Raw genomic sequence first — 72,089 nt, 5'->3', positions numbered from 1 at the left:
TTTTATCTCTTACCAGGGAACCTGGTCTAAAATCAATTTTTTCTATATTATTCATGATATAGAGAAATCCATTTCTGACTCGGTTAATTCCGGGTCCTGTTGAGGTCTATTAATTCCTCTAACTATATTATCAGAATTAATTCTTAACTCATTAATTCTATTGTTATTTTCAGGATATTTTTCTCTTATTTGAGAAGTTGAAGCTCTAGAAGGACTTCTAACAGTATATCCTAAAGGAGATATATGAAAATTTGATGAAGATAAAGACCTAGTTATTCTAGGTGTAACTTTTTCAAATTGTATTTGAACATTTCCTTCAGTTGTTTATATATATATATATATATATATATATATATATATATATATATATATATATAATATTGAAGATGTTTTGTTGTATATATTATATTCATTTATTATTTCCTTTAAGGTTACACATATGAAGAAACTGAAGAAAGTGAAGTCACCCTGGAAGATGTTGATTCCGAAAAAGATGCTGTTGTCCCTCCATCATCAGAGCATTACCATTCCGATATTTATAATGGATTTTCTCAACAACCAGTTGATTTTTCTGACCGTGTTGAGGAGTTAGAAGATTATCAGCTTTCTGATTTTAATGGAGACGTGCTAGAAGAATTCATACGAGATGGACGGCCATTATGATGACGAACCTAGAGTTTGTAAATGTGGCGTATGCAGAGAAGTCGGTCATAATAAAAATAACTGTGCCAATCTTTATCAGTGACATTTGTTTGTAGTTTCCTAAACTAGCTTTATTGTATGTTTTAATTATTGTGTAATATCTCTTTTCTCATTAATGTATTTGCTTATTGTATGTTTATTTTATGGAAAGGGATATGGATGGTGTGTGGTTAGTTAAAATTATGTAATTGATATATATTGACAACGTATAGTAATGTGGATTATAAAAAACTGTTTTTGTCACCTTTTCTTTTTCAATTTAATTGGACCCCTTATGATGAGGACCCCCCGCTTTGACCGCGTACAATATGTTGCTACGATTCTCGTTTCGAACGCGGTCAGTTTGTTTGCGAAGCATATACGTGATAAATGCCAGAAAATAAAAAACCATGGTAAAAACACAGCGTATGTTAACAAATAATTACAACCAAAGTTACAAAAAAACTATTTTTTGTATAACCTTTTTGACAGATTTGAAGATCTCAAACACCCCGCTTTGACCGCGTACAATATGTTGCTACGATTCTTGTTTCGAACGCGGTCAGTTTATTTGCAAAGCATATACGTGATAAATTTCAGAAAAGAAAAAACCACGGTAAAAACACAACGTATGTCAACAAATAATTACAACCAAAGTTTCAAAAAATTATTTTTTGTATAACCTTTTTGACAGATTTTGAAGATCTCAAACACCCCGCTTTGACCGCGTACAATTTGTTGCTACGATTCTCATTTCGAACGCGGTTAGTTTGTTTGCAAAGCATATACGTGATAAGTGTCAGAAAAGAAAAAAACCATGGTAAAAACAAAGTGTATGTCAACAAATAATTACAACCAAAGTTTCAAAAAAACTGTTTTTTGTATAACATTTTTGACAGATTTGAAGATCTCAAACACCCCGCTTTGACCGCGTACAGTATGTTGCTACGATTCTCGTTTCGAACGCGGTCAGTTTGTTTGCGAAGCATATACGTGAAAAGTGTCAGAAAAGAAAAAACCATGGTAAAAAAAAAGCGTATGTCAATAAATAATTACAACCAAAGTTTCAAAAAAACGGTTTTTTTGTATAACCTTTTTGATAGATTTGAAGATCTCAGACACCCCGCCTTGACCGCGTACAATATGTTGTTGCGATCCTCGTTTCGAAGGTGGTCAGTTTGTTTGCGAAGCATATATGTGATAAACGTCAGAAAAGAAAAAACCATGGTAAAAACACAGCGTATGTCAACAAATAATTACAACCGAAGTTTCAAAGAAAACTGTTTTTTGTGTAGCTTTTTTGACAGATTTGAAGATCTCACACACCCCACTTTGACCGCGTACAATATGCTACTGCGATCCTCGTTTCGACGCGGTCAGCTTGATTGGGAAGCATATACGTGATAAATGTCATAAACGAAATAACCATGGAAAAAACACAACGTATGTCAACAAATAATTACTACCAAAGTTTCAAAAAAAACTGTTTTTTTGTACAAACTAACATTAGAAATTCGAATAAATACATAACTAAATCTCTAGGACATAATCAATGATGGTAATGGTGTTTTCCCTTATAACTCCCACAATCAGGTGGCACACCGACGTTTGAACGTTTTGTCCTTCTTGGGCCGTTTTGGTTATTAGGGGGTTGCACTTCTTGAGTTGGTCCCGGTTCTCCTCCCGTTAAGTTTTGAGATTCACGACTCCAAAAATTGCTCCAACAAGATGAATCCAAGTTTAACAACACCGGGGAAACGTTTGAATAGTTTGGTCGTTGCTCGTCTTCAGGAGTCAAAAGGTAATCAAATGGCTGAGAATTTGGGGACAAACCGGATAATTGTTGAGAATTTGGGGACAAGCTGGGAAAAAATGAAGAACTATGTTGTTGTGTCAATGATCCTTGACTATTATCTTGTACACCCAATAAAAATGGATGTGTAAGTGGGGACAAAGTTAACGGTTGATCCTGTTGCCGGCTTTCCCACGGTACCCATCCCTTGCCATTTTGGGCGGTAGAGGAACCAACTTCATTGTTTTGACCATCTCGTCACCCACGCCGCCTAGACAAATGTTGCGGGAAAGTTTCATCTAAACCTAGGTCAACCGGCTGTGTCTGATGCTGTGAAGAATAGTATAACCTATTGGGTTCATTAACCATACCCAATACTTGATCCGCAGAATTCTGAATCCAATGGAACTGTTGGGAATATGGTGGAGCAGCCATGTGCATGTAGTCACCGACATGTTGGTATATGGTAGCAACCCCGTCAACCTATACAAAGACAAATATTATGAGTTTGTTATCATGTATAAAATACAATATGGTAACTGGAATCAAGTGCACAAACCATTGTGTTAAATCTAGACCCGTCATCTTGAAATTGTGGTGGCGGGATCTCATTGGTGGTTGGAGAAATAAGATGTAGAACTGTACGATCCTTATACCACTATATGTAATCCGGTGCTACCATAGGTGTATATGTTTCTGGACCTTCTACCACGTTATCTAAACGTGTGACCCATTGGGACACATACAAAGCATGATAAGTTAACCAATCGGTGTATGGCTTTCCTAAACGTGTTATTTTGTACAACCTTTGGTGCTCTACATTATCAATATGTGTATGTTGTGGGATTTGTTGAAGCATGGAAAATTGTCTTAAAACTCGTTATGGGCAATGAAACTCAACAACTTCCCAATAAATTAATGGGCATTGGCACCTCCAACTAGTAATGCCACTAATGCATATCGCCGGTAACATGTTCATCTCCTCATCATACGGGGTCCAATTAAACTGAAAAAAAAGGTTAAATGAACGATTACGAATATATTTTTTACTCCATTTTAAAAAATAGTGTATACATTAAAAGACATTACATACACCAGCATTTCGTAGCGTAGACAGTTGAGACCATTGGGCACTCACTGAGTGTGAGGCCACGTCCGTAAACCTGTGAGTCCCAAGCCACCTTCAAACATACAACCTCATGTGAGGAGTAACCCGACTTAAACAAGGAGTAACCTAACTAAAAGGTTAAACTTTGCATATTATGAATATTGGAAACACATGTTCAATCAGTTTTTATTTTTGAGGATATTTTTATTTTTTTTTTATTTTTTTGCTGAATTTTTTATTTTTGAGGATATTTTTATTTTTTTTTTAGTTTTTTGCTGAAATAAAAATGTGCTTCAGCCAAGTTAAATGCAATTCAACTAGTATAATCTTTTATTGTACAAACCGTTTTCAACTAGTTACGGGTCAAGGGCATTTTCGGGATTAGGGAAGTTTTTAACTTTTTATTACATTTATGTACATATTTGACTTTTAATAGTCAAACTGCATTTTTCTTATCATATGAGCTTATGCACAAATCGTTTAAAGTCAAATACGGTATCAATAGTTTGTTTCGAGATATTATAGGCATACTTTGATTGTCAAGGGTATTTTGGTCACAGTTTTAGATAATTACACAAATCTGAAAGTTGCTAAAAGTTTCCAAAAGGTAATCTGAAGTACACAAACCAAATTGAACATATCACAAGTTTCAGTTTACTGGTCTAAAACAAGGTAAAAAAGGCTGCATCAAATTTATGTTAACGGGTCATTTCAGCTCAACTTTACTAAACTCCACAGGAGATTTAAGTTGTGAACGGGTCATGGTGTGGGGATCTATGACCTTTTTGTTAACCCGAAACCCGATAGGGTTGACCCGATGAACAAATCTAGTAATAAAATAGTGTATATTAACAAATGGTTCTGCCTCTTTGACCACTTACAACATGCAGATCTCTTTAAAACATATAATTAGCTAATAACAAGTATTAACAGATATTAAATAGACATACTAAGCTCCATATGCTTTTGTATAATCGTAGGTCAACTGACTCCCCATATTCGGTGCTAAACACCCGATCCTAGTCCAAGCCCACAATTGTAAAAGATACATCGGACCATATATCTCAGTAGCTGCTGGGTCTGTTGCTTTAGATAAGTTTCGGTAGAGGCATGCTAGCATAGCGCTACCCCAACTCAATGTTCCACATTCATTGAAATCAACTAGGTGATTTAAAAAATGAAGAGAAACTTTATGTCTTGTGCTATCTGCAAATAAAGTTGTGCCACATAAATAAAGAATTATACATCGTGCATGTCGTTCGCATTGTAAATCAGTTGCGTTTGGCCCTAATGGTGTCAAAATTTCTTCTAAAATAATTGATGTCTTTATACAATTACCCAAAATATCCCTGTTTATGGGTTTAATTCCTAATAACTGTTGACATTGATAGGAATGTTGTTCAACTTGTATCGATGTTTCCTTCCCCGATACAACCGCACCATCTACCGGTAACCCAAATAAGACATTAACGTCTTGTAACGTTACTGTTACCTCGCCAAATGGTAGGTGAAAAGTATTTGTCTCGGGTCTCCATCTCTCGACCAATGCGGTTATCAATCCATGGTCAAGTTGCTTATACCCACAATCCAGCACACCACTAAACCTGACACGATGTATGCAATTTTTAACGCCATCAAGTGTAAGGCCCCGTACCCGGTGGCCCTACTTTAGCGTCGGATTTACTCATAAACACAGTTCTTACAATTAGAGTTAATTAAAATTTTCGCGGAAACGTTAACTGAAAACATTATATCTTTTCTTTGATACCATAACGCAAAACATTATATTCAAAACATCATTTCTTCCATCTTCAAATGCCAGTCGTTAGATCCATGCCATGTGCCATCCTCATGCTATCTCTTCAGTCTGATCACCTGCGTGCATACTAAACGTCAGCTACGCTGAGTGAGTTCTAGTTAAACATGCAACTTGTCGTACAACACTATACACAACATATGCGTATCCGAAGACACATAATCCACTGTCTAACCTGCTACCGCTTAACCAATTAATTACCCTTACAACTTAGCCTCTTAATTACCCCTACATCTTAGCCACTTATGCCACTTCATGCCACCTTAATAACGAATAACATTATGCCACTTTGTTACTTTAATAACGGAGTCACGCATAGGCTTACCCTACCACGTACTACCATCATGCCACTAACACTCTTACTAGACCCTTGCCACTTCTATCTCACCCTTCTTCTACTTGTCTACAACACATTTTATATCATCACGTCATTCATATAATAATCAAGTTACATCACAACATTTATATACACACTAATAACCACTTGGGGATCATTCCCGAATGACGATACGCGCAATATCCGAAGATCGTTCGCACACCGACTAACCTTCCCTGTCTACGCGTGCAATATCCGAAGATCGTTCACACACCAACAAACATCCATTCATAACATACATAAATATCAAACATTATAGCATACACTTACCACTTAAGGTAAGTGTATTCACACTTCACATCGAGTATGCACACAGCCCCGAAAACAAAACAAGGAATGGGGCTAGAAACTCACCAGAACTCGTTTAACAGTTACTCCTTCTTTAGCCGTGCGCGACTAACTTGGGTCGGGAATCGATTCTTATTCTATTTCAGCTAGAGAGAGAAAGTAGGATGAAAGAGAGTTAAGTGTGTGTTTTTGTGGTGTATGGAATATGTGAAATGAAGGATTAAATGGTAATTTAAGGTTTATATAATTATGGATCATGGGCTTAGGCCCATGGTCCTTCCCTCTTTCATTCATAACCCAAGTCCATAACCCATATCCATTACCCAACACTAGCCCGACCCATACCAACTCCTACTCTATTTTATTAATATTATTTTGGAAATTTCGGGATGTTACAAGTCTTCCCCCCTTAAAGAGGTTTCTCGTAAAAGGAACACTTCTTATATTCGCACACTTTATTAGATCGCATTTGCTTTCTGGGTTATCCTTCTTACTCCTGACCGGTAGTCATCGAGCAGTGATCATGTGTTTTAGCTATTAAGGTAGCTTGTCCATGAGGCCCTCGATGTACCAAGTCTCGTCTCGTCTTCCCGAAGAACCTTGTTTTATATAATAACGCTAACTCCTAAGGCGACGCTTTACCACTACACAACAATTTATCATAACCAACACGTGTCACACCCCAACCTACGGCGGAAATGCCGGGGCGCGAACTGATTGTCACAGCTCTCAAGGTTACTATCATGCACAATATTTAAATGACAATATCTTTTAATTGAAGTCAATTATCAAATAAATCAAATACAAACAAGTACATAATTCATACTACAATACAAATTTTATATTTCTTGATTAAAATATTCTTCTAGCTAAATTCTTCACTAAGTCTTCACCAACCTGCATATGCGTATAAAATAAAGTTTTGTCAACAACACATGTTGAGTGAGCAACACACCAGTTTAGTTGTACATATAGTATATATAACAAAAATATGTAGCTGCAACAAGTCATATGAGAATAAAAAAATAACCAAATGAGCAAGTATAACTGAGATGTCGAGAAGCACAAAGGCTAACGACTGGCGTATGATCATACTAGACTGAGATTATGTTGGACCTCTCCGAATGCGAAAGCATACAAAGCAAATAAGAACATAAGCAAGTAAAGTATAAGTTGTTAACAAATAAGACAAAGTTGCAATTTTGAGTATATGTATATATGAAAAGTAAATTTACGCATATGTCCCCAAAACGTGAGAAAACAAGTAAAATAGGGGAATGTGGTACTCACCTTAGCATTAAGCAAGAGTTAAGCGAGTGCGATAAGAACGATAGTAAACACGAGTTACACTCTTCGAAAGTTGTCAACGAGAAATCCTAAGTAACAATAGTTGAGAAAATAAATATGGATAGAACAACGAAGCTATACTAGATATAAATTCGAGATTCGATGATCGGGTACACTCTAACGAAAGTTAAATATTACTTAGATTTATTATAAATTTTATTATCAAAGTTTTATCATAATAAATATGATTTTGATTATATATAAAATACAAAAAAAACATTTAAATAAATAATTATATAGATTTTATAGTTTGTATAAAGAGATTCGTTTTAATCATTTATTTTGAACTAATAATACGTTTAATGTATCTTATTATTAACAGAGCTTTCTTATAAATACATAATGTAAATACTCAATAATAAGTAATAAATACTTTATATAACTAAAATTCTTTTATAAAATACTTAATAATCATATAACTTAATAAGGTTTAATATATATATTCGAATTTATTTTAAATAAACAAAACCTTTTATAATCTTTATTACTCAAAAAAAACTTTATAAATCTCAACACTCGTTATATTTATATATGTATATAGATATAGACATATGTGTGTATACGAAAATACTTGCACAATATTTATGAAACGTAATCTTAGAGTTGTCGGTTTAATACAATTATTGATTTATAGCATTAGTTTATCCTTACAAAATCAATTGTATAACATATGTTAGTATTTAAAAATAAAGAGGCAAAAACGGGGTGACTGGGGTTTGAATCCGAGACCAGCCACTCCAGAATCTTAACATTGGCTAGGGTGCTAACCGGTTACAATACAACATCGATCATTTAAAACTAAACAGACGCATGTGACAGGTTCAACTAAGAACCCTAGAAATCATATCGGCTTAATTCATTAATATTAATCCAATTAACGTTAGGGCTATCATTCCACATGTTGTCGCGATTACAAAGATGTATTTAGTTACCTCTAACGAAGATCAGACGTGGGTGAACAGAAGAAAAACAGGGCCGCGATGAGTAGGTGATGTACGGAAACTTGCAGGCTGATACAACATAATCAAACTTAGGGGTTCAGATGGCGCTAGGTGAGGGATGATTCATACGAAAATAATTAGAATATAAAGATCGTTATAGGTATATTCCCAAAATTGATTAAGGTCGGTTTGTTTATAATAGTAAATACGAATCATGCAGATTGTTGTTTCCTAATTGCAGATGTCGGTAGCCCGAATTTAACATGACTAACAATATCCCTTGAATGTTGTTGCATGTGTTACTTGCTTATATTGCATGTGTTACTAACAATTCCCTATTTAGACGAAGTTTGTGGTTCAAGAATACTAAACGGGTCATCGGGTATGCGAACGGGTGAGATATTGTGACAATCGTCAATTTCAGGTTAACTCCGTTAACTCAACTCTGTCAATTCAAACTTAAGATCACTAAATCTATGATGCACATTTCATTACATTTAAACTAGGGTTTAAATGACGCTTAACACTTACTACATGTGTAGTCTTTCGGGATTTGCACCGAAACGCAAACGAGTTGACGCAAACGGTTGATTAATAAACGAAAAACGTCAACATAATAATTATGTGATAATTAGGTGTTAAGATATGTGTTACTTGCTTATATTGTATGTAATGCTAGACAAGAAACAAGAACTAAGTTAGTTTAAGCTAGGAAAAAGTAATACTTGGAAGTGGAGGGGCCAAAGTGTAACATAGTTTTCTATAAATATATCCTTAACAATTAACCCTAACTATTATTATTCTTCCTTCCTACTTCCGACCGCAAACCCCCTCCCTTTGCTCCTTGGCTGCCGTCCACTATACACACACCTACAACCCTCAATTCAAGCTTTTGATTGAAAAACTAGGTGCTAGGAAGGTATAATTGATCATCCTTTACATCCTTGTTACTTGATTTTGATGTTTAATGGGTTAATTGAAAACCCTAGCTTGACCGATTTCATGTATGTATAGTTAATATGATTTGTTGTTGATTGGATAATGATTTGATAACTAGATTGAATGTTGTTGCATGTTAATTGTTGTGTCTATGGTTTGAGTTCAAACAAAAACCCTAATCATGTATGTAATGGGTAATTGATGTGCATGGATGGTGTTTATGGAGTCTAGAGTGTTATATGAATGCATGATAGTTCATAGGTTGTTAATATATTGAGTTTGGATGCAAACAGTTTCTGGACAGAATGTGTATTTGATGTTTAAGTGACTGTAACGAAGTGTAAACGTGAAAATTGGTTGATATTATTGGTACTACAGTAAACTAGGTTGAATCTAGTTTCTATAAAGTATAAACTTGTAATTTTTGGACAAGTAGAAGTTAACTTTGATGATTTTACAAAAACGTTGTGCAAAACTGAACTGTTAGACCTGCTGTTAGGTTGTGTTGTAAATGTTATATCTCATGAACTACGAGACCAATTGGATTGGTTCCACTTCTGGAAGTTGACTTATTGAGTTAGGAACCTAACCCAAGTGGTCTTGCATTTATTGGATTTTTTGTTTAACGGAAATTGCAAATAACATTCTGTTGCGAATGAATTTGACTGTTATGAGTTTGCTGTAATGATTTGATGATTGTGAGAAAACTATGTGGAATAAAAATATAATATAATATGTTCTGGAAACCTAAGACATATGTGCTTCTGTGATGATTTTTGGTAAATTAATTGAAATGCTATGATTGGTGAAATAGTACAATCTTTCTAGTAGGATTTCTGTCTCGGTGAAACTAGCTGCTGAGTTGTGTAAAAATGCATGAAACATGATACTTGCTATATAATTGTTATGTTTTGACCAAAATACCCTTGCGAGGAATAATTGCTAATTGATTGCCATGATTTGACCAAATTGCCCTCATGGGGAATAATGGCTAGTTAATTATTATTTGTTGACCAAAATGCCCTTACGGGGAAAAATTGATAGTGAGGTACTTTATGAATATATGACACGTATATGATTGCTTACACATGTAATGTGTCACAAATACGCTGGTTAAAGTCACACACGATTCACAAACGAAACACGAAACATGTTATGTGCATAGGTATTATGTGCCGGGTCTAGAGACTCGATAATATTCCGACACTTAGAAAAATCTCTTTATTGTTTTAGAACGCTAGAGAGAGTTTTTCGGTGGCGCGCATCTTGGTGATTTAATTTGGGAAATTCTTCGCAAACAGTGAGTTTCACTTTCCCCTCTTTAAACTGTTTTCAAACGCTTTTCACTTGGGGGAGATAACATACTCCACAACGCATTTAAGATTTTGTTATAAATTATATATCACTTGTAAAGGCTAAGTGGCAAACGAAACATTTGAAGTCCTACACATCGAACCGGTTAATATTTTGAATAGCGAGTCACTGTTGAGTAGTACTACTGGGTTTGACAAACCCCACCCAACGCTAAACTCGACTGGAGGTCGAGCGGGTGTAATTTTGGCTAACACGTACCATGGTCTGGAGGACCTGGTGACAAGGCGCTTAATAAACGAGTCAGCTTCGGTGTCGAACACTTAGTAATACTTGTTGTATAGACTAGCTACCTATCGATATATAATTGACATAACACTATCTGGTAACGCAAAACGCTGTAACGCTGTAACGGAAAACGCTGTAACGCAAAACGCTGTAACGCTGTAACGCAAACACTGAACGCAAACGCTAAACGATTTATTTTTATATAACTTGTGAACTCACCAACCTTGTGTTGACACTTTTATTATGTTATTCTCAGGTAGCCGAGGCGGGCGCGCGGTTTAGGAACATGCATTGCTTGAAAAACTTTTAACTATGCAAACTTACTTTTAACTGTTATCATTGGTTTTAAATCGTCCTGCGTGACGTAACATTGTTTCTATGGTTTTACGCTTCCGCACTTATTTTCATTTAAACGTTTTTATGGTTTGATTATAACTGATGATTCCGATCCTGTTAGTTCACACCCTCTGACGGTAAAACTCCGTTAGTGGATTTTGAGGGTGTGACAGATTGGTATCAGAGCCATTGGTTAAAGCGAACTAGAAGCTGCATGCATACTAGACTATAACCGCGACGACCCCTTAGTTATAATGATACGCACTACATAGATTTGTGTAGTCTTGTAATCTTATCTCTTTACCTCTTTCACTCATACGCGCGCGCATACACGGCTTACCTGTAGGAATGTCGACGCCACCCTCATCATCATCCGATTCGATGACGCATGCTCACGGGAAGGAACCGCAGTTACCCACCGCATCGCCACCCCGAGTAGTCCCGGAACTCGAAACTCCCGCACCGAAGAGGTACCGCCTATCCGGAGGCATATACGAAAACGACGTTAGCTGGGATTGGTACCCTAACATGATCAGACGTATGGTCTATCGCGAACAAGTTCCCCCGTTACCTCACCCGAACCACCCTGCTTATACCAACACCCTACCACCCATAACCGAACCTGTAGAGCGAGTTCTCGCAGCTGTTGTTTCATGTTTGGAGCGTGATGTGGGTTATATGCGCTATACGAGAGCGAACGTTTCCGGACTGTTAAAAGACGGAACCGAGACTAAGGAGGAGATTGCCCGCATGGCAGCGGCAATGAAGGAAATGCAAGAAGCTAGTGATCAACAAATGAAGATTATGGGGAAGATGCAAGCCGAGATGATAGACTTGCAAGAGCAACTCCAGGTAGCAAGGACCCGAACCGAGATAGCTCTAGAGCGTTGCGATGTCTTACAAATGCAACTTGCTCAGAACGCAGCCGAACCTGAGGCAGAGCCTGAGGTCGATCCTGAGGCCGAGCCTGAAGAAGATCCCGAGGAAGATCCCGAGGAGGAACCCGAAGAAGAACCGGAGGAAGAACCGGCTGAGGAGGAGGCACACTCAGAGGTGTCCTCAGACGATGACATCTAGTGATGATGACACTTAGATGGAGGGGTTGTCTCCATCCAGACTATTATTTTTCTATGATATTAAGGATTGATTGGAAATACTTTGTAGCGAATACAATGGTTTTAATCATGAATTTTTATTTAGATTAATATGTGGTTGTGATGTGATGTTGTTTCTTATTTCTTTCATGCCTATCTTTTTATTACATGTATGGAGTGTTGTATATGAAAGAAAAATTCATGTTTAACATTTTATCTGTGATTCTAGGAAATGGCTGGAAGAAACGCTGGACGTGGACGTGGTAGCATCAACTTGACTGCAGCTGAACTCCAAACTCTGCTGAACGACCATGCAGCGGCCTTTTTAGCCGCACACGTTCAGAATCAAGCTGGAGGTCCAAGTGGAACGTGTACCTTCAAGAACTACCTTGACTGCAAGCCCAGTACGTTTAAGGGCACTGAGGGAGCTATAGGCTTCCTGCGTTGGGCTGAGAAGGCTGAGTCGGCATTTGAGATGTGCAATTGTCCCCCTGCCAGTAGGGTCAAATTTGCTGCTGGAACACTTGAGGATTCTGCCCTCACTTGGTGGAATTCGAACGTGTAGATCCTTGGATTGGAACTGGCTAATGCTATGAACTGGGAGGAGTTCAAAAACATGATGCGAGAGGAGTACTGTCCGAGAGAAGAGATTTCGAAGTTAGAATCAGAGTTCTGGTCACTGAAGATGGTGGGCTCGGAAATTGAAGCCTACACTACTCGTTCTCACAAGTTGGCTGTGATGTGTCCGTGGATGGTGGATCCGCCGAGTAAGAGGATTGAAATGTACATTGATGGGTTAGCACCGCAGATTCAGGGCATGGTGACGTCTTCCAGACCAGCCACGATTCAACAAGCGATCCGTTTAGCTCACAAATTGACGGATCAGGCTGTGACCCAAGGTGCGTTACCACCTAGGGGTTCAACCACTAAGGCCCGTGACAACCCGAGTAATGACAACAACAGCAACAGCAACCCGAGCAGTGGAAAGAGGAAGTTTGACAACACCAGATCCTCATCCTCGAACCTCCCACCGCAACAACACTACCGTAAGCCCGAATTCACTCGGAGCTTTAACAATCAAAGTCACAACAACAATAACAACGGTAGCGGGCAGGGTTCGAGCGGATATGCTGGGAAATATCCGAAGTGCAATAGGTGCAACTATCATCATGTTGGCCCGTGTAACCGTGTCAAGTGTCAGAGATGCGGAAAGATGGGTCACCAGGCGAAGGAGTGTAGAGGAGACCTTGCGGCAACGGGTGCTCCTAAACCACCTATGACGACGAAGGGATGTTACGAATGTGGGCAGGAAGGTCACTTCAGGAAGGATTGTCCCAAGCTGAAACAGAACGACAACAATGGGGTAATGGAAGTGGCAGTAATGGTGGAAGCAATGGCAAGGGAAGAGCTTTTGTGATTGGGTCGGGTCAAGCCCGCAATGATCCGCACGTGGTGACTGGTAAGTTCCCTGTAAACGATTGTTTTGCTTCTGTATTGTTTGACACTGGAGCTGATAGGAGTTTTGTGTCGAAAGCCTTTAGTCAACTCTTAGACTTAACTCCAACTCCGTTAGATGCTAAGTTTCCTGTTGAATTAGCTGACGGTAAGACTATAGTAACGACTCATGTACTTTCGGGATGTAAGTTAAAACTGTCAGGTCATGTCTTTGATATCGACCTTATTCCTTTTACGCTTAGTAGTTTCGATGTCGTTGTCGGCATGGACTGGTTATCCGAGAACCGAGCGGAGATTATATGTCACGACAAGATAGTTCACATTACTACCCCTTCCGGCGAGATCATTTCGGTCCGAGGTGAGAGGAGCAGCATGACCACCAGCATCATTACCCTTATGAAGGCGCAGAAGTATCTACGAAAGGGTCATCCGGCAATTTTGGCACAGATCGTTGAGAAACCCGTGGAGGAGAAACGAATTGAAGATATACCGGTTGTGCAAGACTTTCCGGAAGTTTTCCCGGAGGATTTGCCTGGACTCCCTCCTATTCGTCAAGTCGAATTTCAAATCGAGTTGACACCCGGTGCAGCACCCATAGCACAAGCCCCGTATCGGCTCGCACCGGCGGAGCTTCAGGAACTGTCCACTCAGTTGCAAGATTTGTTGGATAAGGGTTTTATCCGACCTAGCTTATCGCCGTGGGGAGCCCCTGTCTTGTTTGTCCGAAAGAAAGACGGGACTTTCCGAATGTGCATCGACTACCGGGAGTTGAACAAGGTGACGGTCAAGAACCGTTATCCTTTACCCCGAATAGATGATTTGTTTGACCAGCTTCAAGGATCAAGTTACTACTCGAAGATCGATCTGCGATCCGGTTACCACCAACTAAGAGTGCGCGAAGAAGATATCTCAAAGACGGCTTTCAGAACACGGTATGGTCACTACGAGTTTTCGGTTATGACTTTTGGCCTAACCAACGCACCAGCCGTATTTATGGATCTCATGAATCGAGTATGCAAGGCGTACCTCGAAAAGTTTGTGATTGTTTTCATTGATGATATTCTCGTCTACTCCAAGAACGAGGCTGACCATGAAGAGCACTTGAGGTTAATTTTGGAATTATTGAAGAAGGAACAACTGTATGCTAAACCCTCGAAATGTGAATTTTGGCTTCGCAAGGTTCACTTTTTAGGACATGTGATCAACGAGAATGGTATCCATGTCGATCCCGGTAAGGTAGAGGCCATCAAAAACTGGGAAACACCTAAGACTCCGACTGAGGTGCGGCAATTCCTAGGACTGGCCGGCTACTACCGACGTTTCATCGAGGGATTTTCAAAGATTGCTCATCCCCTCACCGCTTTGACTCACAAAGGCACTAAGTACAATTGGGGTGACGCGCAAGAATCCGCTTTTCAATTGTTGAAAACCAAACTTTGTAGCGCCCCTATTCTAGCCCTCCCCGAGGGAACGAAAAATTTTGAGGTACACTGTGACGCATCTATACAAGGTCTCGGTTGTGTGCTGATGCAACTCGAGAAGGTTATAGCCTACGCCTCTCGACAACTACGGGTTCACGAGAAGAACTACACGACCCATGATTTGGAACTCGGAGCTGTGGTGTTTGCTCTTAAGATATGGAGGCATTACTTGTACGGTACCAAGTTTACCATTTACACCGACCACAAGAGTCTCCAACATATCTACGATCAGAAGGAGCTGAACATGCGACAGCGCCGTTGGGTCGAGCTGCTCAAAGATTACGATTGTGCCATCAAGTACCACCCTGGCAAGGCCAATGTAGTGGCCGACGCCCTCAGCAGAAAAGAAACAGATAAACCCAGACGGGTGAGAGCATTGCAACTCACGATTCATGCCAGCTTACCCGATCAGATTCGCGATGCGCAAATTGAAGCTTTGAAAGATGACAATCTTCCGTTGGAACTCATGCGGGGCATGAACAAGCAACTTGAAACCAGATCGGACGGGGTCTGATATTTTGAGAACCGGATTTGGGTTCCACGGTACGGAGAGTTGAGGACTCTAGTGATGGACGAAGCTCACAAGTCCCGATATTCTATCCACCCTGGCTCAGATAAAATGTATCATGATTTAAAGGCACTTTACTGGTGGCCGAACATGAAAGCCGACATTGCCACCTACGTGAAAAGATGCTTGACTTGTGCCAGAGTCAAGATAGAATACCAGAAACCATCTGGCCTACTGCAACAACCGGAACTCCCAATGTGGAAATGGGAACACATCTCAATGGATTTTATTACGGGTTTACCTAAGACACCGACGGGATGCGATACCATCTGGGTGATCGTTGACCGGTTGACTAAGTCTGCACACTTCTTAGCGATTAAGGAATCGGACAAAATGGAAAGACTAACTCGTGTTTACATGAAAGAAGTGGTATCTAGACACGGAGTGCCTGCCTCGATCATTTCCGATCGAGATTCTCGTTTCACTTCGCACTTTTGGAAGTCGCTGCAAAGCGCACTAGGCACCCGTCTTGATATGAGCACAGCATACCATCCTCAGACGGATGGGCAAAGTGAACGAACTATTCAGACCCTGGAGGATATGTTGCGTGCCTGCGTATTGGATTTCGGAAAAAGTTGGGAACCTCACTTACCTTTGGTAGAGTTTTCGTATAATAACAGCTACCACGCAAGTATTAAAGCAGCGCTGTTCGAAGCGCTGTACGGACGGAAGTCTCGATCACCACTCTGCTGGGCAGAGGTGGGTGACAGCCAAATCACTGGTCCGGAACTGGTACTCGAAACTTCGGAAAAGATTGTCCAAATCCGAAATCGCATGGCAGCAGCACAAGATCGCCAAAAGAGTTACGCCGACAAGCGCCGAAAACCTCTCGAATTTCAAGTGAACGATTGAGTGTTACTCAAAGTCTCACCTTGGAAAGGTGTGGTTCGCTTTGGTAAGCGAAACAAACTCAACCCACGATATGTTGGTCCTTACCGGATAACTGAGCGCATTGGTCCGGTGGCGTACCGACTGGACCTACCAACGGAACTCGGTGGCGTACACAATGTATTCCACGTGTCCAATTTGAAGAAATGCCTATCTGATGAAACCCAAGTAGTCCCTTTGGAGGAACTGCAAGTTGATAAACAGTTACATTTCATTGAGGAACCAGTCGAGGTTTTGGATTGGGAAACCAAAACGCTCAAGCACAGCAAAATTCCAATCGTTAAGGTTCGTTAGAACTCGAGACATGGACCAGAGTTCACGTGGGAACGCGAGGATCAAATGATGAAAAAGTATCCTCACCTTTTTGAAGGGCTAACCAAACACAGAAAACAGCGAAACCCGGCAAACCGTCAGACATCACCGGAGGTATGAATTAAATTTCGGGACGAAATTTCTTTCTACTAGGGGATGATATGACAAACTGAAAATTTTTCTTTCTTTTTCAGACACTCATCACGACTTGACTCAAATTTTCGGGATGAAAATTCTTCAACATGGGAATGATGTGACAATCGTCAATTTCAGGTTAACTCCGTTAACTCAACTCCGTCAATTCAAACTTAAGACCACTAAATCTATGACGCACACTTCATTACATTTAAACTAGGGTTTAAATGACGCTTAACACTTACTACATGTGTAGTCTTTCGGGATTTGCACCGAAACGCAAACGAGTTGACGCAAACGGTTGATGAATAAACGAAAAACGTCAACATAATAATTATGTGATAATTAGGTGTTAACATATGTGTTACTTGCTTATATTGTATGTAATGGTAGACAAGAAACAAGAACTAAGTTAGTTTAAGCTAGGAAAAAGTAATACTTGGAAGTGGAGGGGCCAAAGTGTAACATAGTTTTCTATAAATATATCCTTAACAATTAACCCTAACTATTATTATTCTTCCTTCCTACTTCCGACCGCAAACCCCCTCCCCTTGCTCCTTGGCTGCCGTCCACTATACACACACCTACAACCCTCAATTCAAGCTTTTGATTGAAGAACTAGGTGCTAGGAAGGTATAATTGATCATCCTTTACATCCTTGTTACTTGATTTTGATGTTTAATGGGTTAATTGAAAACCCTAGCTTGACCGATTTCATGTATGATTTGTTGTTGATTGGATAATGATTTGATAACTAGATTTGTTGTTGATTGGATAATGATTTGATAACTAGATTGAATGTTGTTGCATGTTAATTGTTGTGTCTATGGTTTGAGTTCAAACAAAAACCCTAATCATGTATGTAATGGGTAATTGATGTGCATGGATGGTGTTTATGGAGTCTAGAGTGTTATATGAATGCATGATAGTTCATAGGTTGTTAATATATTGAGTTTGGATGCAAACAGTTTCTGGACAGAATGTGTATATGATGTTTAAGTGACTGTAACGAAGTGTAAACGTGAAAATTGGTTGAGATTATTGGTACTACAGTAAACTAGGTTGAGTCTAGTTTCTATAAAGTATAAACTTGTAATTTTTGGACAAGTAGAAGTTAACTTTGATGATTTTACAAAAACATTGTGCAAAGCTGAGCTGTTAGACCTGCTGTTAGGTTGTGTTGTAAATGTTATATCTCATGAACTACGAGACCAATTGGGTTGGTTCCACTTCTGGAAGTTGACTTATTGAGTTAGGAACCTAACCCAAGTGGTCTTGCATTTATTGGAATTTTCGTTTAACGGAAATTGTAAATAACATTCTGTTGCGAATGAATTTGACTGTTATGAGTTTGCTGTAATGATTTGATGATTGTGAGAAAACTACGTGGAATAAAAATATAATAAAATATGTTCTGGAAACCTAAGACATATGTGCTTCTGTGATGATTTTTGGTAAATTAATTGAAATGCTATGATTGGTGAAATAGTACAATCTTTCTAGTAGGATTTCTGTCTCGGTGAAACTAGCTGCTGAGTTGTGTAAAAATGCATGAAACATGATACTTGCTATATAATTGTTATGTTTTGACCAAAATACCCTTGCGGTGAATAATTGCTAATTGATTGCCATGATTTGACCAAATTGCCCTCATGGGGAATAATGGCTAGTTAATTGTTATTTGTTGACCAAAATGCCCTTACGAGGAAAAATTGATAGTGAGGTACTTTATGAATATATGACACGTATATGATTGCTTACACATGTAATGTGTCACAAATACGCTGGTTAAAGTCACACACGATTCACAAACGAAACACGAAACATGTTATGTGCATAGGTATTATGTGCCGGGTCTAGAGACTCGATAATATTCCGACACTTAGAAAAATCTCTTTATTGTTTTAGAACGCTAGAGAGAGTTTTTCGGTGGAGCGCATCTTGGTGATTTAATTGGGGAAATTCTTCGCAAACAGTGAGTTTCACTTTCCCCTCTTTAAACTGTTTTCAAACGCTTTTCACTTGGGGGAGATAACATACTCCACAACGCATTTAAGATTTTGTTATAAATTATATATCACTTGTAAAGGCTAAGTGGCAAACGAAACATTTGAAGTCCTACACATCGAACCGGTTAATATTTTGAATAGTGAGTCACTGTTGAGTAGTACTACTGGGTTTGACAAACCCCACCCAACGCTAAACTCGACTGGAGGTCGAGCGGGTGTAATTTTGGCTAACACGTACCATGGTCTGGAGGACCTGGTGACAAGGCGCTTAATAAACGAGTCAGCTTCAGTGTCGAACACTTAGTAATACTTGTTGTATAGACTAGCTACCTATCGATATATAATTGACATAACACTATCTGGTAACACAAAACGCTGTAACGCTGTAACGCAAAACGCTGTAACGCTGTAACGCAAAACGCTGAATGCAAACGCTAAACGATTTATTTTTATATAACTTGTGAACTCACCAACCTTGTGTTGACACTTTTAGTATGTTATTCTCAGGTAGCCGAGGCGGGCGCGCGGTTTAGGAACATGCATTGCTTGAAAAACTTTTAACTATGCAAACTTACTTTTAACTGTTATCATTGGTTTTAAATCGTCCTGCGTGACGTAACATTGTTTCTATGGTTTTACGCTTCCGCACTTATTTTCATTTAAACGTTTTTATGGTTTGATTATAACTGATGATTCCGATCCTGTTAGTTCACACCCTCTGACGGTAAAACTCCGTTAGTGGATTTTGAGGGTGTGACAGATATATGGAACCTGATATACGGGTTAACGTGTTAAATGGGTTAGATAATAATAATAATAATATTAATAATAATAATAATAATAATAATCAAATTACATATAATCCAAAGTTATTTTTATGCATTAAATAAATTATAATAACAAATAATATTAAATTAAATAACGCGATAGTTTCTCGATAAAGATTTCCAAATATAAAAAAAAGCGGGTCGGGTTTTGATTAAAGAATGTTAATTTAAAAAAATCCGAGTTGTTACAGTCTCCCCTACTTTAGGGAATTTCGTCCCGAAATTAAGAAATATTATAACAACACTGTTAAAGTTTGAGGAAAAGAAAATTTTAAAAATAAAATTTTAAAATTCATAACACTGAACCTTGAATAGTTAAAATAATACTCCAAATGCAAATCCGATAAGGGCGCTTATATATAGGATGTACCAGCGGCGTATCCACCATGTCCTTATCATTTTTACATTTGTACCGTTATCCCAACTACTTTCAGTTCTATATTATGACCCATAACTTTTACGCTTCATGATTTCCATGCGAGGACTTCGATAATTATGTTCCGGACCATAATTATTGTTATCGTAGGATGGTCCACATGATTCTTCCCATCGTGTGGATTTACAAAACGTTTGATTAAAACATGATTTTTGAGGAAACAAAAGTTTTAAGGAGTTTTAATTTAGAACACTAGGAAGTCACCAATGTACAAAAATAATTTCAAAAGTTGCAGTGAATTTTATTAAAGAAAATAAATTTTAAGACGACTTGTAAAGATATAAGTATTTAAAGTTGAAAAAGGGGTAGCTTATAAATAGTTAAAGTTAATGAAGATAAAGAAATAAGATAGAAGTAGGCTTCAATAAACAATTCATTTAATCAAAAGAAACTTTATTTATTAGATAAAAGGTAAATAGTTCAAATGGGAAATAATCCAAGTCCATAAAGAGGCGTTACAATACGTAATTAAGAAAAGACAAAATAAGATAGATAAAGGGAACGACAAAGTCTTCACAGTCGTTGAGTAGCTTAACTGACGTGACTTGAAGTACCATGAGCAGTTGCAGGAGTTGGAGCAGTTGAGGTAGATTGATTCGGCATTGCTTGGAAAATTGGAGCTTGAACAGTTTGCAAGAGAGTTGTTTGGTAGAAATATGTCGGGTAAACTTGAGCTTGTGGTTGAGAGGTTTGGTAGTGTTGGGTTAAGTAAAGGTTGACATTGATTGATGGGAGGAGTTTGAGGGTCATGAGGTTGATGGGTTTCCACAATGGTAGCAAGCACGGGTATTAGGAACGTCAGGTTGATCATGAGGGGTAGGTTGTTGCGGGACAACTTGTGCAGTAGGCATGACACGGCAAGTGTTAGTAAGATGGCCATAACGATTACATTGGGTGCATCGACGACGTAGGGATTTAATCGAGTGAAGATAGTTACAAATGGGGCATGACGGAAAAGGACCGAGGTAAGGTTTCTTGAATGAGACATTATGTAGGGATCAAAAATAAAGATTTATAAGATGAAGGTTAAATGGAGGAAATCATAAGAATAGTAAAATGTTTAATTATGAAGATAAATTATAATAATGTAGCGTTAAGAAGTATAGGGAATTGCGTCACGAGGATTAAAAGTAAGAGTTTATAAGATGAGGGGGTACATTGCATAAATAGTTATTAAATGATGTAGTCAATATGATTAATGTGTGATGACTACATGAGGAGTTAAGTCAGTTTAAAATTTAGATTTGATTAAGTTTACAATAAACTAACGAAATATAAATTGTGGATGTTGGCCTCCCATGAGCTTTCTATGGCAATTTTAATGGCCCAACGAACTAACTAAAAACAACTGAGTTGAACAGCCCATGAGCGTTACATGGCAATTTGATTGTCCAAACTAATTAACGAATTAACAATGCAATGAAGTTTGTCGGCCCAATGAGCGTTACACGGAGTTTTAACCGACCAAACTAAATAACGAACTATCGAAATAAATATGAGTATTCGGAGAATCTTGTGAAATCACCACGTTGATTACTCCAACAAAAATACGAAATCAAGTTAAGAAATGAATAGTAGGAGTACCCATGTGTTCCATGGATTTTTCACCCAACTAATCATTTAAATAACGGAACACTTATAACATTTCTGGTCCTCGGTGCATTCACGAGAGATTTTTCCCTTTTTCCTGCATCGATAGCACTAGTTTGGACTAGCCTTGCATTCTCCCAAGTGCATCTTCCTGCACACTTTGCCTATTTCCCTGGCTGCCATCTTCTGGGTCTTCTTCTCCGCATACTCCGCGACATCAGCAGGCCGTTTGGTTCCTTTCTTCCCTTCCATATCTTCCACTTCCACATCATCCGCCTCCAGATCATCATAGACCATCTCTGCTAACTCAACTGCAGACTCAAAAGTAGCAGGTTTGTTAGCCCTGACTAACATGAGGACCTTCTGGGGAAGTCCTCTGACGTAGCACTTGATCCGTTTCACCTCAGTGTTCACCATGTTTGGCACCAACCTAGACATGCGGTTAAATTCAGCGGTGTACTCGCGATGTGTCATCTTGCCCGCTTTCAGATTTAGAAACTTCATCTCGGCCCTCCCAACCTCAGCATCAGCACATAACCTTTTCATCACTAACTCCTTCAGGTCATTCCACCTCATTGCCTTAATCTCTTCTCGGGTCTTCCTTTGTTCCACAGTTTCCCACCAGTACATAGCCTCATCTTCAAATGACTGAGTGGGATAACCCACTGCTTGGTCGGGAAGACACTCGCTAATTCGGATAATCTTGTCCATAGTGGTTATCCATTGAAGAGTAGCGATTGCGTCTCCTAGACCAGTCAGCTTTGGCGGGTCACACCTTTTGAAGGACTTGTAGTTGCACCCATCTCGGCCTTTCCTCCTATCGTCAACCTTCACTGACTTAACCACACTCGACTCCTCATTCTATCTTTCATCATCTTTATTACCATTCTCCCCTGATCTCTCAGCAGTTCTTGCATGACCTTCAGTAGACTTCTTAGGATTCCGATCCTTCATGGCAGTTGCCACAACTTGGGCAATGGCAGCTAGAACAACAGGGTCGAATTATGTCCTTCGTTTTTGCTCGGATTTCGCTCAGCAGCACTTTCTTCCCCGCCCCCCGGCATTAGCAGCTGATTCAACAGAGGGTTCTCGGACCACCCGTGGCCTACCACGACGTCCGGTACGTCCTCCCGTTCCAGCAATCTCCTTTGCTCCAGCCATCGTATTCTAAAAGGGAAAACACAAATGTCATCACTCAAGGAATTATTTAGCCCGTGATTCGTAAGGTAAGTAGCTAATGACATTGATCAAGTGTAATTAACTATTTGCATTACTCCTCAGGTTCTACATTCTTCCTTTCATGATTTCACTTGCGCTAGTTTCTACTTTTAAACAGTTAATCAACCAAACAATCAATTAACTCTATCCCTAACTTGCATATATTCTTCCATTAACAATTAAGCGAACATCCTTATACATTATTAAGCATACTTTACCGTTACTGAGCTTGCTTGAGTGACACATGGCTATCTTGAACTGGCATCTTCTTTCTTTTCTTACTAAATCTCATTCTCTGATCGAGTCTAAGCATGTAGGATGCTTAAATCTCTCGAACTTTGCTCTGATACCAGCTTAGCCTCTTAATTACCAACTTGTACCCGGTGGCCCTACTTTAGCGTCGGATTTACTCATAAACACAATTCTTACAATCAGAGTTAATTAAAACTTTAACGAAAACGTTAACTGAAAACATTATATCTTTTCTTTGATACCATAACGCAAACCATTATATTCAAAACATCATTTCTTCCATCTTCAAATGCCAGTCTTTCGATCCATGCCATGTGCCATCCTCATGCTACCTCTTCAGTCTGATCACCTGCGTGCATACTAAACGTCAGCTACGCTGAGTGAGTTCTAGTTAAACAGGCAACTTGTCATACAACCACTACACACAACATATGCGTATCCGAAGACACATAATCCACTTTCTAACCTGCTACCGCTTAACCACTTAATTACCCCTACAGCTTAGCCTCTTAATTACCCCTACAGCTTAGCCACTTATGCCACTTTATGCCACCTTAATAACGAATAACTTTATGCCACTTTTCCATTTTAATAACGGAGTCACGCATAGGCTTACCCTACCACGTACTACCGTCATGCCACTAACACTCTTACTAGACCCTTGCCACTTTATCTCACCCTTCTTCTACTTGTCTACAACACACTTTATATCATCACGTCATTCATATAATAATCAAGTTACATCACAACATTTATATACACACTAATAACCACTTGGGGATCATTCCCGAATGACGGTACGCATAATATCCGAAGATCGTTCGCACACCGACTAACCTTCCCTGTCTACGCGTGCAATATCCGAAGATCGTTCACACACCAACAGACTTCCATTCATAACATACATAAATATCAAACATTATAGCATACACTTACCACTTATGGTAAGTGTATTCACACTTCACATCGAGTATGCACACAGCCCCGAAAACAAAACAAGGAATGGGGCTAGAAACTCACCAGAACTCGGTTAACAGTTACTCCTTCTTTAGTTGTGTGTGACTAACTCGGGTCGGGAATCGATTCTTCTTCTATTTCAGCTAGAGAGAGAAAGTAGGATGAGAGAGAGTTAAGTGTGTGTTTTGGTGGTGTATGGAATATGAGAAATGAAGGATTAAATGGTGGTTTAAGTTTTATATAATTATGGATCATGGGCTTAGGCCCATGGTCCTTCCCTCTTTTCTTTCATAACCCAAGTCCATAACCCATATCCATTACCCAACACTAGCCCGACCCATACCAACTCCTACGCTATTTAATTAATATTATTTTGGAAATTTCGGGATGTTACATCAGGGATTGAACTTTTATTAAAGTGTGACCAAAATTTCTGATTCCCGCGTCTAGGTCGTAAGGTGCCTGTACTATCTAAAGTCCCTTTAATCAAAGAAAATGCGCGATGATTTTTTTAAAAGAAGAATAGTTCATCATTTGTTGGACCAGGATGTAAATTAAGGCTCATCGTATCTGATTTGAGTGATTGGCGTAGCAGGGAGGGGGATGGGGGAGAGGGAGCGGATTCAACGTACCTGTTTACTTAGAGACAGACCGGATTCAACGGCAACCGGATTCAACACAACTGGAGGTAGGCGAGGAGTAATCGAAAAGAGGCTTCTAGCTGTGTGGTTAGGTTTTATGTTTAGTAAATAATTCAAAACTTGAAAGGTGAAAAGGTGAAAATTATATAATACTACAATTTTGGCATTAACCTAAATTCTTAAACTGTTAAACCACTGATGGTGCCATTTGATAACTTTCACTTGGATTTTGAATGGTGTGTGACAATTTGACGGATTGAATCGGACCGGTTTCATTTTCTTACCAGCCATCAATTCTAAAAATACTCAAAATGGTCATTTCCAAGAATAGTTGGACGACGGTTTAGAAACTAAAATCCGACAATTCAGAACTTGACACCCAACAATTTCTATAAATATAATATATTTTTAAAATTAAAGGGTTTTTGAGCGGAATTTAGATTCATTCCTAATTTCAATAACGCAACAACATTAAAGTTGAATAATTGGGATACAAATATTTGAAATACAACAATTAAAAAAACACACATGGTAATAATGAACAATCCTAACATGGCCGAGGTAAACAACGCCAAAAGTAAAAGTTATCAGCCATAAATCGCCGGTATGAGACACATGCACTTTTAAAATCTCCTGTTGGGTTAATGGGTTTGCCCATGACTAGGTGTTCCATTAGCATACACATGTAGAGCCCTTCGTTACCAACCATGTCATGGTTGGGCTTCACATAATCTTCATTCATTTATGGCAAAATACATCTTTCTGGAAGACCAGTCTTTTTCCAGTACTTGATGTTTACCAACAAAGCTGTGAAGTATACTTTGATCTTTGTAATAATAGGGTGAACAAACTCTCCATAGTTATTGCCATCTACATTTGCAACACAATACATAATCAATTCCTGTGTTTGGAGCTCAACACGAACAAGTATCCATTTCTTATTTCCATAACAAAACGGAAAAAAAGACCTTATCTACATCCAGGAAAGAAGGAAAAGGATTGAACTTTCCGTTAGCATAGGTAACAACATTCTTGCTACACGAGTCTACCAGGCCATTGTAAAACTGAGGTGGTAGAATCGTCCAATGCATGACTAAAGACCGATTCTCTTGTAGTTGTCTATGTCTCCAATTCATCATTCTACCAACCCAACCTTGAATATGCTATAACATAATAATGTTAATAAAGTAAGTATTTCTTCATGTTAAATAAATAGAATAAACTAAACTTATAAAACTCGTACAGTTTCTGTGAGGTAACCTTGACCGAGAACACCGAGTAGGATCCCCAAAACCGATTGTCAAGTTGTAATGGTGTAAAGAAAACAGCCGAATAACAAAACGGGCATCCCCGTTATTGTAGAATTTGACAACATCTTTTGACCAGTTATTAGACTCATCGTCTGGAATCGCCCATGTGTGTGAAGTATTTTGGTGAGTACTTTGTCTTTGTGGCGTATATTCATGGGCTTGCGTGCTTTGCGGTCGGTTTTGATGTTTGTTTACGTCTTGAACTTGTGTCTCGTAAGACGAAGAACCAGACTGACTCTTTCGACGCCTCCCTTTGTTAGCTATCCAACTTGATGTTTTCTCGATTGGTTGAGAATTGTATCGGTTAGCCATTTTTATTTGATTAGAGTTAGAGGTGATGAGGAATTGGATGGAAGGGGATATGGATGATGTGTGGTGAATAATGTGGCTGTTATATATAGACAAAGTATAGTAGTACTGTGGATTATAAAAACAATGTTTTTGAATAGTTTTTTTTTTCTCATAGCTTTGAAGATCTCAAACGATCCACTTTGACCACCTACAATATGTTGCTACGAACTTTGTTTTGGACACGATCAGTTTCTTTGCGAAGCACATACGTGATAAATGTCAGAAAAGAAAAAATCATGGTAAAAACACAGCGTATGTCAACAAATAATTACAACCAAAGTTTCAAAAAAATACTGTTTTTTGTATAACTTTTTTCACATATTTGAAGATCTCAAACGATCCACTTTGACCACGTACAATATGCTGCTACGATTCTCATTTCGAACGCCGTCAGTTTGTATGCGAAGCATATACGTGATAAATGTCAGAAAAAAAAAACCATGGTAAAAACTCAGTGTATGTCAACGAATAATTACAACCAAAGTTTCAAAAAAAGTGTTTTTTGTATAACTTTTTTGACAGATTTGAAGATCTCACATACCCTGCTTTGACCGCGTACAATATGCTGTTGCGATCCTTGTTTCGAACGCGTTCATTTTGTTTGCGAAGCATATACTTGATAAATGTCAGAAAAGAAAAAACTATGGTAAAAACAAAGCGTATGTCAACAAATAATTACAACCAAAGTTCAAAAAAAACTGTTTTTTGTATAATTTTTTTGACAGATTTGAAGATCTCAAACACCCCGCTTTGACCGCGTACAATATGCTGTTGCGATCCTCGTTTCGAACGCGGTCAGTTTGTTTGCGAAGCATATACGTGATAAACGTCAGAAAAGAAAAAATCATGGTAAAAACACACCGTGTCTCAATAAATAATTACAACCAAACTTTCTAAAAAGACGCCATTTAGTAAACATTAAACCAGTATTATACATCATTTTATACAAGTACTTCTACATAATTTTTCATGAAACGCAAATTCATCATTCAACTTAAACTTAACATAAAAGACAATAAAACATTAAAGTGTAAACGTAAAACATAAATGCATCACTCATTTTGGCCCCCACGAGAAGTAGTCCCAAGAATCATCAGAATTATATCCTGGATCATACAATGGGTCAGGTTCAAAGTCATAACAATCTAGTACTGCTTGTGTTGGGGGGGGAGGGGGAGTGTAGCGGTGGTTCGTATTCCTTTTCGGGGTCCGTTTCGTACCCTTCCGCCCAATCTAGCACTTCTTTTGTGGGACGAAGAGGAGGAGGAGAAGGAGGTGGATACTCATCTAATAGTGGCTGATTATCATCTTCACCATCTGGGTAAACATTAGGAGGGTTAACAGGTTCAATCAGATCAATAGCAGGTATTGTTGGGTGATTAGGAGGTACTACCATATTGTTAGCTGGAACTTCAACCGGGGGATTATTTGATCCGAAATATCGAAGGTTTTCAAACACATTCTTCGGAGGTGTACTAGGATCAGAGTACATTTTATATGTATGTGTTGAGGATGCTAACACATGTGACTGGTGAATGTGTGTAAGAGGATGAAGCATATTTATACTTGTCATATATATATATGAAATAAAACAAGTTTTTACTAATATTAGTATAAATTAAATTAAATATGTAGTAAATATAAAAGGTAGAAGCAGATCATTTTTGTATACTATAAATCAGTGTCGGCCTTTAGGGGTGGCTGGGTGGTCGACGGCCACAGGCCCGACTCCCAACCATAAGGGGTTATGGGTTCTAGTCTCATTTGAAACATGTCTAATCTTTTTTTATGCAAAAGTTATTTACACAACACAAATTATAACCAAGTAAACCCATATAAAAATTAAATTGTTTAAACCCAACAAAATACTCATTTTACTCCTTTTACATAAGGCCCACAAAAATTTCGTCCTCGAGCCAATACTTTTTTTGCATTTTCGGTGCCGGCCATGCTATAAATACAAGGATGTATCTTCATCATCAAACACAATTAAGATGTCACTTAATAGAGGAAAAGGAAGAGGCAAACCAAATGCAAGGCAACACGACAAGTCATCTTCTAGTTCACATGTGGCGGCCGTCAACATTCCCTCACCAATAGACAACCATGGTTGGCTTCTGCAGGACCGTCATCAATGGTCTCGAAATGTTTTGCAGTTTTTATACAATGGAGATGCCACATTTTGTAGGATTCATTATATGGATCTTACACCACTTGACCAAGATTTTTGGGGTACTCTCCTAGGGTTTCGTGGAAACTGTCATTTAGGGTTAATTGTAAGTAATATTCATAAATTTTATGCAAAGAATGTTGATGTGCATCAAATACTATCAATGTTTGTTTAATTAATTGTTATAGCATATTCGGGCCTGGACAAACAAACTAATGTTTTGGCGGACAGAAGAAATAAGAAGAACGACGGATTCACCAAGCCATGATCGTTGGACGATACTCCCATGTGACTTTTCAAAACTGATTATTGATGGGTCATATGATGTTCGACAGTATGGTGACGGGACGGACGAACTATACCCTCCTTTGTGGGAGGTTGACACGGTAGCATATTGTAATTAAATTTATTTATTTTTTCTATACACCAAATATAAAACTTTTTCTCGGTTTTGGCAGGTATACATACCTTTATCTATCGACGATGAAAATTGGTATCTTTTTAAAATTTGTATGGTGACACTAGAAGTTCATCTATTTGTACCTTATGAATGTCGCCCAAATACATGTGATTATGACACTAGAAGTTCATCATGCATTCATTGATTAGTTCACTGAATTTTGGTGGAATTTGAGGCATTCTTCATATGGTTTCTAGGACATATATCATATTGGAAACATTCAGGCAAAGAAGAGGTCAATGAATATGGGGAAACGGTGTGGCCTTATAATGGTGGTCATATTTGTCCAGATTCAGGTGTTGTAATTTGTATGTTGTTGCGTAGGTTGGTTCAGTCTGGGTCATTGTCATGGGAAGAAGTAAATTTACAAGATGCGTGTTTGAGATTCAGACGTTTTATGGTGGACGAATTGTATGCTAGACGCAGTATGTAGTCATTTAATGTTGGGATGTTCTAGTTATTATTATTATTGTTGTTGTTGTTGTTGTTGTCTACCAAACATCTAACCACTCCATCTATATGTACCCACCTTCCCTTTTTTTCACTTATCCACCTTTAACATCAATTTATGGGAATGGCAAATCGTGAACACAAAATTCACCTACATTTTCATTTTCACATCAATGTTGAAGAGCCTAACCATCATAATCATCGCCCCCAAAATGTTCAACAACCAAGCCGTCACACGCCCAATCAACGACACAGTCACCATCACCATCACCATCGTCGTAGTATGCAACAACCATGTCGTAACCAACCCATTCAACAACCTACCATAACCAACCCATGCAACAAACAAACCATAACCAACCACTTCAACAACCAAACACAAACCCTCCACTTGAACAACCAAATCGTCAATTTGTTGAAGAAGACGATGGACTAGAAAGGCCTTTGAAGGCTCCGACTTTGAAGAATATCTCGCTGAAATAGAATTTCAAGCTTATCGAGAGTTATTGGAAAGTCAAGAGTATAACTCAGAAGCAGAAGACCACAGCTCTTAGGTTATTACAGTATGTTTAGTTAGTGTTTAATTATGTTTAATTGTGGCTCACCATATGTGTAATATTATATGTTTGTAATGTTAATGTATTAGATATATCTCAGTGCTTTCTCTATAAACATATAAAATAAATAAAACAATTAAAACGGTAACTGGCAGTAGCAATGTAGCACTATTAAAAAAATAATAAATAATAAAAAGAAAATATGTTTTTTTGTAAATTAGTGTTTATAATATTTAAAAAATCATTCTTAATATTAAGAGTTATTTTGGAAAATAAGTAAAAGTAAAAACAAAAAATTGTCTAATCAACCAGAAAGTACATTATTCACATTCGTCATTTGGAATGGCGGATGTCAGGATGACATCTTCCATTTCAAATGGCGGATGTCCATCAAATATTAAAAATTAAAATTACACATATACCATACTTAATAAAAATATCTTTTTAATATTACATTTTTTATTTTTTAAATAACTGTATTTCGAAAACTAATAAATAATAAAACTAAAAAAGCGTATTTTATCAAAATTACATATATTAGTGTTTAATGTTAAAAAACTTTCTATTTTTTTAAAGTTATTTAGAAAATAAGTAAAAATAAAAATAAAAAGGTAGCGTGTGGTTAAATCAGCCAGAAAGTACACTATTCACATCCGCCATTTGAAATGGTGGATGTCAAGAGGAAATCTGACATTTCAAATAACGGATGTCTGAAAAATGTATTCCTTAAATTACATATATTAGTGTTTTTAATAAAAAAAAATCTTTTTAATACTAAATTTTTTAGTTTTTTATATAATGTTATTTTGAAAAGAATAAATAATAAAAAAATGTATTTTTAAATTACATATATTAAGGGATTTTAATAAAAAAAATATTTCTTAATATTAACTATCTATTTGTTAATTTCGAAAAATAAGTAAAAATAAAAAAGAAAAAGGTAGTGTGTTGTCAAATCAACCAGAAAGTACACTATTCACATTCGCCATTTGAAATGGCGGATGTCAAGATGACATCTTCCATCTCAAATGACTTTATCAAATGGTGTTTTTTATTAAAAAAATTTAATATTAAATTTTGTATTTTTTAAATAATGACATTTAGAATACATAAAAATAATAAAGATACAAAACATATTTTTGAAAAACGTTATTTATTAAAAAACGCTTTTTTTTATTTGATAAATAAGGTTGTTGGTTATTAAGTAAATAATAAAAAAAAGTAAATAATATAAAGGAAAAAGGGACTGATACAGTGTCAAGTTAGTCAAAATCACTATTCACATCCGCCATTTGAAATGGCGGATGTCCATCAAATGGTGTTTTTTATTAAAAAAAATTAATATTAAATTATGTATTTTTTAAATAATGACATTTACAAAACTAAAAAACTAATAAAGAGGCAAAACATATTTTGAAAAAAACGTTAAAAATAATTTTTTTTATTTTTTAAATAAGGTTGTTGGTTATTATAAGTAAATAATAAAAAAAAAGTAAATAATATAAAAAGGAAAAAGGGTGTGTTGTCATGTCAGATCAGTCAAAGTCACTATTAACATTCGTCATTTGAAATAGCGGATGTCAGGATGACATCTTCCATTTCAAATGACGGATGTCCAACAAAATTCACTTTTACCAATAGGGGTAGGCTACTTTGGGATATATGACCTGCCAGTCAAAATGACGGATCAACAGTGTTGACATCCGCCATTTCAAATGGCGAAACACGAATTAAATATTCGTGATCCGCCATTTCAAATGGCGGATGCCAGGGTTGTCGTCCACCTCACCAGACGCCCTACATGTTTGTCAAGATCCGCCATTTGAAATGGCGGATCACCTATTTTTCTAATACTTCTTTTCTCTCTCCTATAATCCATCTTAACCTTCTTGCTTTTCCTATTTTGAAAAATTTTTCGTTTACTTTTAGTCATTAACTTGACGATATTTTAAGCCAACCAAATTTTGCCACTTGCTATAATATAGTTAGTTTACTTTATATATAAGAAAAAAACTAACGTCCAACCTTTAAAAAATAGTCGCCCACCAAGAATATATATATGGTCGTCAGTTGAATTTGTGCATCCTTCGCAGGTAATTTTAGAATCATGATCAACATAGTCCGTTGACTAGTAAGAAAGGGAATTCAAATAATCCCAATGCTCACTCAAGAAATATTTGATGGCGGTTCTATCTTTTTTTACGTATATTTGACGACGGTCTTACCTTTTAATGTCTCCCAGGACCAACATAAGATTGGTAGATCAGCTCGTGTCTCAAAGTAAATCGGGTGGTACTGGGTTTAACACTAGACCTCCACAATAGATACATCATACATACCTATTTACCACCAAGGCAACATTGTACACTATCATAACGTTTGGTTGTATCACTCCTAGTTATTACTTTGATAATATGTATCCAATCATCCCTTTAATAGTTTAATTTTCTTGCACATTACTTCTCATTCAATGTGCTGAGAGAATACGATAAATTCTTACTTTTATATATATATATATATATATAGTTATAGGAACTGAGAAACACGCAGACGATAGTGATAAGCAGTCACCATGGAAAGCTATGTGTGGACGGATTTAGAGTACTGATAGTTGACAAGGGCGGTGGCCATGAAGAGAATCCGTTGGTCGCATTGTTCTCCCTTCAAATGACTATATATACATGGTCCTTGATACTAATAATCTTTTTGGTAAAGATTGTCATCTTTGTATGCTAAGGCAATGTGTAGTGAAGAGGCTACAAAATGAGGCGTTTTGCGTCATGTGACGCCCAGTTAAAAAATTGTGGGTTTTTGTTTAGGGGTGTAGTGGTGGTGTAGCCCAACATATATATATATATATATATATATATATATATAGAAAACGGTTCAAATAAAAAGTAGTTGTTTACTAGGAATGGTAAGAACCAATAGAATTTTGACATTTGGCATTAAAACCTATGGTGAAAGAATAATTCTAGAAAACAATGTCGGTTATAATAGTGAAAGAGTAATTCTAGGAAACTATGATGGTTTTGGGTAATTTTAAATCTCAACCATTGATTGATATGATCCAATGACTATGATTTATTCTTAGTCTTCTTAGGAAACTACTTATTTTTAGGATAACTCTCCCCTATATATATATATATATATATATATAGAAAAGAGTTAAAATAAAAATACATAAAATTTAGTGTTTGGAAACTATGTAGCCTAAATCCTTGATCATAGGAAACTATTTGTTAATTTGAAAACTGCTAATCTCTACCATTAGATCCTAGATCTAAGGGCCTATATTTATTCTTATTATTCCTAGAAAACTATTTCTTTTTATTATAACCCACCCATATATATATATATATATATATATATATATGTATGGGGGTGGGATCTAGAGAGTACTCTTCTAAATGAGAGAACTAGAGAACCCTATTATTTCCATTGATTTCACCTAATCAAAATTGAAAAAAAAAGAAATTGATAACAAAACCCGTTTTTATTAAGAAAGGGCAATTAAGGAATTACCAAAATTTAACAAAAAACCCGCCCAAAACCATCGTTTTCTATCTGTAACATCCCGAATTTTATATTAGTAAATAAAAGAAGTCCATGATTTAAAAACGAGTGTTAATATTTAATTAATATTAAATATAGAAAGAATCATGGACTTGGGTAATTACATGGATTAAGATGGTGGGATGGGCCTTAGGTCCATGGGCTTTAAGGGACATAAATACCCCTTAAACCATCCTAAAACCCTAACTTCCCATTCCATCTTTCCATAATCCCTACACACACCCAAAACACACACACAACCCGAACCAAGATCCAAAGGTGAGGACCCGAGCTTGTTGGTGCTAGATCGTCGTGACGAACCAAAGCAACATCAAAGACCAGCTCGTGTTCGTAGTTCGACTCGTTTACGGTACGTTTATATCGAGAACTTGTTCGTTTAGGTTTGGATTGGTATAGAAATGATATATCTGTGTTTGTATGGTAAAAACGAATCCTACAAAACTAAACTTATTGAAAATGGTTAAGATTTGATGGGTTAATCGATTGATAAAAGAACCCGTAACCCCTTAATCATCGATGTTAGGCCGATTTGATGGTTGGGGTTTGTAGGCGCTGGTTAGACGATTCCGTTGATACCTAAATCGAGTTATTTGGTTAAGAAACGAAGATGATTATGGGATTTAAGAACGAACAGTAGCTGCAGCTGGACAACTTCGCTGTAGTTAAGTTCGCCTGATGATAACTTCGCCATATGCTAAGTTCGCCTGATGACAACTTCGCCTGCTAAGTTCGCCTGATGACAACTTCGCCATATGCTAAGTTCGCCTGATGACAACTTCGCCATATGCTAAGTTCGCCTGATGACAACTTCGCCATATGCTAAGTTCGCTTGATGACAATTTCGCCTATGCTTAAGTTCGCTTAATGATAAGTTTGTTGGAATTAGCAAATTAGAAAATAAATTAAAAACCAAATGAAAAATGTGCTCGACCCCAGCCAGGGGCTCTGCCCCTTGGACCCTGCTAGGGGCTGCCGCCCCTAGAACCCCGCTGCCAGGGGCGCTGCCCCCGGACCCCCGTTCGTTGTGGGTTATATAAAGATAGAAATACAACATGAGTAGTAGTAGTTAATTGATACATGTAAATATTATACAGTTAGCCGTGCACAGCTCAAGAAGGGAATAACGATTAACGGAGAGCGTAACAAGATTCAGGTGAGTTTCTAGTCCCATTCCTTGTTATGTTTTTCAGGCCTGTGTGCATACTCGATGGGATTAGTTAATACACTTACCTTAAGTGGTAAGTGTATGTCATATATGATATATGTGATAGATATGAATGATTGATTGTCGGTAGGTGAACGATCTTCGGATATTGCGCGTACTGTCAAGTTGTAAATAAAGATATGAATGTTATAAATGGATGATGTATGATCGTTATGAATGAATGCTTGTTGGGGCGTGAACGATCTTCGGATATTGCACGGACCGACAAGAAGTACGATAAATGAATGAGGTGAAGAACGCCTAGAGTGTTCTTATGCTAATGTAATTATGGTATATATGAAGTATGTGTATACAGGTACACGAATGGTATATGAGTTCTACGTTCGACATAGTAAGTTAGGATGGCAAATCCCTCTAGCTTCTATTGGACATAGACTTGGCAGGTGAGGGCGTAGTTAAGGACTGCGGGCCTTATACGTGATATAGGTGATAGATGTAAACGTAGATAGGGACGGTGGGCCTTATACGTGTTACAGATAATAGACGACAATGTAGTTAAGGACTGCGGACCTTATACGTGCTGTAATTGTAATGTGGTGGCATAGGGGAGGACTGTGGACCTCGTACGTGCTATGAATTGGTTGCAACATAGGGAAGGACTGTGGACCTTGTACGTGTTGTGGATGTAGGATGGTATAGGGAAGGACTGCGGACCTTGCACGTACCATAAATGGTGAACATAGGTAAGGACTGCGGACCTTTTACGTGTTCACAACCTTGAGTACAGGTATAGACGGCGGACTATGAACGTACTCTCGGTAGACTGAGGTTAGTGATTGTAGATATGTATGTATGTATGGTAGTAAGTATGTATGTAGAACAGAAGGGTAACTAGTTAAGTATGAGTATGTATCTTCGGATACGTAAGTATGTATGATATGAGTATGTAATGTATGATTACCTGATTAACTAGAACTCACTCAGCGCAGCTGACTTTTAGTATGCACGCAGGTGATCAGACTGAAGAGTTAGCATGACGATGGTACGTGGCATGGACTGAACGACTGGCATCTGAAGATGAAAGAAATGATGTTTTAAAAGTAATGTTTTAAGTTGGTTTTAAGGAAAAGATTAAATGTTTTGTAATAAACGGTTAAGTTTTATATTCCGCAAAAGTTTTAATTAACTCTGGTTTGTAAGAACTGTGTTTATGAGTAAATCTGACGCTAAAGTAGGGCTACCGGGTTCGGGGCCTTACACTATCTCTCCCCTCCCCCTCTCTCTCCCGATCTGCAGATCAGTCGTTCATCCATCCCAACCTAGACTTTCTTCAAACCAGACGATTCTCTACCGAAGAACGCAATTAAACGCGAAGAACGCATAATCGAAGCCGAAGAACACTACCAGGTAATCATTCAATAGCCGATTCTCTATTTTTTCGTGCTTTATATCTCAAAATTGTGTAACAATATGCTGTTAATAACTCGTATACGTGTAATTGCACATATTTATTACATGAGTCATTAGTATATTAGACATAATCGAAGCAAACATATGATATTATTGTGCGTTTTGGTTGTGAGTCAAACATTATTTTGTGTTACCACTACACATACGCATTATTCTCTATTTTTCATGCTTTATGTCTCAAAATCGTGTAACAATATGTTGTTAATAGCTCATATACGTGTAATTGCACATATGTATTACATGAGTTATTAGTATATTACACATAATTGAAGCACGCTTATGATATTATTGTGCGTTTTTGGTTTTGAGTTAAACATTATTTTGTGTATACCACTACACATACGAATTATTCTCTGTTTTTCGTGCTTTATATCTCAAAATCGGGTAACAATATGCTGTTAATAGCTCGTATACGTGTAATTGCAATATGTATTACATGAGTCATTAGTATATTACACATAATAGAAACACGCATATGATATTACTGGGTGTTTTTTGTTGTGAATCAAACATTATTTTGTGTATACTACTACACATACGCATTATACTCTGTTTTTCATGCTCTCTCTCTGAAAATAGGGTAACAATATGTCGTTAATAACTTGTATACGTGTGATTGCACATACATATTACATGAGTCATTGGTATATTACACATAATCGAAGAAAAAACATATGATATTATTGTGCGTTTTTGGTTGTGAATCAAACATTATTTTGTGTATACCACTCCACATACGAATTATACTCTGTTTTTCGTGCTTTAACTCTGAAAATTGAGTAACAATATGTTGATAATAGATCGTATACATGTGATTGCACATATGTATTACATGAGTCATTGGTATATTACACATAACTGAAGCAAACATATGATACTATTGTACGTTTTGGTTGTAAATCAAACATTATCTTGTCTATACCACTTCACATACGCATTATACAATGTTTTTCGTGCTTTTTTTTAGTTAATCGAGTAACAATATGTTGATAATAGATCGTATACATGTGATTGCACATATGTATTACATGGTCATTGGTAAAATACACTTAAATCGAATCAACCATATGTCGTTATTGTGCGTTTCGGTTGTAGATCGAACACTATTTTGCATATACCGCTTCACATACGCATTATAATTTGTTTTATATGTATGTATTATTTTAACCAAGCAATAAAACGTTGATGAAAATTTACTATTTTTTTGATTGCATATAGGCAGCACATAATTACTGTGACTGACTGAGTGTTTTATAGATAAGTGTGTAAAAATACTTTAATGTTGTCCTACATGGTCACAAAATGCATATAAATGCATAGATGTGTTACATTATAACATGAATAGAGTAAGGACTTGTATGGTGTTTGTTTAGGTATATGTACATGCAAATATATGAAACTTTTATCATGTATACTAACACGTGGACATAATTTATACAGGTATGAACAACAAAAAGATGACAGTTTTAAAACTTACAAAGAAAGGCAAATGGAACGAAACATAATCTAAAATCAGATGGCCAATACAAGTACCTATAATGGATAACGAAGAGCAGACGGATCATGTGGTAAAAAAGATAAGAATTGTATATAGCAAAAAAAAAAGTAAAACACAGTCGGCTACTGATACAGAAACATGTAAGTTATGATGTTTATTTATTTTTTTTCGTTATTTTTAAAAGCATGAAATGGTCAACTATATATTTTTTTTTTGTTTTTTTAATTTTATACGTTTATTTGTTTCTTTCACAAATATAGAAAAATCAAAGAAGTCACGCTCATCAGGGCATAAAAGGAGCAGGACATCGAATCAAGGAATATCGTCGGACGTTGAGGATGCAAGTCCAGGTATAAAACTACCAAACGCACACATACTTGTTAACACATATTATATACATATATGATATTTCATATATTTTACAGCAAAAGTTGTATCAAGATCATCAAAACGTGCATGCGTTTTGAGACGTGGAAAACCGGATGTTGACGTATCTAATAGCAATGAAGGTGAGTACATGAGCATTATATGTTGTATTACACCTATGCAATACCATTTTATGTAGACAAAGTATTAATTCGTCTTATACGTTTACGCATATAGCACATACACATTATCGATGAGTCGAACGTTTACACGTATATGGTGTATTAAACATTAATGTGGACTTCATGTAGTGCGCATATGCATTGTCTACGCATAATCTGTATCGTTAGTGCAATACGCATATGCATTACATTATTTAATGTGTCTTATACGTTTACGCATATAACACATACGCACTACCAATGTGTTAAAAATTTACTCGTATATGGTGTATTAAATGTTGATGCAGATATCATGTATTGCGTGTATGCAATGCATATGTATTGTATGCATCATTATTGCAATGCGTATACGCATTACAGTAAGAAATGCACATGCGTACTACTGTTGTATTTCACGTTCAAGCGGACTCATTGTATTACGTGTACGAAAGCGCGTGCATATTACGACATGTTACATGTAGGCCATAATCATGTATGACATGTGTTTTAGATATGTATACATATTTGCGTTATTAGTGTATTAAACATACGTGTTACCTGTGTTTTAACACGTAGAAAGAAAACTGCCAAGGGAAAGATAATAGTGGCAAAACAGTATGAAGGGGGTGGGTTACGTACTCGCTCGTCACCAAAACAGCTATTTTCATGCATCGAAGGGCTGTCAAAGGACACAACGTGACGCTGTTCGAAGCATAGGGTTTTGGAAAATGCTACAAATTAAAGTAAACGGTATACCGGCGGGATTAGGGTATGTTGTGGTTGATAAGTTCAACCCGAATAATTTGGAAATTGATTTGGGTTCAAGTAAAATAAAAATAGACAACGACACAATCCACCAATTACTCGGGATACCAAACAGCGGTATACAGTTATCGTCGATGGAGTGTACCAAGAAGTTTGTAGGAATACAAAAGACTTGGGAAGATAAGTACCCGGGAACATATGTTACACCATCTGAGATAGCTGAAAAGATTGAAGATAATCGTGAGGACGGTGGGATAATGTTCAAGCTTGACTTTTTGGCGATGTTCCCTAGCGCGATGGGGGAGATTCAACAGGCGGGGAAGTGCAAGCTTGAATTAATTCATCACATAAGACAACGACACAAACATTTGGAGCTTTGACATTGGCTGGTGCTCCTGCATCGTCGACTCGATGAAAAAATGCAAGTCTGGTTGGAGAAGATGCGACCTGAAATCAATGTTCACCGGCCCCTTGACGATACTTGTGGTACGAATTTCATTAAATAAATTATTGTAAATTTTTTTAGCATTATTTAACGTGCGTGTATCTAACAGTTGTAAAAAATGACAGTTAACCTATGTGGATAGAGTTGTATCTCCCAGGTTTAATGCGGAACGTAGCATGAGCCCGATAAAATTTTGGAGCATGGCAAATTTGCAAAAAAAGGGAGAAGTTAGAAAAGAAACATGGAGGTTTTGGACAGAGTGATATGAGGGATATTTATTTGGGCGTTGATGGAGATGAAAGCGAGAACGAAATAGAGATTAACAAGTTTGCAAATATGTATAGCCTGAATGATCTGACGGTACGAGTTACAACCATCACACGTGTATATATTTAGTATAATGGGACTATTAGCATTAATTAATTATGATGTGCTTTTTTATTAACATGGACATGTGACCAAGCTTGACACGCTATTCGAATCTGCCATCAAAGACAAAAAAAAGTAATCGAAGGAGCTCTGCGTGAAGCACATTCGGCTTTTCCAAACATTAGCGAGATAAAGACTTTTGTTGACAGGTATAAAAACTTATACAAAGATGTTGTGAACGTTGAGGGTGACAATGCGAATGTTGATGGTGAGAAGATTGAAGACGAGGCTGAAGAGGAGGAGGGTGACAATGTGAACGTTGATGGTGAGAAGATTGAAGACGATGCTGAAGAGGAGGAGGGTGGTTTGAAGTTGGATGACATGATAAAGAATATCACAGCTAAAACAAAAGAAGTCGATAATGAAAACCTAGTTTCAGTCTCGGTTTCAGCTCCCAAGAATCAGGTGGCATGGACAACAACACGAATGCTAATGAAAACACGGGTATAGTGTCATGCCAACCTGTTGACGTAGATCAGGTGATGAGTGATGAAGAAATGATGGTTTGTCGGTACCTAAGAGGACCGATAGAGTTTAAAAAGAATAAGGAAAGAAATAGCACAAGGTTGAAATCTACAAAACTTTCGAAGAAGGAAGAAGATGGGATTGTTGATAAAACATTCAGGTAAAAATGTTTTATTAAATTTTTATACACGTATTATGTTTGTAATTACATATGAAAACACAGTAGTGCGTGTATGTAGCAATATGCACATATATTAATGCATATACGTAACACGTTAATATGGCAGCGGCGTGTATGTGTACGGTTCATGAAACATTATGTAAGTATTTATGTTTCATGCATACAAGTTATTAAGCTGGTGCATATATACACTTACTATATTAATGCGTATACGCATTAAAGTGCGTATGCGTGCTGTTAATTATACATGCGTGAATAATACGTATATGTACTATATAAACATATATATAATGTTAGTATTTGTTATCATTTTAATATTATACAGAAAGGATATGTTTGACGCCGACTATGGTGATTTCACGAGAGCTTATTTGTTGGAATCTTTGTTGTCGAGTAATCCGGTTCAGCAAAGCGTGGTTGACTATTGGGTCACGGTTTTAAACTATCAAGAACAGTTTAGAAGCCTGGGGTCAATAAACTGTTTATTTTGTCGCGCATCAACGATTGTAAGTCTACAGTATATATCGCCTTAAAATAATTTGAATAACACTTATATAAATTAATGTTGAAGTGACATTAATTAATCGTGCAAGATTGGATGGATGATTACCAAAACGAAATCAACAGATGTACAAAGAGTAGACACGTTTCAAAAAAATTTGTTGTCTGTGCTAAATAATGATAAAATCAAGATGGGTTTACGAGAGTATGATGCGGTGGTGTTGCCGATTTTTGAAAAAAAAAATCACTTTTATGTAATTACGTTTGACATGAGGGACGCTGGTGTTTATATTTTCGACAATATGGCAAAGACCGTGCATGGAGTTAGAAACAACACTGTTTACGCAGATAAAAGCACGCCGTACAAAGTGGTAAGTCAAAGCACAATATAAAAATATTATTAGTGATGAATACAAGTAGGCAGTCGGTGATACACATGTTTAGTATGTTAACAAATTGAACGTGTAATACATTATAAATATATACTGTTGTCATACACGTTTGTTATAATGATTTTTTTTTTCGTTTACACAGATTGACATATTCAGCAGGTACTTGACATTGGTTGGGCACCCAAAGGCGAAAGAGATTAGGCTTACATGGTGCCAACAAGAGTGAATTAACCATGGAAAACATCAAGCAACGTAACAGATTGTGTTGTATTCGCGATGCGACACATGGAGTGTTATAGAGGAGGAGATCATGTCGAGTGCGACTTCAGTGTGGAAGAGGACAGAAAGGTAGAGCATATCAATATTCTCAGAATGAAGTACATAGCCCGCATACTGCTTTTGGGAGTAAACAAAGTAAGAGGTGACATGTTGGCGGATGCTAGGGATTGGGAAAACAGAAAACCAAAACAAGTTGTGGCTAAAAAGGTTCGTTTTAAGGAGGGTTGATGGATAGTTTTGTGTTTATTGATAGTTAAGAATGGAACAAATGGTAATTGGGTAAAAAACATATGGTGTAAGGTAGTTTATGACATGCTTATTTTGTTTGTTTTGACATGTGTAATTGAATTAGATGGTTGGATGGTATGGTTTTAAGCATTTGTCTTGATTGTTTTGATATTTGCAAGTGAATGGAACAGTTGAATGGTATGGATGCAAGTGTTTGTGTTAGTTGAATGTGTGTAAAAATGCATAGGGAATGTGCAACGTATATGTAGAAGGCACGCATACGATGTTGGACACGTAAATATAACGTCTGACTAGTACAATATACATTGAAAGTGTGATGCACACGTGTAACATGAAAACATAACAAGGATATATATAGGTACCAATGTGTGATGCACACGTGTAATATGAGAAAGGATAGATAGGGACCAATGTGTGATGCACACATGTAACACGAAAACAAAAGGATAGATATGAACCAATGTGTGATACACACATGTAACACGAAAACATAGTAAGGATAGATAGTGACCATACATTACATTATACAATTTGGAGATTAAGAAACATGTATAGTTGTATTAAATAAGAGGCGCGAATAAAAAAGAATGAAAATGTGTATACGCATTATAATGCGTACACGCAACATGATAATCAGTATAACATCAAAAAGAGTGTGTAAATGCGTATACGTAATACAGTATTCAGAACGTAGAATGTAAACAAACATAAGTAATAAAAACCATACAACACACAAATGATAATGCACGGGTCAAAAAACATGCGCAAACGATATATAACACGCAAGTACACCCGTCTAAAACGGTTTAAACGCAAATATAAAAATAAAAATATTAATCTGTATTACACAAACATAAGTTTCATTGCGCTGTACTAGCAGTCATTTCAAAAATTATTAAAAGGCATAATCGTCTAATACAAAATCGTGAGATGCGCTTATTGAATATATAACAATGCAATGCGCGTATGTAATATAAAGTGCATAAAATAAAGCATGCATGTAATATAGAATGCATAAAATCAAGTAGAAGCAACGCGGTTGGACCGTGTTGCATAACGGTTGACAGAACGGTTGGCGGATGACCCGGCAACAACAATATCAACTAAAACAGCAGTGGCGGCGGCGGCCGCAGCGGCTTCTTTAGCAGCTTTGACCTTTTCACAGTTACGGGAGTCATGATCGGTCACGTATTTGTTGCATTTGTGACACAAACTTGGTTTTTTGTTACAATTTTCCAGCACTTTTTCAACTACGCCGACCTGACGTTTAGTACCAGACCACTTATTTTTAATACTAGTCGGTGGCTTGATAGTCACATCAACCGTGTCAGGCTGTCCAACAAGCTCACTTATAATCGAACGCTTACTGTTACAAGGTGGCTCAGACGGGAACTCTTTAAACACCTTGTCTTTTATATCTTTAAGCTGGACAAAGAGGGAATTGAGGCAATCCGGTTTGTGTCTCAGTCGGTCAGCACATTCGGTTAGTAATTTAAACATGTTGCGTCTAATAACGGACTCCTCGTCATCTTCAGCCAAATATCTGTTCGAGATGTCATGAACCCTGTCCGGAATCACGTTTCTCATCCATCGAGTAGGCAGGTATTTGTCAGGTATCATTTCGACCTCTTTGTACCTAAACACGCAAAAAGCATGTCTACACAGATATCCAACACGCGTGAACCCCATGCACGAGCAAGAAACAGTTGTATCGTGTGCATTAAAGTCGACCTACATATTTAACCAACAATATAAAATGAAAAAATAAGGTGAATGCCGATGAATGTAAGCGTTAACATGTAAACATAAAATTAACTGAAAACGTAAACACACTTACCACGTAATTTTTGACTACTTTGAATCTTTTGTTGGTATGTGCAATGTTGAATTTCTTAATGGCGTCTAATTCCAAAGAACATGTAATATAACACTGCCTCATTCCTCTGTAAATTTCCTTTTGAACCTCCAGAAATATTTTGCGTGTATATATCTTGGACGCGTGTATTTCCAAAAGCAGTTTTTCGGGCATTTTCGGTGTCATTGTACTAGTTTCAATGTCAAGCTCGAGTTGAGTTTTTCGTTGTCTATCAAGAGCAGTGCCAAAACACAATAGAAACTGGACAAGCGTGTTGGCATGACTGGTGTTGACCTTAAAAAGAGAATTAGAGCTCTCACATCTCGATGTGGTTTTCATAAGGCAACACCATTGTATTTCTCTGAAATAACAAGGGACCCACTGCTTCCTTATTGCATAAATCTCGATAAGCCAATGATGATCACTCAAGTTAAGGTCATCAATAAGCAATTTCCACTGCTCTTCAAATGTAGAAGGTGTTATAAACAAGTTCCACACTAGTTTATGTATGGAAACTCGCAAATCCGTATTTGCTAATAAGTCACCCGAAATCTGTTAGAAATTGTACGAGCGTTACATACGTGCATCGTATATAACAAAAAATAAAAAATTAAAACAAAAAATAAAATAATCATACCTTTAATGGTATCTTCTTAACAATGTGCCACATACAAAGTCGGTGAATTGACTGTCAAACACAACACGAACAGCTTGTTTCACCGCAACATCTTGATCGGTTAAAACGAGTTTGAGCTGTTTTTTATGTGTTTTTGAGAAACTTGTCGAGTAACCACTTGTAGGACTCGATAGTCTCGTCATATATTAGACCAACACCAAATGTCACACACTTCTTATGATGATCCACTCCAGTAAATGGTACAAATATCATGTCGAATCTGTCATATAATTACAAAAAAAAGAGAAAAAAGATGTTACATAAAATGCATACAAGAAACACGTATAAAAACATGTGAATGGAATGTTGGTATCAAACAGGTGTGACGGTAGTACAATGTGCAGTTAAAAATGGTTAACATCATAAATATATACGTGTAATGCATTTGTGTATCGATCACTTACTTGTTGGTACGGTATGTTGCATCAAAACCTAAAACCTCCCCGAACGCATCAAGTTGCATTTTGAAACGTCTTCAGCCCAAAATATATACCAGAGTTGTAACATCCCGAAATTTCTAAAATAATATTAATTACATTATTTGTGATCAGTGAGGAAGTTTACTCGGGTTAGCGGGGAAATAATAAATAAAGTAGGAGTTAGTATGGGTCGGGCTAGTGTTGGGTAATGGATGTGGGTTATGGACTTGGGTTAATAAGAAAGGAAGATGGACCATGGGTTCAAGCCCATGATCCATAATATATAAACCTTAAACTCCCATTTTCCATTCATTTCACACATATTCCATACACCACCAAAACACACACTTAGCTCTCTCTCATCCTACTTTCTCTCTCTAGCCGAAATAGAAGAAGAATCGATTCCCGACCCGAGGTAATGATAGTATGATATTGTAGAGATCCAAACCCGTTAGATCTAGTCGTGAAACTACGAGCCGACACCTTAAACCGTTAACGTCACGAGATCCGGGTGGAATCGGGTATAAACCGGTCAAAAGATGAGCTAGGGGGTCACCCAAGCTCAGATCTGGATCAAACGGGACGAAAAAAGGTGAAAAATGGGGTAAAACACGCTTTTCCGGCCACCACCCGGTTTTCCGGCATGGCGGTGCCGAAAAGACGGCGCCGAAAAGATGGGGTACGAGGTAAGGATGATAGAGAACATTCTCTGACATTCTGACCTAATCCTCGGCGCGTGTGTAACGAATTCATTAAGCAATTCGTTAAGGAAGAGTTAAATCGATACGGGAGTTAACGAATGAGCTCTCATTCGTTAGGCTAATTCGTCATGTCAATTCGTTAAAGAAGAGGTGACGAATTAGAATCAGTTCGTTAAGTAATTCGTTAACGGAGAATGAACTCCAATTCGTTAAGATGACCATATCGTTATAAAGCCCAATTCGTTATGAGGACTGGTTCGTTACAAGGTCCAACTCGTCATGCTAAGATAACGAATCAGGTGATTCGCTACTCACCATTCGCTATGTTAGGATAACAAATCAGGTAACGAATTAGGTCATGAATCAGGTAACGAATTAGGCCATGAATCAGATAACGAATTAAGCTTAATTCGTTATAGCGAGCAAGTGAGCGAAGTAGGAAATAATTTAAAATTCTAATGGAAAATGTGTTAAGACAGTTAATGGAAAAAAAAAATTCCAAGCTGACCTGGCAGCTCGACTCCAGCCAGGGGCTCTGCCCCTTGGACCCTACTAGGGGTTGCCTCCCCTAGAACCCCGCTGCCAGGGGCGCTGCCCCCGGACCCTCGTTCGTTGGGGGTTATAATTAAATTAGAAACGCGATATGGGCAGCGATAGATAGTTGATACATGTAATTGTTATACAGTTAGTCGTGCACAGCTCAAGAAGGAATAGCCATTAACGGAAGGAGTAACCGAATTCAGGTGAGTTTCTAGCCCCATTTCTTGTTATGTTTTCGGGGCTGTGTGCATACTCGATGTGATAGTTAATACACTAACCTTAATTGGTAAATGTATGGCATGTATGATTTATATGTTATCTATATATGTCTTGAATGAGAATGAAAGCTTGTTAGTACGTGAACGATCTTCGGATATTGCATGTACTGCCAGGTTAATAAAATAGATATGAATATTGTATGTAATGTAAATATGAGGGCTTGTCGGTACGTGAATGATCTTCGAATATTGCACGTACTGTCAGGTTAATAAAATAGATATGAATATTGTATGTAATGTAAAGATGAGGGCTTGTCGGTACGTGAACGATCTTCGGATATTGCACGTACTGTCAGGTTATAAATATAGATTTGAATATTGTATGTAATGTAAAGATGAGGGCTTGTCGGTACGTGAACGATCTTCGGATATTGCACGTACTGTCAGGTTATAAATATAGATTTGAATATTGTATGTAATGTAAAGATGATTGCTTGTCGGTACGTGAACGATCTTCGGATATTGCATGTATTGCCAAGAATAGTGATTGTCTCCTTATATGGATATTAAATAATAAATTATGTACAGAGTTCCTTCTATGGATAATATATATAGAGTGTTCATTCTTTGGAAAGTATAGTGTTCCTTTAATGGAAAGCATAGTGTTCCTTTAATGGAAAGCATAGTGTTCCTTTATTGGAAAGTATAGTGTTCCTTCTATGGAAATATATAGGATGTTCCTTCTATAGAAGTATATAGAGTGTCCTTCTATAGAGAATTTATACAGAGCGTCCTTCTATGGAATATATATAGCATGGGCAATAGCCATGGTTCTTTTAATAGATATTATGTGACGTTCCTCTTATGGATATTTATACAAGGTTAAGATATTAATATGTATCTTCGGATATGTATATATATAAATGTAATTGTATGTATGGTATGATGTATGATAAACTAGAACTCACTCAGCGTAGCTGACTTTTAGTATGCACGCAGGTAAATGTGTTTAATGGGCTAGCATGAGGAGGGCACATGGCACGGATTGAACGGCTAGCATCTGAAGATGGACGAAATGATGTTTTAAATGTAATGTTTTATGTTATTGTTTTAAAGAAAATATTAATGTTTTGTATCGAATGATTAAAATTAACGTTTCCGCGAAAGTTTTTAACTAACTCTGATATTTAGAACTGTGATTATGAGTATATCCAACGCTAAAGAAGTGCTACCGGGATCAAGGCCTTACAAGAGTTCACCTCCAACAACTTTGTACTCAAACGCGAAATTTGGCAAGTTGACCGAACGAGACGTCAACGTGTCCACAATCATTTGCGCATCTCTGTCAGCGATAAAGAGGCGGACATCCCTAGTAGCATTTTGGAAATCAGTTTTAGTACCATGAATGTTATGAGACCCGATCTTTAACGAACATTGCAAGTTATGCGCAATGCTTGGACCAATTTTGTTTAAACTTAGCTTGTGAATGAAAATGCATTCAGAAAACCCAATTTCTCTAGAGAGAGACTAGAGAGAGAGAGCTTAAGTGTGTATTTTGAGGGTGTATGGAGTATGTGTAAATGAGGAATTAAGTGGTGGTTATGGTTTATATATTTAGGGATCATGGGCTTAAGCCCATGGTCTTTTTCCTTCTTTCATAACCCAAGTCCATAACACATATCCATTTAACCCAACACTAGCCCGACTTATAATAACTCATATTTCATTTATTAACCGAAACTAGAAAACAGGATGTTACAAGTCTTGCCTCCTTAAAGAGGTTTCGTCCCCGAAACCTAACTATTACATAAACAAATCTGGATAAAACTTGTGCATCTTTTCTTCAACTTCCCAAGTAGCATCTGATCCTTTGCGGTGCTTCTATATCACTTTCACTAAGGGTATAAGCTTGTGTCGTAGTTGCTTCTCCTTGCGATCAACTATCTCGATTGGTTGTTCAATGTAGTTCAACTGTTCATCAACCTCAATGTCCATTAATGGCACGTGCGACGTGTCATCAGCCAGACATTTTCTCAGATAAGAAACATGGAAGGTTGAGTGAATTCCCTCTAACTCTTCCGGCAAATCTAACTTGTAAGCCACTTCACCTACTCGATCTAAAATCTTGAACGGTCCAATGTACCTCGGACTCAACTTTCCCCTCTTCCTAAAACGAATAATTCCTTTCCAAGGCGAGACCTTGAGCATCACATTGTCACCAACGTTAAACTCAGTCGGCTGTCGCCGCTTATCGACATACGACTTCTGTCTGTCTTGAGAAGCTTTCATTCTTGCCTTAATATGATCAAACTTTGAAGAAGTTTCTTGGACAACTTCCAGACTTCCCATCTCCTTTTGACCAATCTCTCCCCAACATACCGGAGTTCTACAACGTCTTCCGTATAACATCTCGAATGGTTGCATACCAATACTTGAATGGTAGCTGTTGTTGTAGAAGAATTCTGCTAGATGTAGATGATCATCCCAACTTCCACCAAAGTCTAAAACACAAGCACGTAGCATATCCTCAAGGGTTTGGATCGTCCTTTCAGACTGTCCATCTGTTTGGGGATGATACGCCGTACTGATGTTCAATCTTGTTCCCATAGCTTCATGGAACTTCTTCCAAAACCTCAAAGTAAACCGAGTATCTCTATTAGACACAATCGATAAAGGCACCCCTTGCTTAGATACAACCTCTTTAATGAACAAGCTTGCTAACGTTTCTGACGAGATAGCCTCTCGTATAGGCAGAAAGTGAGCACTCTTGGTTAAACGGTCCACAATCACCCAGATGATATCATGAAGCTTAGCTGTACGAGGTAGCTTAGTTATGAAATCCATGGTGACGTGTTCCCATTTCCATTCTGGTATCTCCAAAGGTTGTATCTTTCCATAAGGCTTCTGATGCTCTGCATTGATTTGTAAACAAGTTAAGCACTTACTGACATAATCTACCACATCATTATTCATCCCGGCCACCAGTAGTCTCTTTTCAAATCTTGGTACATCTTCGTAGTTCCTGGATGAATCGAATACCTTGACTTATGAGCTTCATCTAAGATTCAACCTCTGAGATCTCCATGGCGTGGGATCCACAACAGTCAAACCTAGTCTTAACACCATGAGTGTTTTCCATAAATTCGTTTTGCTGACCGAAAATTCTTTCTTTCTTCACTAGCCCTTCATCTACCAGCACCTCTGATTGCACTTTGACGATCTCTTCAAATAGGCTTGAGCTCATAATCAACTGGTATGACTTCACTTTTGCAATGACTTCCTCATTCTTACGGCTTAGCGCGTCGGCGACCACCTTAGCTTTACCAGGATAATACTTAATGTCGCAGTCATAATCCTTATCAATTCTAACCACCTTCTTTGCCTCATGTTCAATTCTTTCTGCTCGAAGAAATAGTTTAAACTTTTATGATCTGTGTAAATGGTACACTTAGTACCGTACAGATAATGCCTCCATATCTTGAGAGCATGCACTACTGCTGCTAGCTCTAAATCATGCATCGGATAAGTACTCTCATGGACTTTCAACTGTCTAGAAGCGTAAGCTATCACCTTTCCTCGTTGCATCAACACGCAACCTAACCCACGATGCGAAGCATCAGTAAAAACAACCAAATCCTCGTCACCATCGAGTAAAGCAAGGATTGGAGCTTGCGTGAGTCTCTTCTTTAACTCTTGAAAAACCTCTTCTTGAAACTTACCCCAACTGAATACTATCGACTTTCGGGTCATACCGGTTAACGGTGCGGCTATCTTGGAGAAACCTTCGATGAATCTCCAATAGTAGCCAGCAAACCGTAAGAAGCTTCGTATATCAGTCGGATTCTGTGGAGTCTCCCAATTTGTTATAGCTTCAATCTTAGCTGGGTCCACGGTATTCCCTTCAGGATTGATCACGTAACCTAGGAATTGCACTTCTCGCAACCAAAACGCGCACTTCGAAAACTTAGCGTACAACTTTTCTTTTTTCAGAGTCTCCAATACCTCTCGCAGATGCTCAGCATGATTAGACTCTCTTCTGGAATAAATCAATATATCATCGATGAAGACGATAACTGACTTATCCAACATTGGCCGACACACCCTATTCATCATGTCCATAAATGCTGCGGGATCATTCGTTAGACCGAATGACATTACGAGGAACTCGTAGTGTCCATACTGCGTCCGAAACGTTGTTTTAGGGATGTCTGCCTCCTTCACTTTCAACTGATGATAGCCTGATTTGAGATCTATTCGTGAGAACCAACTTGAGCGTTGCAGTTGGTCAAACAGATCATCAATCCTGGGCAAAGGATATCTATTCTTCACCGTAAGCTTGTTCAACTCACGATAGTCTATGAACATCCTCATATTTCCATCTTTCTTCTTCACAAACAGCACTGGGGCGCCCCAAGGGAAACACTTGGTCTTATGAAACCTTTGTCGAGGAGTTCTTGCAGTTGGGACATCAATTCTTTCATCTTAGACGGTGCTAGATGGTAAGGCGCTTTCGCAACGGGCTGGGCTTTTGGTACTAAGTCTATCTGGAATTCTATCTCACGCTCCGGTGGCAACCCGGAAGATCTTCAGGGAATACTTCTGGGTAGTCGTGCACGATGGGAACATCTTTCATTTCTTTCGTCTCGGCCATAGCGTTGACAACATACGACAGGTAGGCACCGCACCCTCGCCTTAATAACCCTTCGGCTTTTATCATCGAAATGACGTTAAACCCTGAACTTTCATTATCTCCATAAACCGTCACGGCACTACCATCCAAGGACTTTAGCTTTATTATCCTACTATTACATACTATCTGAGCTTCGTATTCATACATCTAATCCATTCCCAAAACTACATCAAACCCTCTAAGGTCATAACATACAAGGTAACATGGAACTCATGTCCCTCTAAATCTATCTTACAATTCTTAACCATTTTCATTATTCCCACCGAGGTGTCACTAGCGGTTTTTACTATGAAGGTTTCAGACACTCGGCAACATTTCATTTTAGCTAGTTTACTAAATGTCGTAGCTACAAAACTTCTATTCGCACCCGAATCAAATAATACTGAAGCAGAAATACCTTTACTAAGAACGTACCAGTCACAACATCAAGAATCTGCCTAGCTTGTTCCTGGGTCAGCATGTAGGCTCTAGTCCTCAGCCTTGCTTGATCAACGTCTTTCTTCCCACTACCTCCAGCTTCCCCTTCTGTGCATTCCCTTGCAAAATGACCCATCTTACCGCACTTATAGCATGCGAGTTTTGCATTGCATTCATTAGCATAATGCCCCATCTTCCCACACTTATAGCAGGCATTTGTCCCCATCCTGCACTCTCCACCATGAGCCTTTCCACATTTGTGGCACACGTACGAACCAGTACCCCACTTTCACTCGCCACCGTGTACCTTTCCAAATGTCTTACATGTCTTTCTCCCCACACCTTCTGCTTCTTGTCCCTAGAGTTCCATAACTGAGTACCTGGGCGCTTGACAGGAGCGACCCATTTCTTATCCTTCTTCTCTTCCACCATCACATCATCTGCCAACAAGTCATCATAAACCATTTCTGCGAGTCCTACAGCAGAATCAAAAGTACCCAGTCTACCAGCCTTGACCAAGACGCGAACCTTCTGCGGTAGTCCCCTAAGGTAACACTTGATCCACTTGGCATCAGTGTTCACCATGTATGGCACCAGCCTAGACAGGCGGTTGAACTCAGTGGTGTATTCGCGGCGTGTTTTTCGCCTACCTTTAGACTCAAGAACTTCATTTCAACCCTTTCAACCTCTGCATCCGGACAAAACTTCTTCATCGCCAATCCCTTCAGATCGTCCCATCTCAAAGCCTTGATCTCTTCTCGACTCTTCATCTGCTCAACCGACTCCCACCACTACATTGCCTCCTCACCAAACGATTGGGTAGCATACCCCACAGCTTGATCGGGACGGCACTCGCTAATGCGGATAACCTTGTCCATAGTAGTTATCCATGGAGAGTAGCGATTACGTCTCCCAAGCCAATCAGCTTAGGCAGGTCACAACCCTTGAAGGACTTATAGTTGCACCCATCTCGGCCCCTTTTCTTGTCATCAACCTTCATTGACTTAACCACGCTTGATTCTTCCCCCTCCCCTTCATCATTTTTCTTACCATCTCCTTCATCCTTTCAGCGGTTCTTTCACGGCCTCCAGCAGACCCTTCAGCATTCCAGTTCTTCGCAACAGCTGCTACCGCTTGAGCAATGGCAGCTTGAACAGCAGGGTGGTCAAGTTGATATCCCTCGTTGTTACTCGGATTTGGACCAGCTGCACTTCCTTCTCCCTCATTGTTAGTAGCCGCTTCTACTGACGGTTCGCGGACAACGCATGGCCTACCACGACGTCTGGCACGTCCCCCCCTTTCTAGTAGCTTTCTTTTCTCTAGCCGTACGTATTCTATAAGGAAACACAAACGTCATCACTTAACGAACCATTTAGTATAAGGATAGTAAGGCTAACAGGTAATAACAGTGGCCAGTTGTGATTAGCTGATCACATTACTTTCCGTGTCCTATACATTTCCCTTTATGAGTCTATTTGTGCTGGTTCTACTCTTAAACAGTTAATCAATCAAATAATCAGAAAAATCCTATCCCTACCTACACATATCCTTCCTTTAGCAATTAAGCTAACATTAACATTCATTATTCAACCATATACTTTACTGTTACTGAGCTTGCTTGAGTGACACATGACATTCTCGTACTGGCATCTTCTTTCTTTTCTTACTTTTATCCCATTCTCTGTTCGAGTCTAAGTGTGTAGGATGCTTAAATCTCTCGAACTTTGCTCTGATACCAACTTGTAAGGCCCCGTTACCGGTGCCCTACTTTAGACATTGGATTTACTCATAAACACAGTTCTAGATATTAGAGTTAATTAAAACTTTCGCGGAAAAATAAACCTTCAACCATAACATTTTACATAACCCTCAAATCTTGTCTTATAAAACATTCATAGTCATTTAAAGCAAAACATAGTCTTTAAAACATCACAACATTTCTTCGAGATGCCAGTATCTTCGGTTTCATGCCATGTGTCTTCAATCACGCGAGCTGCCTCAACCTATTTGCTTGCGTGCATACTAAAAGTCAGCTACGCTGAGTGAGTTTTAGTTAACCACAACTTACTTTACATACACATATACGTGCCCGAAGGTAGGCATTACATACATAATCTGTTCATATTTTGTTCATATACATTCATAGCTAACCTTACATTATAAAGGGCATTTCACCCTACATACCTCGGATATTATTAGGGTTCGGTCTCCCTTCATCCTTGGATATTATTAGGGTCCGGTCTCCCTTCATCCTCGGATATTGGTCGGGTACCCTCCATCCTCAGATATTATTTGGGTCTGTTCACCCTTTCTTCCATACCTTCATACCATACCTTTCTATATACATAATTGTATGTTTCATGCATACATACATCATTCATTCTTCATATATAATAATTTTATCGTCAAACCTTTACCTGGCAGTACATGCAATATCCGAAGATCGTTCATGTACTATTTACATACCATACATATATAACTCATACATCATACATACTTCATTCAAACATCAATCATACACCATATATATAATTCATATCTATAGCTACCACCTGACGGTCCATGCCATATCCGAAGATCGTTCATGCACCGTCAAGCAATCATCATACATAATTCATATAAGGGATACACTTACCACTTAAGGTAAGTGTATTAACTATCACGTCGAGTATGCACACAGCCCCGAAAACATAACAAGGAAGTGGGGCTAGAAACTCACCTGAAGTCGGTTACGTTCACCGTTAATAGTTATTCCTTTCTTCAGTTGGGCACGGCTAACTGTATAATAATTACATGCATCAATTAACTATCACTACTCATCTCGCGTTTCTAGTACAATTATAACCCTCAACGAACGAGGGTCCGGGGGTAGCGCCCCTGGCAGCGGGGTCTAGGGGCGGCAGCCCCTAGCAGGGTCCAAGGTAGAGCCCCTGGCTGGGGTCGAGTGCCAGGTCAGCTTGGAATAATTTTATTTCCATAACTATCCTAACACATTTTTCATTAGAATTTTGAATCATCAATAAATTAGCTAACTTAAAAGTTCAAAGGCTTATTTGTAATTAAATCATTCTTTTTCTAAGTCCAGGGACCATTATGTCATTTTGTCAAACTTTTAATTCGTCACTTGGTTCTTAACGAACTGGCTTAACTTTGCGAACTGATTCTTATAACGAATCAGTTCATGTAATGAATTGGACCTCCTAATTCGTAATCTCTGATAACGAATGACTATAACGAATCAAGGGTAATTCGTTATCTTTTTCCCTTAACGAATCGGATACGAACTAAAGCTAGTTTGTTACGCTCCCTTAGACGAATCAGCTAGCGAATCAACTCTGATTCGTTAACCTTTCGTTAGCGAACTAGGGTTAGGTCAGGGAATGTCAGAACATTCCCTGACATCTCTTACCTCGTACCTAACTTTCTGGTGCCGTCGCCGGAAAACCGCGGATTCGCCGGGAAAAACGAGTTTTAACTCGCTTTTCACCGTTTTTCGTCCCGTTCGATCCAGATCTGAGTTAGGGTGATTCCTAAGCTCATCTTAGGTTTGGTTTATACCCGAATCCACCCGGATCTCATGACTTAAACGGTTTAATGGTGTCGGCTCGTCGTTTCGTGACTATATCTAACGGTTTAAGCTCATGTAATATCATACTATCATTACCTTGGATCGGGATCGGTTTTCCTTGGAGATTTCGGCTAGAGAGAAAGAGACTAGAGAGAGAGCTTAAGTGTGTGTTTTGAGGGTGTATGGAATATGTGTAAATGAGGAATTAAGTGGTGATTATGGTTTATATATTTAGGGATCAAACTTAAGCCCATGGTCTTTTTCCTTCTTTCATAACCCAAATCCATAACCCATATCCATTTAATCCAACATTAGCCCGACTTATAATAACTCATATTTCATTTATTAACCGAAACTAGAAAACGGGATATTACAACAATATCAATGTGTTAAATTTTCCATTCTAACCGTTATTCCAACATTTTATTCAACACATACCCACATACCTTTGTGTACCCACTTTTCCAATCATGTTTGGACTATTTATCTCAAAATTGCTTATAAAATCTTAATTCTGTTATTTGTTTATCTAGCTTATCTTAGTCCCTTTGCATGTGATTTGGAAAAATCATCCTCTCTTCACTTATAAGTTGATGTTTACATTTCATCAAGGTTCTACAACTGTTAAAACTCGATTTCTTTAACCTGACACTTATTACACACATATCAAAATCTCTTTGTATTTGATCCGTTAAAGAACATCACATTTGTTAAAAAAATTTGAAATAAAATAGTTTCTGAAAGTACTTTTATGTTAAAACTAAAACCATTTTAATTTCAATGAACTGACATTTTCACCCTCTTCATAAAACATCACTTACTGTGAGTTCATTGTTACTTGCTACATTATCTATTTTGTGTTCTTACACTCCTTAATTAGTTCACCAACCCTATGTAATCATAAATTCATAATCATACCTTATAAAACTTTTCATGTTTGTGTTACTACACATTGTCCTGTCTCATGAAACCTTTGTGAGATATGTGACTTGTATAACAAGAACCCTTTGAAATTTTGTAGATAACGTCCAGACCACGCTTACAGACACCAGATGTTCATGGTAAGGGATGAACATTGAACACTGAACTGCAACCTACCAACCCGTTTATTAAACCTTTGTAACTAGCACTTATAGATCAAGACTCTATACCATTAGTCCACTTTCTCCAATACTATATATATATATATATGTACATACTAACATGACAAGCAACAAAACCACCAGTCACCCGCAACAACGCGTGAAAAAGTGGTTAAAACTCGCCTCTGCATTTTCTTTATTCAAGTTTCTTTAATGCATCCTTAGTTGGCGGCAATGAGCATGGTTCTTTAGCCTCGTGACCTGTTTTCTCCTCCTCCGGGCCTCGGCTGCAGCCACCATGTCGCCTAATCTCTTACCTGAGCACACAACTGGAACTTTGTGAATTTTGTGAATATCTCCTACAACCTGTTTGTTATCACCAAATTTATTAGTATCATCATGTTCAATAAGTAGTTCTTCACAACTCACAAGGTTAGTTGTCGACCGGCCACCGCCATCTGGAGGGAAGCCATCGCTAACGGGGAAAAATTGTTGGCATTCACAAGACTCTTTTGGTTTATCATTTAGATTAAAAGAATTAACGCGGTGATGGTTCTCATTGTTATGTTGCGGTAGAGTAAAAAGCCAAGGGTACGGGAGTAAATACAGTGGAGTCCCTGACCCTGGCCCTGGCCCTGGCCTGTTGACTGCCATGGAACTCGCTTCACGAGATGATGAATCGGGTTTGTTGGCATGGGATGGTGAGATTGGGATATGAGATGGTAAAACTATTCGGGCTGGCGGACCACACTGTAATTGGACCGAATTTGGCCATACAACTGGCACAAAAGACGGTCGGATACAACTGTAAAAAGGGGAGTTTGTAGATGATGCGGATATGCTCGGTTCGTTGGTGGTGATGGACTCTTCTCGGGTTTCCTTGGCTTCGTTAGTCACAATCTTCATCTATAGAGAATATTAGATTAAACGAGTTATTATAAACAATTAAACGATCATGTAAAATCATTACATTCTCACCTGTGTTTTCAAACATTCGTTCTTCGCCTTCAAAGAATCAAAATGTTTTGAAACCATTTCCTTTTCCTATTCATGGAAACAAACCATATTCAGTTCAACTGGTATGTTGTATATAAAATTATAAATGCAAGCAAATATTATTTACAGATAAGAGAAATCAATCCAAACCCTTTTCAAATTCTCATTCTCCCAAGATAGATCGACCGCCTTTCTTGATAGCTCCTCAAAAACCGCCTTGCAAAGGTATCAGAAAACCTCATTAACCGCGTTATCTCAACATTTGACAAACAAAAGTCAAAATGAATCATACCTGTCTCCTACGGATTGTTTGTCTAGCTGACTCCCGGTTTGCTATCACCCTGCGTATTTTACGGGCTTCCATTTCAGCCTGTTAAGTTTTAGCATTAGCATAAACTTCGAATCAGATACAGAATGACAACTTATAAAAACATATTTCAATACCTCTGTTAAGTTATGTCTAGATTTTCTCCCACTTGTCACACAATTCGTGGGACCAACAGGATTCAATCTAAGGTCAGTGTTGTGTTCATCTTTGAACGACTTTGCAGTCAAGACACCCGGTTTCTCTGACTTGTTTGCCGTCAAATTCGTCGCCACCTGCTCGTTAACAAGAAAAATCCACAAATTGATTAATGAATCACTCGTTTGTTATTCTGAAGTGACCCTTAAGGACACAAATTTGAAATCTAAATCCTAAACGCTTAAAATCATGTAACCAAAACACGTTACATTTGAACTAATGAACTCAAATTGCCCAACAAATAAGTTAAATGGGTTGTAAACGGACGGGTCGGGTGGGATGTAAAAGTTGCCTATATACTTTCAAGTTAACCAAACATATCGTGTCTCAGATTCTATGCATTGCATACACAACAAAAGTAACACCAAAACTGGATCTAGATATGCTGATAGTGACCTAATAAAGTATTAAGACTACTGCTAGCATTATAAATTATTCTACCTTTATTTAACGAACCTCAAATATGTATATAACCATTGAATTACAAATTATATCTTCCTACTACTTTTCAACTGTTTATTTACAACATCCAAATTGCAAATAGAAAGATATCAACAGTAAATTTCACAGATATTGTTAACAATTAACAAAGTACCTTGCAAGAATTGCCGGAAGAGGAGTTCCGATCGTTGGAGTCGTCCTTAAGTCGTTCACTACCACGAGAAACAGCCGGAACACGAGCTAATCCGGCTAAAGATTCCGCGGCTTCCAACTCAATCTTCACCATGCGGTCATGCTCATTTCTCAAGAAAGCCATAATAATAATGGGGTTGAAGGAAGTTGAAGGAAGATGAGATAAAGTAATTGAAGGAGGTGGAAGTGCATAATAAGATGGCACATGTCCTGCCATGACGACGGTGAAGGTATGAGGAGGTGACACGTATCGGTGTAATACAGGCCACGTTTGTATAGGTGGTAGGCGATTGGGTAATGGATGCACCCGAGACACCTGGGGCTGACAAGTGGCCTATCTTATTATTGTTATGTTATATGTTATGTTATTGTGTACAACCACCACCTTCCTTCCTTCATACCGAGGTTTGTGTTGTGTTGTGTTGTCACACACCGATACTTTTAAACTATTCATGTATCCTCTTTGTCCTTGCCAATATATGCCACTTTTTTTGTTACTATTATATTTCTTTATGTGATCTAGTAAAAGTGTAGAGTTGAATGTTTTGGACATGGGATCGGTTACACTAGGCATTGTTAATATGTTAATTATTGGTTGATTTGTCGTTAGGAGCATTGTTGTGAAACCCGGATTGGACCGGGACCCGTTACAAACACCGGTCCGGTTCTTGGTATTAGCCTGTTATCTAACAGACCGGCCGGTTCAGATTTAGGTTAAAATTAAATTGTGTAGTTAGCTTAGCTTCTACCCCTATAGGTTTGTTTCGATCTTTTATTATTTATAATTTAAATAAATTGTACTCCATCTCTATAGAGTATGGACCACATTTATATTTAACATCCTATTTTAATTTGTTATTTATTATTATTTGTATTAGTTTTGTTTCAAATCCTATTAATTGTATTAGTCTTGTTTATATACGTTTTAATATATTATTTATTTTTTAATAATATATATATATATATATATACATATATATATATTATATTTTATTTATGACGTCATCCGGGTCAAACACTGGTCTGCCCTCCTAAGTTGGTCCGACCTTTAACCAGGTAAGGTGTCCGGGTCGACGTCCAGGTTGGCTCTGAAAACATTGATTACGAGTTCATATATTTATTTTTTATTTTCTGAACATAAACTTTCTAAATCATCGTTACTCACTTAATACGTCTTCTTAAAACTGATAATCAGAATTTGAGAAGAAAAGATTGCTTTGTATTTTTGTATGTTTTACATAAGAACATAGACACCATAATTTATAGGTGTTTTACAATTACAAACAAAAAAGGAAACAAATAATATGTTGCTAATATCCGGCTGTAACGAGCTGTAAACATGGTAAATATGTCAAGTACGAGCTGGGATATGATGATAAAAAAAATGATCCTGTGATTGGCTCTATTTCTTTTGACCTTCCTTTCTAACACTCCCCCTCAAGTTGAGTCGTGGGATCTCCAATACTCAACTTGGCTAGACGCTCGTTGAATATTCTCTTGTTGACTGCTTTTGTTAGGATGTCAGCTAGATGGTCTTTTGATTGTACGTGCGGAATTTCTATTATACATGTTTCTAGTTTTTCTTTGATGATGTTTATATAAACTTCTACATGTTTTGTTAATCATGTTGTACTGGATTTTCATATATTTGAATTGCTGCTTTGTTATTACACATAATTCTGCTAGCTTTGGTTGGAGGGAAACCAATTTCTGTAAGAAGTTTTCGTATCCTTAATACTTCTGTCAAGCCTCGTGCTATGCCTCACAATTTTGCTTCTGCACTTGATAGAGCGACTACCTTTTGTTTTTTGTTTTTCCATGTAACTAAATTTCCGCCAACCATAGTAAAGTATCCTGATGTTGACCTCCTATCACCTCTATCTCTTACCCAATTAGCATCTGTATATTCCTCGACTTCAAGATGAGCATTTGGTTTGAAGAGGACACCATGACCAATTGTACCTTTAAGATATATGATAATCCTTATAGCAACTTCCATATGAGTAACTTGAGGCTTATGCATGAACTGGCTAACTACCCCTACTTCATAGGCTATGTTAGGATGAGTATGAGATAAATATATTAGCTTCCCTACCATTCTTTGATAGCTTTCATTATCTGCTAGCTCTGCTTATCATATGAAGGCCATGGTTAACGATTATTGGAGTATCGACCGGTTTGCAATCCACCATTCCAGTATATGCAAATAGATCGAGAATATTTTTTTTCTAACATATGAAGATGCCTTGCTTGGCTCTAAGAAATTCTATTCCAAGGAAGTACTTAAGTCCCCTCCCCCCTAAGTTTTTCATTTCGAATTATGTGAACATGTTTTTTTCCTGTTTATGCATTTCTTCCTCATCATTTCCTTTAATAATCATATCATCAACATAAATAATCAAACAAGTAACACGATCACCTTTTCAATTAAGGAACAATGTGTGATCTGAGTTACCCTGTTTAAAACAATATTGTGTCATAGACAGGGTAAATCTGCCAAACCACGCTCGAGGAGATTGTTTGAGTCCATAAGGAGACTTTTTTAATTGACAAACTTCTCCGGTTTTAAAGTTTCCTTTGAATCCTGGTGGAGCTTCCATATAGACTTCCTCCTTTAATTCGCCATGTAGACTTCTCCGGTCAAATTTGGACCAAATTTTTGGGGATGTTTCATCCTCCCCACCTTGGAATGAATCTCGTCCTCGAGATTCGTTGTAAATGATTTCTTGCTTACGGTCAGATTCTATCTAATCCGTTCCTTTAGTTTAACTCGAATTGTTTGAATGGTTGCAATTCTTTATTTGTGGTTAACTCACATCTTTGGATGATGTATACAGTTAATACTTCCAGAATGTCATAAGTAATTGTAAATTGCTACGCATAGTGGCCAATTGTGTTACTATTTGCCTTACATTTTGTATTCTAAACATTTACTGCTGTTACAAGATTGCATCTTGGATTCAGTCTATCAAATCCTTTTAATTTGTTCATCTTGAGTCATGTAATACTTTACTTTATGATCTTGACGGATTCCTTCTGTTTATGTTTATTGATTATATCTTTGAACTTTTAAAGTTCAGAGAGCTGATTTTCTTTGAGAAGACATATTCTTTTGTCTTTCATCTTTTCTCTCAATTATTTCTTTGAGGACATAGTATCTAGTATTTCAAAAAAAATTTGAAAATTTTAATTATCTCTTTTCTTTTGAATATAAGCATTGTTGTGTAAAGACACGATCTGTATGCTAATATTTTTCTTTATATACATTAGGGATTTAAATACCCTTACATGATTACAAAATTTCTTGTTTAAAACGAGATTACAAACAGTTTTCAAGAGTTAACTAAACTATTAGTTATTTCTAATGTCTTTGGATCTGGAACATTCATTTGGCATACTCTTGTTTACTTATATTCTTGATTGTCGGATGCATCTTGTATGTTTAACATATTTATCTTAGCCTTTCCTTTCTTAGCATCGCTTCCACTTGTGTTATTTGTCTTATTCGGACATTCTGAACTAAGGTGTCCGTTTTCTCCACAGCTAAAACATACAACTTTTTCCTTGTGAAATTGTCTTCTGAATGACCGAGTTTCTTGCAAAAGTTGCATGTGATCAATGGAATATTTTTGGGAAAGTTGGTTGGTCTTAAACATTTCCCGTGATGTTTTTTGTCATAGCTTGGCAGATTGGTCTTGTAAATTTAAAAGACCCTTCCTCCTTTTCTTTGCTTTTCTTTGTTTTCTTTTCCTTGATTTCTTCTTTCTTTCCTTTGCCATTCTTATCTTCTTCTTGATTTCTGATAAGACCATTCATAAGATAACCGGCTAATTCCACGGCTGAATCAGCGGTTTGAGGCAAATGAGATCATACCATGTCTCTAATTTCCCGAGGTAAACCCCAAATGTAGCAGGTTACTTTATTGGATTCGGGTATTACCAAGTGTGGTACCAATCTACAATACTCATTAAACTTAGTCTTGTATTCCTTGAGATTAGTGCCTTCCACCTTGTGGTTCAAAAACTTAGTTTGAATAAGATCGGTTGCATGCATGACACAAAACTTTCGTAACACCAGTTCTTTAAATTTTTCCCAATTCAATTGGTACATAGTTTCTCTACCCTTTGACATGATCAGGATATTCCACCATTCTAAAGCTTCATCTTTAAAGTATTAAGAGGAGTACTGAATCTTTTGAATCTCAGTAATTGGCTGATGATAACAATGGACTCGATTTCTTCAAGTCATCGCAAAGTTGATATGGCACCTTAATCGCCATAGAATTCTTTTGGTCCATAGGCCTTGAAGTTTTTGAAACTACAGCCTTGAATTACTAATTGTTTCTTGTTTTACGATTGAATTTTCTCTCAGCGTTGGAGCTATGAATAATTTCTTCATGATGAGAAGGATTTCGGTATGGATGAGTTCTAGTGGAATTATTTGAATGTTGAATTTTACTTTTGTGTGACCCTTCTTTCATTGTATCGATGAGAGGAGTCATTGCGTTTTAGATCATTTCTTGTATTTTGACCAAGTAATGTTCAGGAATCTCCTGTGCAAGCTTTGTCATATCCTTGTTGCTTCTTTGAATTGAAGCTTCATCATTATTCTCTTGATTGTTTGGGTTTGTAATTCTATAAGCAGAATATATTTTAGTACGAAAGGAATTTCTTATTTATTTACTAATGATTGAATGTTTGCAACAGATGTGTGACATTGAACAATTGATATAAGTACAAAAGATTTTATTTGTCTATAAAATGTCTATCGCATTTCGAGGATATTTATTTCTAATCTTTCTTGAGGTTGTTCGTCTCGTAATGGTACAATTTAGTTGTTTATTATTTGTTTGAGAATTTGATGTTTGGTATAATCGTATGAAACGATATATCATTTTCCATGAGTGGCTATAATTTCCTTGCGAGCATCTATCTCCATGAGTGGCTATAATTTCCTTGCTACATGTGCTTAACATTATTTCCTGAAATGTTGGGGAAAAATACGTCAGTGATATGCTGGTGAATCGTTAACTCTAAAAACATTTAATAAATTTTTCTTTGACTGGCAAGATAGTTTTCTTGAACACCCTCAGCAGAAACGTCTCTTGTTTCTGGGATTTGCCATTGCCATACACACACAATTACGGTTCTCCGGGAACTGACGTCATTGGAGAAATTTTATTATGATCTCTAGTCTGCGGCCACGTAGCCTTGATTGAAAGACTAGATTAATTATGTTTGGATCCAGACATATGTGTACTTGATGTACATAAAATTATACATATTTTCGGCATTAAATAATCTCTAAAAACTGCAATTTCTATCGAATAACATAGCATAAAAGGCTACTTATCATAATAAAATGTAATTTCAGGTGAAACCAAGCCCCAAACGAAGAAAAAAGCGAAATGATGGAGAAAAACAGAAGAAAACACAAGAAAAACAAAGAAACACATCCCCATGCCTCAAGAAACATGCTCCCATGCTTCTGAACACCAAAAAAGACAAAAATCTACAAGAAAAGACAAAAACTGGAAACAAAAGCACGGGACCATGCCTCTCAACCACGGGGCTGTGGTCACCTTTCAGAATACACAAAATGAAATTGGCACATGTCATAAAAATGCACGGGGCCATGCCTCAGGAAGCACGGGGTCGTGGTGAGTCATCATGTACGATCTGACAACATGCAACTGGGACACGTAGACATGAGGTCGTGCTTAATAAATAGTGGCTCTTGTGTCATTTGAGAGGTGTGCCTTGAAAATAGTTTTATCTGGTTTTCTCTTATAAAAACACACACTAACACTCACATAGAAGATTTAGTGAAGAGTTTGAAGGCTTGGAGGTCATCATCATCAACCATCATCATCATCCATCATCATCATCATTAAGAAGGAAGATTCATCTACATTTGGTTAGATTGTTCCAAGTTTAATCATGTATTTGTTATCATCATTCATCTTAATGTTTATCATCATGCTCATTATGAGCTAAATTCCTTTTACCATCTAAAATCTATGAAGAAGCTTTGTTTTACTTGATGATTATTTAAAACATGTGATGTAGTCTAGTAAAGTACATGGTTATCTTACAATTATCTTTTGATGAGAAATGTTTCACCATCTTAAATCACTAATTCAAAGTTGGTGGTTGTCAATTATATTGGCAATCGTTCATGATCGATTCATGTTCTTGAAAGATAGAAATACTTTAATACATTATCGAAACATGGATCCTTATATTGTACTTAGAAATGATGAGATATAAGTTATGATGTATTTCTCTAAGTCTTGGTAATCCGAAAATGGCTTAGCTTAGGATATCATGCAAGTTAAAAAAATCATATGTTAATGGAATGTGTAAGTAGAACCTACTTAAATCAACCAAGGGGAGGTTGTGTGAGTTAACTACAACCACCCGAAGTTGTTAGAATTGGTATTTGAGAAATCAAAGTCAATCCTAATCTTTCTACGTTACGAAACTACTTGCCAACTTAAATTGACATCATTGAGGTGGCATGACATTAGGAAAGGGTGCACTTTAAAATGCTCACATTACCTTTTTAATGCCAAAGATGCTCACTTAAGGTTTAAAGAGCTATCTATCATATATTGCTACAGCAAGTTTACCACATGTTTGAATATTAATTATCAATGTTAAAATGGAGTGGATTCTTGATCTTAGATGGTAACCTTCGCATAATTGAACAACTCGTTTAGAATCTCTCATCTTGGTCACCTATATATATATTATATATAAGTATTTATATTTTATAAAAAGTTCAAAAATTAACCCCAAAATGATTAAAACCTTCGATTAAAGTAAAACAACGATTTATCATTAGAAACATTTGTGTCCACGGATCAATACTTGGTTCTTACCAATACTATTCTACATATACGATAGTTACACTTGCCTATTTTGTGTGTGTTTAGTCTTTGTAGAAATCACTTTTATAAATTTAAAACACGATCTTGTGCAAAAAGCAAATCATTCCACTTTCATAATTTTACCACATGCACGCAACACACACGCATCAGTACTCGGTCTGAGTTGTTTTTATTTTCAATCTTGTATAAAATAGGGATCATGTAATCCCTTAAATCTTTTTGTTAGAGATCATGTAATCTCAAAAATATTTGACTTACTTTGTTTAAGATAAACAACCAATTTTTCTTGACTGACTGAAAAAGGTTTAACTTATTCACCTGTGATTGTCTGTTCTGAATGATGTGGTGATCTCGTTTGAAAACCTTTATGAATGAATGATTGCTTAACCTATAATAAACTAGGTTTATATAAATATCTGGATCGTCTTTTAATCCGGCTACAGACCTTTAGTCTGGTTTTGATAGCTTTAAACCTTGATTGATCTTTTGTTTGAATAAAATATTTTGATATGAAATCTTTCTATTTATTTGCCAATCATGTGCTCTGTTTCTTCTCCAAGAAGAAATGTCTATGATATGTTTTCAGGAAGAAACATCATTTGTCTATAACCTTGATATATAAAATCTTATGTTTCTTACTTTGACAATACCCTCATGTATATTATATTTCTTAATTTAAAGAAACATTATTTTATCTTAACATTTGTATTTATAAATCTTGATCAAGGTCTAGGTTATACCCCCCGACTAGGGTCTCAGCCATAATAAAAAATATTCTATTCGGGCAAATACTCTACCTTGCTTAGCTTAATATTTACCTAGACTTTCGGCTACACTTCCGCACTTGCACGAACGTCGGGGTATTCTTGATCTACTTTTCTTAGCACGCAAATCGAGGAAACTTTCGCGGGTCACTGGGTCATGCACGCACTTCGAGGCAGAATGTTGGGTTACTTTGGGTGGGATGCACTTCAAGGGGACGTTGGGTATTTGGCACGGATTACGAGGTTCGTCACGCCAAACGATGACCGGCACGCAAAATGAGGTAGAGAGAGAAAGTGATTCTAGAGAGACAAAGTGTGATATTTTGGTGTGAGAGTGGAGAGTGACGTGACCCCTCTATTTATACATTGAAATTGGGTCCCATCGCGATGCTATCAAGCAATATTAAAATTTTAATATCTATTATTCCAATTTAAATAGTACAAAAAATTCAAATAATCATAGTACATAAAATTCATAAATAAACAAGTAAAATGAACATCAAAAATTAAATTCTTGTATCTTCTTCTCTAACATGCACCCTAAGTTGCTTCAAACAAACTTGATGATCATAACATGCGGTAGCATGCATATGCGTAAAAAATTCAATAGGTTTTGTCAACACGAGGTTGAGTGAGTAAAACACCAGATTTTCATGATTATAGAATAATAAATAAGAGAGCAAACTATGTCAAGTGAGATACGAAATTTAACCAATGAGCAAGTAAATAATGAGCTATCGATAAGCACAATGGCTATTACAACTGTCGCATGATCATACTTTCCTGAGATTATGTTGGACCTCTCCGAATGCGAATCGCATAAAGCATATAATCACATAACAAGTAAGGTATACATTGTTAAACACAAGTGTCAACAGTTGCAAGTTGAGTAATACATATTAATAAAATAAATAAAACGCATATGTCCCAAAAACGATTAAAAATTAGTTAAAAGGGGTGGGGGTGAGATACTCACCTGATCGGATGAACGAAATAAAAAATGATGATGCTAGAAAGATAAACCCTTCAGGATATACCGTCAAGGATTCTTATTTGAATAATTATAATATAAGTTAATTACATATATATATATATACCAAAAATATATAACGAGATTATTTTCCAAAAACCATAAAACTTAATGGTGTCGGTTAAATAAAATATGGTTTAGTTTATATTTATTATGAATTATAATTTAATTAATATATTAATAAACATAAAACAAATAAAAAAATCCAAAACCGGGTTGGGGGAGGGTCGAACCCGCGCCCAAGCCGGCTCTAATGTCCAGACAATATCACCACCAACTAACAGGGCTGGTGTGTGGTTTGCTTATTAGCCAGAAATCATTATACATAACCATAAACGTTGTTCATTCCCTATTCTAAAATAAAACCCTAGAACTGAAATCACTCGATTCATTCAATGTTTGATTAATTGATGTTAGGGCTAATGATACATGATTAAAAACGATCCAGATGCATATAAGAATTAACAGTTTTGATTGCATAATGGCGAGGAACGACGACAGAGGTTGACGGCTTAAATATCGCACTGGTTTGATGTGCTTTAGACGATTAAAACTCAATTCCTCTTAGGGTTGGGTTTGCGAAATCAAAAGGAATGTGCACGCTCGTTTAATTGCATTATTATCACGTGTAAATTGTTATTCAAGAAAACGTATATGACGGATTCGTTATATGACAATACGTATATATTTTTGATCTTGTTTTCCTAATTAACGATGTTGGTTAAGTCGATTTTAGGCAATACAATGATCTTCCTTGATAAATTCCATGTTTACATAGAAGATTAAGGTGCAAGAATACAAAATGGGTTACGGGTTTGGTTCTGGGTTAGTGGGTAAATGGATTATAATTATCATATATGCAAATAAGTCCTTGTACTATAGAGGTGGGTACATAAAGAGGTTAAATTATAGTTTAAGGTTGAAAATGAATATAACTCATAGTTATATTTGATAATTAAATATGTATATATATATATATATAGGAGAGGGTTATCTTAAAAATTAGTAGTTTCCTAGGAAGACTAGGAATAAATCATAGCCATTGGATCATGTTAATAAATGGTTGAGATTTAAAATTACCAATAACCGACATAGTTTCCTAGAATTACTCTTTCATCATAATAAACGACATAGTTTCATAGAATTGTTTTTTCACCATCATTTGTAATGCCAAATGTCAAAAAATTGTTGGTTTTTACCATTCTAAGGAAACTCCTTATTCTTATTTGAACCATTTTCTATATATATATATATATATGTGTGTGTGTGTGTGTATGATAAATAATAATAAAATAATAACTCGATCATTACGATATTTTATTGTTTAAAATTACCCGAAACAGAAACGGGTCTGTCGTTTGTATTCATTAAATTATATGAAAACTCGAGTTGTTACAGTATTCTCTACTTTTTGGAATTTCGTCCCAAAATTAGAAAATACTAAAACAACCTTAGCATTTAGAATGAATAAATATTGAGGAAATAAAATTGTAGATATAATTTAAATTATATCATAACATGGAAATTTGAGTAGTCGGCGCAACGCTACAAATGACAATCAGATAAGGGCACTTATATATTGGATGTACCAGCGGCGTATCCACCATGTCCTTATCATCTCAACAGTTGTATCGTTACTCCAACTACCTTCGGTTCTAGATTATGACACATGATCGTACGTACTATGATTTCCATGCGAGGACTTTGGTAATTACGTATGCATCCATAATTACTTAGATCGACGGATGGTCCACATAACTCATTCTATCGTGTGGGTTACAAAATATTTGAAAACATGATTTTGAGAAAACAAGAATTTTAATATATTTTGGTTATAAATTGAAGATAGCCATTGTGTAAAATATTTCTAAAAATGAATTGAATCCTGGAGTTGATTTAATAAAATATTAAAGTTCCTAAAACGTCTTTTGATAAAAGTTATAAAACTTGGAAGTTTGAAAAGGAAATGATTCCTTAGGGTTGAAAGTGAAACGAATTTGGATGAATGAGGTCAATAGATAAACTAGGAGTACGGTATTATAGGAAGTTGTCTTTTGAAAAGATAGATTTTATTATATGAGCATAATCATTTAAAATTAATAAATTATTAGCACTGAAATTGTTTAAATCCAAAAGGCGAATAAAGATCTGTTATAAGGTGTGATTGAGAAAGATAATATATGTGTAGATAAAACTGACAAAATTATCTTCTTTGATAAACTTAGTTATGATTTATCTAATTTAAAATAACTTGATTACTTAGATCTAGAAAAATTTGAATAATTGAAGTAGATTGAATAGAAATATTTTTGTTTGGTTACAAAGTAGGGTTTAATAGAAAAAGTTTGGTAATTTTTTTTTTGAGCTCGATGAACATGATTTAATCGAGAACACACATGGCGTAGGTGATTAGGATTTCCATAGTTGTAGCAATTACAAGTAGCAAGGTATAAAAATTGAGCAAACGTCGTAGTATGGGTTTAAAATTAGACGTCATAGACCGTTGAGAAACGTCTTGTGGTACGTGGCAAGTGAAGCATAACGAGGGAATTTTGACGTAAAGTTTCTTGTTTGAGACGCTACGATTTTGTTAACATTGATTGTTAATTTGATTAACAACATATAATTGATGTTTAGGCTTGCGTTTGTTATTGTTGTTTTTATGAGAATGGGTACGGGTAAATGATTTAAATTTATTAGCGAATAACTTAATGAACAAGTTGATTTGATTGTATTTATGTTTTGGAAATTGAGTTTATATTTTAGAGATCGCATGATCTATCTCCTTGACTAAATATGTGGCTATGAGACGGTATAGAAATTAAATGTTTGATGTTGTGAAAATATTCTATGATTAATATAGATGTGATTTAATGAGAAGATTGTATAGTTGCGTAGATTTCATATGAGTTATTGTGTAAAACGAAACTTAAATATGTTATGCTGATGTTTATTCATAACTTAAGTATAAGTTAGCATCCAGATTGAAAATCAATGAGTTAATTTGATGATTGAATGAGTTTTATCAAAGTTTGATATGTTTTAACAAATTAAAATTTGAGATTGAATACTTAAAATATGTTTAATAGTTTATGTATATGATACCATGGGTATAAGAAAGCCATTTGATTATTAAATTGTGCGATACTATTATTTAAATTATTTGATATTCTGATAATATAATACGTGTAAGGCCTTGTTAATGGTGGCCCACTTTGGACGTTGGATTTACTCATAAACACAGTTCATAATATCAGAGTTAATAAAAACATTCGCGGAATATTAAAACATTCAAACCATAATATTACATAACCATCCATTCTTGTCTTAACGGGCGTTCAAAACATTTAAACATAAAATATTGTCTTTAAAATAACATAACATTTCTTGAGATACCAGCTTCTTCAAGTTCATGCCATGTGCTTCCCCTTATGCAAGCTGCTTCAATCTACTAACCTGCGTGCATACTAAAAGTCAGCTACGCTGAGTGAGTTCTAGTTAAACATACGACATACAATCTGTTCACATACTTGCACACATCGCCGAAGGTGTGTACATTATTCCTACTTTATTTTACTTGCATAACTACCCATACTATATAAAGAGCCTTTCGCCCTATAACCTCACATATATTATAAGGGTCTGGTCCCCAACATCACAGATATTATTAGGGTCTGGTCCCTACCATCACAGATATTATAAGGGTCTGGTCCCTATACTCACAAATATTATTAGGGTCTGGTCCCTATCCTCACAGATATTATTAGGGTCTGGTCCCTTTATATTGTGCTACTGTAACATACCCGTCCTTTACATACTTTCCTTAATAACACGTGCAATATCCGAAGATCGTTCACGTACTATTTACGTACCATACATATATCATTCATACATCATACATACATCATTCATACATCATATATATCATTCATATCTTTAGCTACCACTTGACGGTCCATGCAATATCCGAAGATCGTTCATGCACCGTCAGGTAATCATCATACATAAATCATACAAGGCATACAGTTACCATGTAAGGTAAGTGTATTAACTATCACATCGAGTATGCACACAGCCCCGAAAATATAACACGTAAGTGGGGCTAGAAACTCACCTGAACTTGATTACGTTCACCGTTAATTTTTATTCCTTTCCTTAGCTATGCTCGACTAACTGTATAACAATTACACGTATCAATTAACTATCACTACTCACATCGCATTTCTAGTCTAGTTATAACCCTCAACGAACGGGGGTTTTGGGGAAGCGCCCCTAGCAGTGGGGTCTAGGGGCGGCAGCCCCTGGCTGGGGTCGAGCTGCCAGGTCAGCTTGGAAAATTTCATTTCCATTAACTGTCTTAACACATTTTCCATTAGAATTTTGAATCATTAATTAATTTACTAACTTAAAAGTTCAAGGGCTTCTTTGTAATTATATCATTCTTTTTCTAAGTCCAGGGACCATTCAGTCATTTTGTTAAACTTCTAGTTCGTTACATTGTTCTTAACGAATTGGGTTATCATAACGAACTGGCCCTTGTAATGAATTGGACCCTTTAACGAACTGGTTATTTAAACGAATTGGACCTTATAACGAACTGGTCCTTTGATGAATCGGTTCATGTAGCAAATCAATATATGTAACGAATTGGACCTTCCAATTCGTTATCTCCTTTAATGAATGACTATAACGAATCAAGAGTAATTCATTATCTTTTCCCTTAACGAATTGAATACGAACTTAAGCTAATTCGTTATGC

The 72,089-nt window shown here is 37.0% G+C and overlaps 2 protein-coding genes across 3 annotated transcripts; both read right to left on the bottom strand.

Moving 5' to 3' along the window:
• Positions 1 to 43,346: 43,346 nt before the first annotated feature.
• On the bottom strand, positions 43,347 to 45,000 carry LOC143562664 (protein FAR1-RELATED SEQUENCE 5-like). The gene is made up of 3 exons (XM_077050409.1): positions 44,854 to 45,000; positions 44,164 to 44,733; positions 43,347 to 44,057 (listed from the first exon to the last, which is right to left on the bottom strand). The coding sequence occupies exons 1-3, from the start codon at positions 44,998 to 45,000 to the stop codon at positions 43,347 to 43,349; spliced, it is 1,428 nt and encodes a 475-aa protein (XP_076906524.1).
• Positions 45,001 to 56,447: 11,447 nt separating this feature from the next.
• Positions 56,448 to 58,772, bottom strand: LOC143562663 (uncharacterized). Of its 2 annotated transcripts, none has more exons than XM_077050407.1 (7): positions 58,607 to 58,772; positions 57,933 to 58,088; positions 57,781 to 57,858; positions 57,639 to 57,704; positions 57,471 to 57,536; positions 56,922 to 57,398; positions 56,448 to 56,821 (listed from the first exon to the last, which is right to left on the bottom strand). In XM_077050407.1, the coding sequence occupies exons 1-7, from the start codon at positions 58,766 to 58,768 to the stop codon at positions 56,798 to 56,800; spliced, it is 1,029 nt and encodes a 342-aa protein (XP_076906522.1). In that variant the 5' UTR covers positions 58,769 to 58,772; the 3' UTR covers positions 56,448 to 56,797. The 2 variants fall into 2 exon arrangements, with proteins under 2 accessions (XP_076906522.1, XP_076906523.1); XM_077050408.1 differs by having other exon boundaries at positions 56,448 to 56,809.
• Between the last annotated feature and the right edge of the window lie 13,317 nt (positions 58,773 to 72,089).

This window comes from Bidens hawaiensis, unplaced genomic scaffold, assembly GCF_021521415.1.
Source record: "Bidens hawaiensis isolate Kalapana, Puna unplaced genomic scaffold, B.hawaiensis_p1.1 tig00021045_1, whole genome shotgun sequence".
Taxonomy (NCBI): Eukaryota; Viridiplantae; Streptophyta; class Magnoliopsida; order Asterales; family Asteraceae; genus Bidens; species Bidens hawaiensis.
The sequence above is the reverse complement of the archived record's forward strand: the minus strand, read 5'-3'. Positions and strand labels throughout refer to the sequence as shown.

Bases quoted from the DNA above. Each gene is read 5' to 3' on its own strand.
- LOC143562663 (XM_077050407.1), bottom strand. From the start codon at position 58,768: ATGGCTTTCTTGAGAAATGAGCATGACCGCATGGTGAAGATTGAGTTG. The intron at 57,537-57,638 runs GTTTGGATTGAT...TTCCATGAATAG, and splicing joins AGAATGAGAATTTGAAAAGG to GAAAAGGAAATGGTTTCAAA. The intron at 56,822-56,921 runs GTGAGTTGTGAA...ACAAAGTTCCAG, and splicing joins GCCGGTCGACAACTAACCTT to TTGTGTGCTCAGGTAAGAGA.
- LOC143562664 (XM_077050409.1), bottom strand. From the start codon at position 45,000: ATGACGAGACTATCGAGTCCTACAAGTGGTTACTCGACAAGTTTCTCA. The intron at 44,734-44,853 runs GTATGTGGCACA...AATTTCTAACAG, and splicing joins ACAGTCAATTCACCGACTTT to ATTTCGGGTGACTTATTAGC. The intron at 44,058-44,163 runs GTAAGTGTGTTT...TTAAATATGTAG, and splicing joins AAGTAGTCAAAAATTACGTG to GTCGACTTTAATGCACACGA.